At 36.8% G+C, this 72,089-nt stretch overlaps 1 protein-coding gene across 1 annotated transcript; it reads left to right on the forward strand.

Moving 5' to 3' along the window:
* Positions 1-26,813: 26,813 nt before the first annotated feature.
* Positions 26,814-27,251, forward strand: LOC116811375 (peptidyl-prolyl cis-trans isomerase H-like). The gene has a single exon (XM_032756418.1). It carries the CDS (start codon positions 26,814-26,816, stop codon positions 27,249-27,251), a length of 438 nt encoding a protein of 145 aa, XP_032612309.1.
* The last annotated feature ends 44,838 nt before the right edge of the window (positions 27,252-72,089 follow it).

Here is a 72,089-nt window from a genome sequence, read left to right on the forward strand (position 1 = left end):
CTCTACTGCTGTATCTGTTCCCAGTTGGGAGGCAATGGGGTCCTTCACCTGTAGCACAGGAAGGACTCATCCAAACCTTCTCGCTGCATTGGGTGAGGGGTGAGTTCTCCTGGTCATGGGGGACCAAAACTCTCTATTGAAGCTGATCTTGCTCTGTCTCTTCTCTATGTGAATATAGTGTTATTCCATCCGGTGCCTGAGTGAGCTGTATCTTTCTTGGCAACCCCAATACCTGCAAATTATGCAGTGAGTTGACATCCTCAAACTGCTGCTCCTGGTGGTAGACAACAAATGTTAATTGCTCAACAATTTCAGCCTGGGCAGTCTTTCAAAAATAAAGCAAAAGACCAGGCTTTTGCTCTATATGATACTGATTCCCTGAGAGCCAGACTCATCTGGGGGCCTTGCTGCAGTTTGCTAGGTCCAGGCTCTCAACTGAAATTGAATTTTCCAAGATCAATTTCTTTTATGGCTTACTTCAGTGATATGTGACATCTCCGAAATAATAAAAATGAATCTTTCCCTTTGAAAAGAATAACGTTTGGCTTGCACCAAACCGTATAGTGTAAGGTACTGAATTGCAGTGATAAAGTTCTAAATCACATTGATTGAGCTTTACTCATGGTGAAAAATTATTTTTGCAGTCACTGAGTGATTGTATGTGTGGTGAGAGGAGGGCAAAGAGAGGATGAGGAAGTACTACTATAATCAAGAGTTATGTGTGCCAAAAAATTATTTTCTAGACTTTCTGGGTTTTGTTTGATAAAACTACAAATAGCTATCACTTCTAGACTATTCACTACATGCTTTAAACTGGACTATATAGATTTGCATATTGTCTTAGTCCATTCAGGCTGCTATAACAAAATACCATAAACTGGTTGGCTTATAAACAACAAACACTTATTTCTCACAGTTTTGGAGGATGGGAAGTCCAAGAGCAAGGAGCCAGCTAGTTTGTTTGATGAGGGCCAGTTTTCTGGTCCATACATGACACTTTCTCACTGTGTCTTCACACGGTGCAAGAAGCTAGCTTTTCTCTTTACATATATGTCCCCTTTACAATAATGAACTGAAAACCTTAAATCTTTGATTATCTAGAAAGCTTTAAAAGTGTATTAATGCCCTCATAAAAGAGATCTGGGATCCCTTCCATTCATGAGGACTCCACCCTCATTACCTAATAACTTCCCAGACACCCCACCTCATAATAGCAACAACTTAGGGGTTAGAATTTCAACATATAAATTTTGGGAGAACACAAACATTCAGACCATAGCACATATATTAACTCATTGATTCCTCGAATAACACTGTAGGATAAGTATTATCCTTCTGAGATTTGCAGTGCTTAGGTAATTTGCTTAAGGCCATAGGCTGGTAAAGGGTAATCAAATATTGAATACAAATCTATGTGGCTTTGAAGTTCATGCTCTTATCCAATATTGTATCTCATTTTTTCTAAGACCCTGTTAATCATCCTGATCACCTGGAGAGCCTTAGAAATAAAGATTCCCACATGAACCAAGTTTGAGAACAAGTGTTCTATACTAAGCAGGGAAGAAAGATGAACCACATACTACAGCACTAGACCACTACCACCCCCAACCACCCCACTCTACCATAAAATAGCAACACCAAACAAAGAAATTAATACAACTCTGTGGGTAATGATGGAAGTAAAGTGAAAAGTACAGTGATAACATTCTTGGACCTTGTGGTTTTAGTTGAATCCTAGCCAGGTTTCCATTGTGAAACATTCCCTCTTCTACCCTATGTTGTTAGGAAAATAAAAGGAAATCCTTCAGCTACATATACATGTACTTCAGGAGCAAGCTCAAAAACAATTAGACAATGATGACCAATATTTTAATTAGGTTTAGACATCCTAGTCAATAAGATATAAGAAAGGATTTGGGCCGGGCGCGGTGGCTCACGCTTGTAATCCCAGCACTGTGGGAGGCCGAGGCGGGCGGATCACGAGGTCAGGAGATAGAGACCACGGTGAAACCCCGTCTCTACTAAAAATACAAAAAAAATTAGCCGGGCGTGGTGGTGGGCGCCTGTAGTCCCAGCTACTCAGAGAGGCTGAGGCAGGAGAATGGCGTGAACCCTGGGGGACGGAGCCTGCAGTGAGCCAACATCGCGCCACTGCACTCCAGCCTGGGTGAAAGAGCGAGACTCCTTCTCAAAAAAAAAAAAAAAAAGAAAGGATTTGAACGTGTCTATGTGAAGACAGACTTTCGATGGTATTAGAGTGGTTGCCGTAATACGGCTTCCACAAATTCCTATAGCTTCAGCAAGTTAGTCTCATTCATTCTCTTAGAATAGTATTTTCTCTTCTTGCTAAATTCTCCTTGAAATTATTCTATAAAATATATAATACAATTTTCTATTCAACAGTTAGTAATACTATCTTACCTCTGTTGAAAACCGATATTCATTCCAGGCCATTGCTCTGCAAGCTGCCATCCCTTTTTGTTTCTGAAAACTATTCTACTTAGAAATCTTTCCTCTAAACTGTGGTTCCTCAAAAGATGTCTACTTTTCTGCATGGGACAATTTTAGCTATTACTAAATTGAAATCACAGACACACACAATGTCTATGATATATATGTTTTAACATGAACAGAAAATGTAAACATGAATAGAAATTAAATGGACATAGAAACTATGGCAATCTCATCAGATATTAACGTATTAAAAATGAGAGTTAAAACCTTGGCTTGGTTTTTTTGTGGCTAGAGATAACAGTCAACAGGACTTGGCAAGGCACCTGTAAGTGGATTAATTTCTTCTCATTCTTGCAAGGATCTGGATTATCATAAGCATTTTTTGTTTGATGAATCATCTAGAAACTGTTAGAGTATCACCTAAAACTTTTTAAGAAAGTCTTTATTAAAAGAGTTTTTCTCACCCACAGAGAAACATAGCATGTCTCAGTCTATAATAGATAAGAGGAGGAAGTATTTTTAGACAAGGTAGTTAGAAAAACATTTTTTGTTGTCCCTAATATTATACCAAAGAGTCATTCATTCAATATGTATTTACTGAATTACTACTATGTACCTAACACTGCAGCAGGGAGACTAGAGGTAAGGCTTTTAAATTACCCAATACCTACTTGCAATCCTTGCCATATTCTGCAATGGCATTTCCATTTTGTTGCTTTTGGAATTATTTTATCTGAGCCCGTATTCGCAGATAATTTGAGAGTCTGTTTTTCCCTTGGATAAAGCCTGAACCCAATTGCAGAGTACCCAGCAGGGAGAGTAAAGAATAATTTTAAACCTGGTCTTTATGCAGGCCATAGCTGGCATAGACTTCCAAAGATGGAAGGTGACCGTGAGGAATCTTGTTGCCATGTAAGATAAGAGAGAAGAAAGGACATCAGAACTTCGCTTAATCTGTTTCCAAGGAAAATGCTGCATTTTTGTGCTTCTATATATACCTTCACAATTTTCTGTATCTCTTTCCTGAAAAATAGGAAGATTTATGTTTTGAGGTTTTTTATAGATTTTTGTTTTTTTGTGTATGTATATATTTATGGGGTACATGAGATGTTTTGATACAGGCATGCAATGTGAAATAAGCACATCATGAAGAATGGGGTACTCATCCCCTTGAACATTTATTCCTTGAGTTACAACAATCCAATTATACTCTTTGAAATATTTTAAACTGTACAACGAAGCTATTATTGACTATAGTTACACTGTTGTGTTATCAAATAGTAGGTGTCATTCATTCTTTCCGTTTTTTCTGTACCCATTAACCATCCCCATCTCCCCTGCCCCAGTCCCCTACTAACCTTCTCAGCCTCTGGTAACCATCCTTCTACTCTCTATGTCCATAAATTACATTGTTTTGATTCTTAGATCATACAGATAAGTGGAAACATGCAATGTTTGTCTTTCTGTGCAGGACTTATTTCACTTAACAAAATGATCTCTAGTTCCATCCCTGTTGTTGCAAATGACAGGATCTCACTATGTTTTTTGGCTAAATAATACTTCATTGTATATATGTACCACATTTTCTTTTTCCATTCATCTGTTGATGAACACTTAGGGCACTTCCAAACCTTAGCAATTTTAAACAGTACTCCAACAAATGTAGGAGTGCAGACATCTTCTCAATATACTGATTTCCTTTCTTTTGGGTATATACCCAGTAGTGAGATTACTGGATCATATGGTAGCTCAACTTTTAGTTTTTTCAAGAACCTCCAAACTGTTCCCCATAGCGGTTGTACTAATTTACATTCCTACCAACAGTGTATGCAGGTTCCCTTTTTTCCGCATCCTCACCAGCATTTGTTATTGCCTGTCTTTTGGATATAAGACATTTAAACTGAGGTGACATAGTATCTCATTGTTTTGATTTGCATTTCTGTGATGATCAGTGATGTTGAACACCTTTTCATATGGCTGTTTGTCATTTGTATGTCTTCTTTTAAGAAATATCTATTCAAATCTTTTGCCCATTTTTAAATTGGATTATTAGATTTTTTCCTTTAGAATTTTTATGAGCTCCTTATATATTCTGATTATTAATCCCTTGTCAGATGGGTAGTTTGCAAATATTTTCTCCCATGCTGTGGGTTGTCTCTTCACTTTGTTGATTGTATCATTTGCTGTGCACAAGCTTTTTAACCTGATATGATCCCATTTTTCCAACTTCACTTGGGTTACCTGTACTTATGGAGTATTGCTCAAGAATTTTTTGCCCAGACCAATATCCTAGAGTTTTTCCCCAAAGTTTTCTTGTAGTATTTTCATAGTTTGAAGACTTGGACTTAAGTAATTAATCACTTTGATTTGATTTTTGTGTATGGCAAGAGATAGGGATCTAGTTTCATTCTTCCACAAATGAATATCCAGTTTTCCCAGCACAATTTATCAAAGAGACTGTCTCTTTCCCAGTGTATGTTTTTGGCACCTTTTTCAAAAATGAGTTCACTGTAGGAGTGGATTTCTTTCCGAGTTCTCTATTCCGTTCCATTGGTCTATGTGTCTGTTTTTATGCCAATACCATAGTGTTTTGGTTATGATAGCTCTGTAGTATAATTTGAGGTCAGGTAATATGATTCCTCCATTTTTTTTCTTTTTGCTGGGGGTAGTTTTGGCTGTGCTGGGCCTTTTGTGGTTCCATATACATTTTAAGATTTTTAAAAAAATTTCTGCAAAGAATGCCATTGGTTTTGCATTGAACTTATAGATTGCTTTGGGTAGTATGGACACTTTAACAATATTGATTTTTCTAATCCATGAACATCTAATATTTTTTCACCTTTTGGTGTCCTCTTCAATTTCTCTCATCAGTATTTCATACTTGTCATTATAGAGATTTTTCATTTCTTCAGTTAATTCCTAAAATTTAATTTTATGTTACTATTTTAAATGGGATTACTTTTTAAATATCTTCTTCACATTGTTCACTGTTGGCATATAAAAATGTGACTGATTTTTTATGTTGATGTATGTTCTCCAACTATACTGAATTTGTTTATTAGTTCTAATAGTTTTCTTATGCAGTGTTTAGGTTTTCCCAATGTAAGATCATACTATGTGCAAACAAGTATAATTTGACTTCTTTCTTTTCCATTTAGATACCCTTCATATGTTTCTCTTGTCTGATTGCTCTAGCTAGAATGTCCAGTACTATGTGGAATGACAGTGGTGAAAATGGTCATCCTTGTCATGTTCCAGATCTTAGAAGAAAGGCTTTCAGGTTTTCCCCATTCAGTATGACACCGGTGGTGGGTCTATCATAAATGGCTTTTATTGTATTGAGGTATGTTTTTCTTATCCCCAGTTTTTTGAGGGTGAAATTATGTTTTGACAGAGCAGTGTTATATTGTTTCCGTAGAAAATTGGAGACAAATGTTATTTATTCATTTAATTTCTCATTTCAGGGAGCTAGATGCTTTGTTTGACAGCAATAGCCTTTTTGGGTTAAATTACGGTTCATTAGCAGATTATGTGTAAACTAAGTAAGAATAGATTCGGACATGTAAACCAACATCTTAGCAGGCACATTATTGTTTTATGTCTGCGTGGATCACTGTGAACAACAACAAAGAAAAAACTAAAATTGAGGCACTGGTGGAAGAAAGACTCCCAAAGTAATAGCTGAATATGGATGGTGGTTAAAATCATGGGAATAGGTGAGACTGTCTATGTAAAATGTCTAGAGTAACAAAACACTGGAGGAAACTAACATTTTGTCGATGAACAGAGGAAAAGATTCTAAAGATATTTAAAAGGAGCAATCATGATAAGCATAAGAAGAAACAAAATATTGTGATGCTATGGATATCAAGGGATGCATTTCAAAACAGAGGCAAAATTGCATGCCTGTATCAAAATATGTCATGTATCCCACAAATATATACACCTACTATGTATCCACAAAAACTAAAAAATCAAAATTAAAAAAGTAAAAAGAATACCTACATAAAAAAAAACACAAAATAGAGGAAAAAATTAACAGGATTAAAGGCTGTCGAGAAGTCAGTTAAAAGATGACTCAAAATGACAATTTAATTTGATCAATTGATAAATCTAAGGTAAAATGGTAGGAATATATGTCTTATTGAAAGAGTATGCGTAGTCGCAAAGAGGTGAGAAAATGCATATAATAGGATGAAAGAACATTTGTAAAATTAAGGATTAGAATTGGTAGAGGGTTTTGATAATGGCAAATATTCGGAAAACTGCTAACAGGCACTGTTCTGGGGTCTGGGAATAAAGCAATGAAGTCCCTAGCTTCTTGAAACTGACTTCACTGTTTTGGGGGCAGGTGTGGAGGGCAAATTTTTTTTTAATTGTCAGGCAGTAAATAGTTGTATAAAGAAAAATCAAGGTAAGGGAATAGGAGGAATGGAATACGATTTTCTAAGGAGTGGACACGGAAGATCTTTCTAATAAAGTTGTATTTTCGCAAAAGTCTTGAATGAGATGAGGGATAATCTGTGAAGGTGGTGGTTGGGGGTGGGGGAGGAAATCATTTCAGGCACAGATTAGAGCAAGATTTCTAAGAGATATATGTGCTTGTCATGTTTGAAGAAAAGAAAGGAATCAGTGTGGTTGAAGCAGAGTGCATAAGAGCAAAGAAGTAACCTGTGGTCAAATTGTAAAATGCTTTATCAACTACTCTGAATGAGACACAAAGTCGTTGGTGACATTTGAACCAGAGGAGTCCTATGATCTGATTTGTTTTTTAAAGGATGATTTTGTCTGATATGTAGAAAACAGACCACAAGAGAAAGGCTAGAATTCAGAAGATCATATCCGAAGTACTTGAAGTCATTAATACAAAAAATAATGGTGGCTTGTAGCACAATGGTACTAGTAGAGGCAATGAGATATAAGTGGATTTTGAATATATTTGAAGCAAGCATTGTTAGCATATGATTAACAATTTGATGTGGTATATGAGAAAGAGAGAAGTCAAGAATGACTACTAGAAATGACAGTCTGAGCAATGAGGAAAATGGAATTGCCATGTATTGAGACCAGGCCGCATGTGATAAGAGCAGACTGACAAAAGGTGGGAATCAAATTCAGTTTGAGGTAGGAAATATCGAGTTGGCAATTGAATATATACATCTTGATTTTGAGTCAAGATATATGCATCTTGATATTTAGAGAGGTCAGGCTGGAAATACACATTTTAAGGTTGTCAACCTACAAGGTTTATTTGTAATTGTGGACTACAATGCATCCTCTTGAGTAGTGATTTTGACTAGAAAAGAGAAGAATAGAAAAAAATTGAGCCTTAAAAATTGAGGTCTAGCAGGAGAAAAAATATCATCAAAGGAGAATAGGAAAGTATGGCCAATAAAGAGGGAGGGGTCTCAAGAGTGGATACCGAGAAAAGTGTTTTGAGAACAAAGGAGTGATAAACAAGGTAATGCTGCTAACAAGTAAAATGAGGGTTCAGAACTGACCATTGAAATTGGAGACTTGGGGCTGTCACTGGAGTTGTTCAGGGACAAGTAAATTAGATTAGATGCAATGTACAGTATCTGCCTGAAATTGGAAACCACATGGTTGAATTTTTCTTCCTCCAGTATCCCTTAGTTACACGTGTGTAAGTGTGGAGGAGGCAAATTGTACTTTTTTAATTTCAACTTTCATTTTAGATATAGGAGATAAATGTGCAGGTTTGTTACATGGGTATATTGCATCCAGGTAGTGAGCATAGTACCCCAATAGGTAGTTTTTCAACCCATGACTCATTCCCTCCCTCCCTCTTCTACTAGGCCACAATGTATATTGTTCCCATCTTTACATCTATGCATGCTCAAAGTTTAGCTCCCGCTTGTAAATGAGAACATGCGGTAATTGGTTTTCTGTTCCTTCATTAGTTTGGTTAGGATTGTGGCCTCCAGCTCCATCCATGTTGCAGCAAGGGACATGATTTTATTATTTTTTATAGCTGTGTAGTATTCCTTGGTATATATGTACCACATTTTCTTTATCCAATCTATCATTGCTGGGCACCTGGGTTGATTCCATGTCTTTGTTATTTTGAAGAGGGTGGCAGTGGACATAAAAGTGCATGTGTGTTTTTGGTATACTGATCTATTTTCCTTTGGGCATATACCCAGAAATGGGATTGCTGGGTCGAATAGTAGCTCTGTTTTAAGTTCTTTGAGAAATCTCCAAACTGCTTTCCACCATGGCTGAACTAATTTACGTTCCCACCAACAGTGTATAAGCATTCTCTTTTCCTGACAGCCTTGCCAGCAACTGTTTTTTTTTTTTTTTTTTTTTTTGACTTTTTAGTAACAGTCATTCTGACTAGTGTGAGATGGTATTTCATTTTGGTTTGTGTAGCTTTATTTCTGAGTTTTCTGTTCTGTTCCATTGCTCCATGTGTCTGTTTTTTGTACCAGCACCATGCTGTGAGGGTTACTATAGCCTTTTAGTACAGTTTGAAGTCTGGTAGTATGATGGAGAAGGCAAATTTTAAGATTTGTCTGGAATTGGTGGTTTTGTGGGGAAGAAGCATAAGAAAGCAAGAGAACTGAGGAAGCTGATGAGATATTAATTAATTAATTTAATGCAATTGACAAACATGGTCTAGTTTGTACAGGAAAGAGTGAGGCCAAGAATGTTAATAGATTTGCATAAAATAGAGAGTTAAGATGCTTGTGATATCAATAAATTCAAAGAGTAAGTCCTACGGGAATGGGATTGCTGGAAGAATAAGTCATTGTGGGTAGAAAGTAAGATAATGAAGTTAAAATAATTTCCAAAGATGGAGTAGTTGCAAGTGAAGATAAAGTCTAGCAAATGGTAATGGATGTGGGTATCTAAAGCAAAATATAGGTCAGGGTCTCCAGGATTGAAGAGTGGGCAATAAACTATGTTGCTAAGATTTGAAATGCAACATCTCAAATGACTGTTACAATCACCCATAATTGTAACAACATTAGAGAAGCAAAGGATGATTACGCACTGAGTATCAAAGTCTCCAGTGAATGTCACGGTTGTATCTGGGACCTCGGAAGTCTAATTGATCCTTACACAATGTCTAAAATAATTTTTCTCCTTTGTGCCCTACAACTTCAAAAAAGTTACAACATAATTTTGTGTAATATCCATATTTGGCTATCATTATTTGAAAAGCGAGCTTTTTTCAATGTATAAACTCATATCTTTTAGGTCTTCAAAAGGACTGAAATACCTTTCTCAATAGTATATTCCATATTGCTTCCTCTTTCTTCTATTCTTTTGTTTTGGTGGAGTGTGTCCTTGATGATTTTCTGAGATAGGGTAAAAAGGAAGTCAATCTTTTAAGAACGTGCATATTTGAAACAAATTTCATTCTACATTAATATTTGAATGGTATATTTTCTGCGAATAGAATTATAAACGGGTCATCATCTTCCACTTGTGATGGCATTGCTACAAAATCTCAGTTCCCACTGTGGTAGTTGAGTAGCCCAGTGCAATTCTGACTTCTCTTTTGCATGTGATGTATTTCTGGAAGTTTTTAAGATCCTACCTTTATTCATAGTATGCTAACATGCAGTGAAGATGTGTCTTGATGTGGGCTTTTTTTTTCATTCTTTTAATTGGAGAGTAGGGGAAGAGACATATGGTAAGCCCTTTTAAACACCAACTGTGTCCTTCAGTTATAGGAAATATTTTTGGAGTATTTGTTTGATACTTTTCTTCTCTTCCTATTTTCTGTGTTTTCTTTCTTCACTTTGTCAGACTTCTTGGATTCATCTTGTATGTTTTGTACCATTTTCCTTTTATTTTTTTTCTTTTCTCTAAGGAGGGAGTGTAGTGGTTAGATAAGCATTTCCTCTGGAGCTAGAGGTTCTGGGTTCTAATGTGAGCACCACCATTTACTAGGTTTTGACTTTGGACAAGTCACTTGTCTTCTTTGTTACTCAGTTTCCCTATATAGAAATTGAATAGTGTCTATCTTAGGGTTTGTTGTTAAGAGAAAATGAAGTAATACATGCAAAGTGCTCAGAACAGTGCCTAACATTATAAGAGCTATATAGAATCTTTTATTATATTGTAATTATTATTTTATAGCTTTGATGTTCTACCTTCTGTACATGGCCTCAACTTTAACTTCTTTTGATGATTTTTTTAGAAGTTTTGATATTATTTAATTTTCAAGATTTTTTCTTGAACAGCATGGTGACAGTAGTTAGTAATACTGTATTGTATACTTGAAATTTACTGAGAGAATAAATCTTAAATGTTCTCACCACACACACACAAAAAGATATGTGAGGTGATGAATATGTTAATTGGCTTGATTGTAGCCATCATGAGACAATGAATACATATATAAAAATATCACATTATACATTGTAAATATTTATAATTTTTGTCAATTATACCTCAGTAAAGCTGGACAAAAAGAGATTTTTTTTATTTGGCAATCTATCACGATCCTGTATCTTTTCTTTCTCCAAGGTGTTAGAGTTTTTCTTAAATCTTTCTTATGCTTTCTCACATTGTCTGTTTCTGTTTGTTTCCTTTTTCTATTTGTTCATTTCGGCCTATGTTTCACATTGAAAATTTTCATCAAATATCGGATATCCTTGGCTCTCTACTCACATTTAAGAGTGAAGAAAGAACTGTCCATTTATATTTAAGAGTAAAACTAAAAAGCTATTTGAAAGGTCTCGTTATTTTCTTAGTTAACTGGTGATATTCACTGTAAAGTGATTGTATAGAGACACAGATACCCGGAAGGGGGACTGCTAATTTGTTTTTCCCCTTTGAGGAGGCACTGATTCTTCAACAATAAATTCAGCTCTTTCCTGGTTGCTTGTGTTTGAGAAGAGTTTACGCATTTCAATTCTTCCTATGAAATAATTCGGTTAATCCCACTGTTTTTTGTTTGTTTCTTCCTTCCACCCGCCACTGTGCTTGAAATTTCAATCTGGAGCCTTTCTTAAATCTTTCCAAAGAATAGACATTTGATAACTTACTAGAGTGAAGAGCACCTGGAATTCTAGTATCTCCTCATATAGTCTTTAAATAATTCCTCTGTTTTATGTCCTGTACATTTTTCTTCCATCATCTTTCGAGATACTTGGTGTTTCAAACTCTTGAGCCTTTCCAGTTTCCATGGCTGCAATAACTCACTTCTTACCAGCATTTCCTTCTGTAAGCATTTTGATCTTGATTTAATTAGCTTTGTTCAGTCAACATGCTTCCATCTGTTTTCTATCTTTCAAATTTATGCTAATATTTCTCATCAATTTTTGTCTCTTGTTGGGGTTTCTTTATCCTCGTGGGTTTATGCCTTTTCATTCCTCATAGTATTTGAGGGCACAGGTTCTAAAGCTGAACTCTTTGGGTTGGAATCCTTGCTGTGCCATATTACCAGCTGAGAGAGCATAGGCCATTTACTTAAGTTGTCTGCATTTCTATTTTTTTCTTTTCATTTATTTTCTTGTTGAAAAATAAAAATAAAAAAGCGCTTGTATCATAGAAGTTAGTACATGTACTTAGAACAGTGTCTGACACAAAGTACCTGTTCAATAATCGTCAACTGTTATTATTGTTATCACTATTAACATTATATTATTATTTAGAAGTTTCAGATAGGAGTAGAGATAAACATGTGCATTTAATTATCCATTAATTTATTTTTTAAATGTAGATGGGACAAGTGAAGACTCTATTATTAATTGTCCTGGAGAACTGAGAAGAATAGGACAGAGTAAGTGTGGTCAGCTTTTATACATGATATTACTTAGGAGCCTGGAATGAATAAAGTTTAAACAATTAGGTGCATGAGTCATTGCATTTCTCTACTTTTCTGAACTCATTATCAGTTTCATCTTAATGCTGTTTTTTTAATAGTCACAAGATGGATATAGGAGTTACATATATCACATGCATATATGACAATGTCCAGATGCAGAAAAGGTGCAATGTTATCTATGTCTTCTTCTGAAGAATGAACAAATCTTTCTCAGAAGCCCCCAAAAGATCTTCATTCATGTCTCATTGGTTACAATCCATTAATTACCCTTAAATCAATCACTGGCAATAAAAATAGAACCACAAAAATTGGCCTAGATTGATTAAGGCTTACGTCTGGGGCTGAGACTAGAATCCTAACCCCTTGGGTCATATGGGGCAGGAGTGCACACATGAAATAAATTGTGTTGTTGTAAGAAAAAAGCCAGGCACGGTGGCTCATGCCTGTAATCCCAGCACTTTGGGAGGCCGAGGCGGGTGGATCACTTGAGGTCAGGAGTTCGAGATCAGCCTGGTCAACATGATGAAACCCTGTCTCTACTAAAAATACAAAAATTAGCCAGGCATGGTGGTGCGTGCCTGTAATCCCAACTAATCAGGAGGCTGAGGCAAGAGAATTGCTTGAACCCTGGCAGCGGAGTTTGCAGTGAGCCAAGATCACGCCATTGCACTCCAGCCTGGGCAATAGAGCGTGACTCTGTCTCGGAAAAAAAAAAAAAAAAAGGAGAGGCAAGTAGATATTTAGTAGGCAAACAAGTGATGCCGAGAAAGGGATTCTCCAGGTTGTTCCATAAAGTCATAAATATTGAGTATACCTCAATAAAATTCAGACCCGTAATTTTAATGAACATGTTGGGAAAGCAAAAGTTGATTTCCCTAATGAGTCTTTGCTTAGTAAGTATTCTGTAATGCCTAATACTAGGCTTATTGGTATTCAAATCAAATTGCTATTGTGACTTAAAGCTTGCTTACCACAGTGTTGCAAATAGCCAGCTTCATTGTTCAGATAAAAACAGATAAACTTTCCCAAGTTAACTACTTCCTTCCTTTTTAGACATGCATAAGATAGATGAAAACTGGGTAAAATAAACATAAATGTATACACTGCATTCAGAAGTGAATGTCAGTGGAGTTTCCTGACTCTTACCTATGCCCAAAGAGTAAAAGCGAATGAATTGCTTACCTGACTTCCTGTCTTCCTGAGTCTTCAGAGAATGAATTATAATTCCCCAGTTTGGATTACACATTTTAGTGAGCTAATTACAACACTTTTACAGTTCAGCTTCCTTAAAAATCAAATTGGAAGTTGTGATAAACCTACTGGCAATTAAGAGACAGCAAGATGGATTATCTCCAGATGCTCATGGGACTTCTTGAAGTTTGGAGTCACATCTGTTTCTGCTACACTTTGGTATTTTTTTTTGTTGTTGTTGTTGATGGAAGCTTTCTGTGGCCCTGTTGAGTTGCAGATATGCAAATGAGCTTTATCCAAGCATGCTTACTTCCTGGGATGAAAAGTTTCCAGGCAGATACACAGCAAGAAGTCATGGTACATTCATTCTCAGAGCCTGAAAAATGTATGCTAGGTCTCATAAGTAAACTTCCAATTTTGGAGAGATACAGTGGAAGCTTGTGATATTTTTCAGTGTGATTTGGATTGGAAAAGAGGTGAAACATTTTTCTACTTTGGAATGCACTGATAAGAATAAAAATAATGCCCCTAAATAAGTCCAATAAAGCCTGGAGTAGTCTTTCTTTCAGTTTCCTATTTCTTCTTCATTCAGGTTTCCTACAAAACTTTCATGTAATTCTGCATTAGGAGCACATATGTAGAAAGTTATAAAATGAAGAGACATTTTTCTTTGGCACAGATACTTTAGTGACATTAAAGATTAAAGTTTTTTTTATAACAGTTTTTTTTGGGGATTTTTTTTTTTTTTTTTTTGAGACAGAGTTTCGCTCTCGTTGCCAAGGCTGGAGTGCAATGGTGCGATCTTGGCTCACTGCGACCTCCTGCCTCCTGGGTTCAAGTGATTCTCCTGCCTCAGCCTCCTGAGTAGCTGGGATCACAGGCGTGAACCACCATGCCCGGCTAATTTTTGTATTTTTAGTAGAGACGGGGTTCCACCATGTTGGTCAGGCTAGTCTCAAACTCCTGACCTCGTGATCCACCCGCCTCGGCCTCCCAAAGTGCTGGGATTACAGGCGTGAGCCACTGCGCCCCGCCTGCATTTATAATAACGTTTATCATATAGTACATTTGGCATGCAACAACAAATAACATTTACAAAGTTACCGTTATATGTCTAGTACAGGGTTAAATGTGATGATGCAACATAGGTAAGAGTTAAAACACACAGTTTGTGCCCCTAATTCTGATTAGGCTTCTTTGAGAGAAGCATAGTGCCTGGAATGAAATAGTTTTATTCTACTGTGTGATGGTGAGCCTATGCTATGGTCTAAATGTTTGTGTCCTCGTGCCTCCCAATTCATATGTTGAAACCTAGTCTGTAATGTGGTGGTATTAAGAGGAGGACCCTTTAGGAGGGGATGAGGTCATGAGGGCTCTACCCTCATGAATAGTATTAATGCCCTTATAAAAGGGGCCCCACGGAGCTTCTTCACCCCTTCCACCACGTAAAGATGCATCAACAAGGCACCATCTATGAAGCTGAGCGAGCTCTCACTAGACACCAAATCTGCTGATACTTGATCTTGGATTTTCCAGTTTCCAGAACTGTGAAAAATAAATTTCTGTTGTTTATAAATTACCCAGTCTAAGGTATTTTGCTATAGCAACCCAAATGAACTAAGGCAGCCTATACCTTGAATAATATATTTATTTCTGGTTGTCACACTAAGAAAAGCCATCTAGAGGGTAGAACTGTGTATGTAGAATAAAAAGGACCTAAAGGGATAAGAACTGTCATGGGCATATGTGAAAGAAGGATTGTACTTGTTTTGTGTGATAGAGGAAATAACTAGGACCAAGGAGTGGAAGGGAATTATATGAAGAAAGAATTCATTGTATTTTAAGAACTTTTTTTCTTATTGCCTCTCTGTTGAGGAAAACTGAGTTTATCACACTCCTCAGTTGATGGCACACTGATTATCATTGCTGCTTGCAAGGACCACACTTATTTGATTGCTTTTATCTATTTCCATTTCTCATACCCCCAGGCAATTATTCCAATCCTTTACTGTTTGTCTACTTGTAAAATATGTTTTGTTGTTTTGTACTTGCATATTTTTAGTTTACATAAGTGGTATTTTGATATAGATGTCATTCTATTTATTTCTGTTTTCGCTCCACTTGTTTTCTAAGTTCTATTTAGTTTGTTGCATGTATATCTATTTTGTCATTTATAAATGCTACATAATCTCCATAATGTACACCTACCACACTTTACCAATTAAATTGGCTGATGACTCGATTATCTATCATTTCTTTTTTTTTTTTTTTTTTTTTTTTTTTTTTGAGACGGAGTCTCGCTCTGTTGTCACCCAGGCTGGAGTGCAGTGGCGCAATCTCGGCTCACTGCAAGCTCCGCCTCCCGGGTTCACGCCATTCTCCTGCCTGAGCTGCTCCGAGTAGCTGGGACTACAGGCGCCCGCCACCACGCCCGGCTAATTTTTTGTATTTTTAGTAGAGACGGGGTTTCACCGTGGTCTCGATCTCCTGACCTCGTGATCCGCCCGCCTCGGCCTCCCAAAGTGCTGGGATTACAAGCGTGAGCCACCGCGCCCGGCCTATCATTTCTGACTCATAACCCCAAATCCAGGGATGAGTATCCTGAGTGATCCAACTTCTTGCCACCATAAACAACGTTGCAATGAATAGCCTTACATGTCCCATTTTATACTTTTGTAAGCCTATGTATTCTGGGTCACACAGTGTATGTATACATAGCTCCATATTGCTCTATAGAATGACTTCTTCCACCAACAGTGTATGAGGGATTCTAGAGCCTAGGACTTCACAAACTTTTTCTGCAAAGAACCAGATTGTAAATATGTTAGGCTTTTCAGGCCACTCGGGATTGTCTTTGCCACTCCTCCTCTTCCTCCTCCTCCTCCTTCTTCGTCCACTTCTTCATGAATCACCCCTCAAAAATGTTAAATTCCATTCCTATCTTATGAGCTGTACAAAAATGGGCCAAGAATCTCATTAAACTCTTGCGCTATCCAGATCTAGCCCTGCATTTCTGCCAACATGTGGCAGATGATTCATTTCTCTAATTTTGACCAGTGTAGTGAATATAAAGTGAGTGCTTACTATTTTAACTTCCACTTCTCTGATTATTAATTAGCTAGATTATCTATTAAATTATTTGTTAATCTTTGGGTTTTCTCATCAGCAAACTTCCTATTGAAATAATTTACTCAGAAACTCACTATCTGTTGTGGTGGCTCATTTAATCTGTTTGTAGCTTAGGCTGTTAGAAAACTCTCGAAAAACATCAAAATTAAGTATTTCTGTTCAATAAAAGACACCATGGACAACGTTAGTGAGCAGATAACTGATTAGAAAAACAGACTTAAAGTGCCTAAAACTGGCCATGAATTAGTATCCAATATATCAGAAACCACAAAAAATCAACAGATAGTGAGTTTCTAAGCACTAAAGTGTTTCTTGAAAGGCTGAATGGTCATTTGGCATCAATGTCATATTGAAGTGTTTCAAACATTAAGTGGGTGTGTGGAAAAGACTATTATGGTCTCTTTCAACCCTGAGGTTATTTGATACGCATGAAGCAGTTTGAGAGCAACATTTGGAAATAACAGGATTTGGGTAGTAAAAGTGATATTAGTGATTCATTTAATCCAGATTTCCCATTTTCCATGGTAAGAAACAGAGGCCAGAACAGGGGATGTACTTGCTCAGATTTCCCACAGCTGGTAAGTGGCAGAGGCTGGACCAGAATTTCTCACTTCACAGTCCACTGCGCTTTTCATTACCTCAAGATAAATTCTAAATTTAATGGTTCAGCAGTAAACACTCTAGCTGGTTCCAGTGGTGGGAGGATATCACTAAGGTAGAAAACGTATGCAGAAAGGGGCATCTACAAGTTCTCCTAGGATTGACTGGTTCATGGTAAATGCTAATGCTACTTTTATGACTATACATAATCTGTGTTGTTGCCATTTATGGAAACAATTATAAAGTTATTATCCACGTTTTCCCTCACCCAAATTATTATGAAGCCTGAAGCTTTTCCAAGCACCCAAGGCACAAATTGTATTGTCTTTTTTCTCTAATGTCAGATACTAAACACTACTGTGTCTTTTCAGCTGAGCTAGGACTGTGTAACAAACTAAAACATTACAGAATCCTTAACAGCATACATTAGAGAGAGCCACTAGCTGCCAATACATGATATGTGCAAATCAGAAATTCAGTCCCCCCCACAGTGCTTCGCAACAAAGACTTTGAAGATCTGTGCACCATTATCCACTCTAGTGGAAAAACTTACGAGAGAACATGGAGTTGTTTAAAGCTGGTGCTACCCTAGGTAAAATCAGCTTATTTTAGACCCACCCTGGCATTGCTAAAAAAAATAGTTTCTCTAAACAAGTTTTTCTTTTCTACCATAAGTCTCAGACTTTTAGTGTTTTACACCTTGTTAGATCACAAAATAAGATTGTGGGATCCTTTCCCTGAGGCTGTATCAACAATACCAAGGCCGGGCGCGGTGGCTCGCGCTTGTAATCCCAGCACTTTGGGAGGCCGAGGCGGGCGGACCAAGAGGTCAGGAGATCGAGACCACGGTGAAACCCCGTCTCTACTAAAAAATACAAAAAATTAGCCGGGCGTGGTGGCGGGCGCCTGTAGTCCCAGCTACTCGGAGCGGCTGAGGCAGGAGAATGGCGTGAACCCGGGAGGCGGAACTTGCAGTGAGCCGAGATTGCACCACTGCACTCCAGCCTGGGCGACAGAGCAAGACTCCGTCTCAAAAAACAAAACAAAACAAAACAAAACACAAAACAATACTAAACAACTCTTACACTGTACTTATACTTATATATGAATTTCTACCATTAGAGATTTTTGTATTGGTGGAGGGTGAGGGACAAGGGGTCAACAGGCAGGGAAAATGTCTTTGCAGTATCATAGGACAGCCATACTTTGAGTGCGCTTTATAGGTACATGTAAATGACAGGAGTTTGGTTAAGATACTCCTGGTTTTGTTTTTGTTTTTCCCCTCAATAGGAATAATCCTTGAACTAGCTCGTTTCCTTTTCTGAGCAGCACAGGGGGAGAATTCACCGTTTTCTCCCAGGCCTTTTCCAAACTTGACAGCTAAGTGGAAGAGTACAAAGGCCACTTTCACAACCTTTGCTCAGCTGCAATTCTTCTCTCTTGCCTACCCCCTTCCACAATGTGTCTAATTGTCCTGTACAAGAGTGTCTATTTGATGTATCTTGAGTACTCTGACTGTCCTGACAAGTATTGGCAAAGTTCAAAGTGACTGGGAGCAATTCTTTATACCACACTTTTCCTCATTTTTCAGTGTTGTCTACTTTTGAAGTGGACTAGCTGCTATGCTGAAGCTATTTCTATTTCCTTTCTCTGGGAATACTCAATACTGTTCTTGGATTGAATAGTTTTCCCACCCGCCCCTTCCCCTAGCACTACACCTGCTTCCGTTATACTCTTTCTTTTTGCTGTGTAGCTTAAATATACAATTTAAACACCCTGCTTATTTTTACACAAGTCAAAACATATTCCCTGCTTGAATCAAGAAGAAATGAAAAAGGAAAGGAAGAAGAAGGAAGTCTGTCTTCACTGGACCTTCCTTGGGCAACAAATGGCCTATGTGAGAGTTCTAGCTAGAATGAAATGAAGTTCAATGATTGAATAATGCTAACTCAGTTCCTTTTCCATTCTAAAACCTGAAAGAGTAGATGGGGAACCAGCAGTCCCCCCTGTAGTATGGTGAAGCACACTCCCTTTTCTATGTACAAGCAAATGAGCCCTTCAGAGTGTCTCAAATCACTCCCACTGCTGCTCATGATTGGACTAAAGTACCTAAGTCTACTCTCCTTGAGGAAAGAGGATACCAACTTGCCACTGTCCCCATACTCTCTTTTAGGTTTCCAACTCCCTACTCTAGCTCATTACAAGTATGGGTGAAGCCTAGATAAATATGGATATGATGAATAGGGATATAGTAAACAAGTGCTTCAAGAAATGCAGAATAGGGTACCAAAACATAATAGAATTGCCTGCTGGTACTATAATGAATTGAGGTAATATATTAATTAAGCGAGTAATAAAATCTTAATTGTACCAAACATGACTCCTGCAGGTTATCATTCAGGGTTCTTTCCCTCTATGTCCTTAAGAGAAAATTAGGGATGAGAGACGAGAAGATGACACATTTTTTAAGATTCGGTGTGTGGGATGTCTAGACATCCTGAATAAAATACAGGCAACCCCTGTCATCTGTGATGAGATATTAAATTTGTATAATAAACTGTCAAAAGTATGATCTCTCCCAATCACCCCTAGTAAGAATGCTATTGTTTTCATAATTCATGATTTTCATTTTTTTTTTTTTTGAGATGAAGTTTTGCTCTTGTTGCCCAGGCTGGAATGCAATGGCACAATCTTGGCTCATCGCAACCTCCACCTCCCAGGTTTAAGCAATTCTCACGCCTCAGCCTCCTGAGTAGCTGGGATTACAGGCATGCGCCACTGTGCCTGGCAAAATTTTGTATTTTTAGTAGAGACGGGGTTTCTTCATGTTGGTCAGGCTGGTCTCAAACTCCCAACCTCAGGTGATCCACCCGCCTCGACCTCCCAAAATACTAGGATCACTGGTGTGAGCCACTGTGCTCGGCTGATAATTCATGATTTTCTTATCAGTTTCCAACACAGGCAAAAATCTTGTGTTTCACTACTGGACTTCTGACCATGAGAACTACTGAGTACCTGGCTGCCCATATTGACATTGTTTTGCACATGCATTCATGAGTATGAGAGTAGGTCATTCCATGTCAAAAAGCTAAGTGTATCAGGTGCAGTATTAATTGACTATCAGGTATATTGACCCAACTCTCATTATTAGGAGTCTTTCATCACCTATGGGCCTTTTTCTCCTCCCAAAACATATGTATTTTTGGTTGTGAGGACAGTAAAGAGGTAAATGGTATGAAGAGTCATTGTTGTTTCTTCTCATGAAAACATTAAATAGAATCATGAACTATCAGGAAAAGTTCATCAAACCTTGCTCTACTGCCTTTCTCTATGAAGATAATGCAACCCCTAGAAGAGGACTTGTCAGTGGTGAAAACTGGACTTGCCAAGTATCCACTGGAAATTTCATGCTAAAGAGCATAAACATGATGATTTTCTTTCCTTTTATGAAATTCAAATAAAGCCTTAAAAATGTATTCTCTCTCTTTCTAGTTCAGTGAGCTAATACTCTGCTTGAGATTCCTTAAGTCAAAGGCTGACATTTCCTCTGACCACAGACCCGGCTTCAGTGTGCAGATATTATCCTGCAATTCAGCACACATTGCTATCTGCTCATCGTGGAGGAAAAGCGAATTGCAGATATTTTACTCTGCCAAATCATTATGTGCTTAGGATATTCAAGGTTAGAAAAAGCTAAGTGACATGTACTTTTAGATACTTGGCATTGTAATTACAATGTAGTGCAAATCAACAAGTATTTATTGGGTGCTTATGTGTCTAGCATTGTGATCATGGCTTTTCTTTACACAACACTTGACATAGCCAGATGGATACAAGAGATTTTCCGGGCAGAATTTCTTCTGAAATGTTCCCTCCACTGGCCCATTACGTTACTATTGGAGCCTTTTTTTTGGATCTAAAAAAAATGTTGGTTTTCAGATTGAGGGAAACCAAGATACCCTGGATATGGCAATTAGAGCAAGCATTGTAGTTGTCATTGGCAGGAAACAAGAGTCAGAATTGGAATTGAGATGAATATCAGGAGTGAGAGAAAGTTGTAGTTTGAGAGAGAAGATGTACATTAAATGAGAAGGGAGAGAAGGTGGAGGTCATCTCTGACTAACCTTCTCTGCTTCTTAGTTTTGCTAATAATCTGTCTTTCATGTGGAACAGGGAAGCTCTACATACATAAATTAGTATGATGTTGTGTTAAGGAGTGTAAACTTCCAAAAAGAAGCAGAGCCAGTTATGTCCAAGTTGAAGCAAAAAAGTACATTTCACTATTAAAGACTTGTTTGATTATCCAAGCCACTGCTTTTTTTCTTTTAAAATGGATAATGTTGAAAAGTTCAGAATCTAGTAAATTCTTGAGATGTCACTTTGGGTAACATGTGCCAAATAATTCAGAGGTACAATTAACCAAATAGCTATATCACAATGATTGAATGTTCTCAACTAGTTTGTCCCTTTTGCTTCTCTCTCCTTCTGGCAAGTCTTTTATAAGTTGGAGCACTGAAATTGCATGCAGATTTTAAAGACACTGATGTATAATTCAATAGCAACTCATATTGTTTTTAAACATCAAGATTTCACTATTGATTTTCTTCAGAGAGATTTCATTTCCACATTTGTCATTCATAGACAAGACACAAGGCGACCTCTTTTGAGGTGATTTTCATGAGCAAATGATAGAAAATATGAAGGAAAAATATTATTTCTTGTGTTTTATTTGTAATACCCTATGTATCTGCCTGCACTCTAACAGATGAGGACACAAGAAAGGAAGTTTGATGAGAAAGATGTAAAATATCGAGATGATTTTTCATCATAATATGTAGTCAGAATCTTGGGAATTGGGAGGAAAGGTAGAGAAGGCCAGCAAGACAGCATGTTCCTGAGTATTAAGGTGGGCTCAGAGTGAACCAGGTATTCAAGTATTTTATAATACCATGCCACCACCTTCTCGGATGATGTTATACGGATAGTGAGAGATTCATTTCTATTTCTGAGTTGGAAAGTAGACCAGCAATCCTGTAGTATAACGTTTCATTTCAAATCATTCAAAGTAGCTTGAAATTATACACTGGCTGATTTTAAAAGGTGGGTTAGAATCATAACTTTCTTATTTGTTTTAAAGAAAACTATGTCATCTGCTTGCATAATGATTTTTCGCTTAATGTTTTATTCAGTCTTTCTATATAATTGAGCCTAATTGTTCTCTAATACTGAAAGGACTCAGCTTTATATGCAGCCATCTCTATTTTTGATATTCCTATGAAGGTGCTTTTGAATAATAATGAATACGCCTTTTAGATTTGTTGTAAGTGTTTCATATTCCAGGACTGCTATTTATACTTATTTGTATTCTTGGTTTATAACATGTAGTACTCAGGAGAATAAACCCTTGGGAACGCTATGCAATAAGGATTCTAAGAGACATTTATGTCCTATTTATTTTTATAGTTTCTGTAAGAAAGTGCTTATTGGGCAGAAACAACCAGGATAGCTTACAAATATGAATGCCTGGAAAGATCCCCAGGGTCTTCATTATTTACGTTGTTTGATAAGCACATTCTAATTGTTTTTTTTTTTTTTTTTTTTTTTTTGAGACGGAGTCTCGCTGTGCCACCCAGGCTGGAGTGCAGTGGCACGATCTCAGTTCACTGCAAGCTCTGCCTCCCGGGTTCACGCCATTCTCCTGCCTCAGCCTCTCCGAGTAGCTGGGACTACAGGCACCCGCCACCACGCCCGGCTAATTTTTTTTTTGTATTTTTAGTAGAGATGGGGTTTCACCGTGGTCTCGATCTCCTGACCTCGTGATCCGCGCACCTCGGCCTCCCAAAGTGCTGGGATTACAAGCGTGAGCCACCGCGCCCGGCCCTAATTGTTGATAGGTTAAGGCCAGTGTTCTCAGACTGATGTTCTCAAGGTTTTGTTTCCTCTACCTTAAGAGTTAAAACATTCAAGAGAATTATTAACATGTATTGAGCAATTACTACACCAGAGATACAAAGGATGGGTAATTAGAGAGCAAGAAGAAGTATTTGAATTTGGAATAAACAGTACAAATAAGAGAGACAGAGTGCAGGATATGTTGTACATCAGTGTTTGCTTGAAATGGAGGAAGACTTTCCTGCAGGATGAAAAATGGAGAATGGCTAGAAAGGTTAGAGTTAGATTGTAAAAAAAAGCCTGAATGTTAAACTAAGCAATTTGTTTTACCTTATAGGCAGTGGGGAGACATGGAGTACCATCAGTAATTCACTTATTTTCAGAGTAGAAGCATTTCAGCATTCTATTATCTATTACTTAATATAGAATGCAGACATTTATTTGGAAATACAATAGTCATTTAACTCTTAGCATGACAACTCATGTGATATACAGTATTACATTTTCCCTATATGAAATACTATATGAAGAATAAAATCGATTTATATTTCAACTCTCTTTTTACTTGGAGATGGTGGTGAATGTTGTTGATCTTCATCTTTAGGCAGTGATACTGATCATTATCATTACCTTTATCAAATTCCAACAAAGTGCAAAGTGTAAAACATACAACTTGGCAAGGGAGTCCTTCTCGTGGTTGAATAATTGGAGATATTTCAAGGTGAATTATCAAACTACTAACCTCTTTGGATTTTTCTTTTGGTCAGAATCAGTAAAGGGACTGGTATTTGGGTAAGATTTGAACTCTGTGAGGTCAGAAACTATGACACACTTACTCTACTACTGACAATATACAGCACATAATTATATGCCTGGCACATATTTAAGAGACCAAAAGGAACTTCTTGAGTGAATGAGTGAATGAATGATGTTCTGGACTTCTGTGATTTTTCCTAATGTGATTTCACCCCCCTTTCACTTCAGTCACCTATTGGCACTTGTACATTGTTATCACTAAAATTTATCCACTCTTAAGACATGGTAATTAATGCAACACATGATCATGAATGGATCTCAGACAAGAAGGAGCCATTAGGAGGAAAGTCTTAGCTAGGTGTGGTGGCACACAACTGTAGTCCCAGGTACTGGGGATGCTGAGGTGGGAGGATTGCTTGAGCCCAGAAAGTCGAGGCTGCAGTGAGCCATGATGGTGATATTCGAATAAGATCTTTAGATAATAGAATTATATCAATGTTAATTTTGTGACATTGATCATTGTTCTTTGATTATGTAAGATGTTAACAGAATTTTTGCAGAATCTGGATAAAGGTTACACAATAATTATTTTATAATTTTTGCAATACTTGTGAAAGGCTGAAATTATTTCAAATAAAAATTTTAAAAATTGGAGGAAAAAATTTTTTAAACTTTTTCACCCTCAAGATTAGATTATCATTACATTGTAATACTCATTTCATCCCCCCTGAGTTTCACTCCTACATATACCCTCATCATAATATTTTTTTGTTAGTCTGTTTTTTAAATGTATCATTCATATATAATGATTGCACATATTTACGGGTACAATGTGATGTTTCAATTCATATATAAATATATAATTATCAAATCATGGCAATTGCCATTTACATTACTGTAAACATTGACAGTTTATTTGTAGTGATAATATTCAAATTATTCTCTTCTACCTCTTTTGAAATATATATTGTTATTTGCTGTAGTCACCCTACCGTGTAACAGAACACCAGAATTTATTCTTCCTCTTCTTGAGGTTCAGAAAACAATATCCCAAAATGAAAGCATCAGTGGCAGCCTCAGAAACAAAAGTTTTTCTCTGACCTTCTCCTGCCCCCCTAGGTTCCAGTCTCCTCCCCACCCTAAAACCCTGGAAGTAGGCACAGAAACTACAATCTCTCTTCTTCAAGGTGAGTCATAGAAACCAGATCCCCTTTTCTCCAAAGCTAGACATAAAATCTAAAAATATTCTATGTAAAAACTGGTTATAAAGAAATGATCTGACCTATCTTGTTTGACTGTAGGTCATAAGACCCCCATTTCAGAGAGGGCCCTGCCCCACACCTACAAGGAAGGAACACAGGCTCAGAGAGACCAAGAAAAGTCTAGACAGACAGGCCTTGCTGGGTTTTCCTGCTCAGTCTATTAGCATTAGATCATACCCTTTACTTCAATCATACTTCTAGACCATTGTCCATACTTCGTTAACCTCAGCTTGATAAAAGTTAATCATTTCCCTTGTATCTTTGAGGTCATCATTCTGAAGCCTCCTATGTATACATGTTAAATAATTTGTATGCCTTTTCACCTATTAAGCAATCTGCCTCATGTCAGTGATTTTTTTTCAGCAAATCTTGGCCTCTACACTTTCTTTCTTTTTCTTCCTTTTTTTTTTTTTTTGGGATGGAGTTTTGCTCTTGTTGCCCAGGCTGGAGTACAATGGCACCATCGTGGCTCACTGCAACCTCCACCTCCCGGGTTCAAGCGATTCTCCTGCCTCAGCCTCCCGAGTAGCTGGTATTACAGGAATGTGCCACCACGCCTGGCTAATTTTGTATTTTTAGTAGAGAAGGGGTTTCTCCATGTTGGTCAGGCTGGTCTCTAACTCCCGATCTCTAGTGATCCACCTGCCCGGCCTCCCAAAGTGCTGGGATTACAGGTGTGTGTCACTGCACCTGGCCGGCCTCTACACTTTTTAACTGTAACTTTGTACATGTCCCTGCTCCCATCCCCAGATTCTGCTAATCGTTATTATACTATTTCTATAAAATCAACTTTTTAAACTTCTGCATGAGTGAGATCATGTGGTGTTTGTCTTTCTGTGTCTGGCTTATTCTAGTTAGCATAATGTACTCCAGGTTCATCTGTGTTGTTGCAAGTAACAGGATTTCATTCTGGTTTTTTGTTTGTTTGTTTGTTTGTTTGTTTTTGAGATGGAGCCTCACTCTGTCACCCAGGCTGGAGTGTAATGGCGTGATCTCGGCTCACAGCAACCTCTACCTCCCAGGTTCAAGCAATTCTCCTGTCTCAGCCTCCGAAGTAGCTAGGATTACAGGCATCCACCACCATACCCGGCTAATTTTTTGTATTTTTAGTAGAAACAAGGTTTCACCATGTTGGCCAGGCTGGTTTTGAACTCCTGACCTCAAGTGATCCACCCACCTCGGTCTCCCAAAGTGCTAGGATTACAGGTGTCAGCCACTGTGCCCGGCCTATTTCAGTCTGTTTTATGGCTGAATAATATTCCATTGCATATATGTACATTTTCTTTATCCATTCATTTGGCGATAGTCATTTGGGTTGACTCCATATCTTGTGCATTGTGAATAGTGTTACAATAATTATGGGAGTGCAGATATCTGTTTGATATACAGATTTAATTTCCCTTGGATATATACCCAGTAATGAATGGGATTGCTGGATCATACAGTAATTATATTTTTAATTTTTTGAGGAACCCCCATACTGTTTTTCACAGTGGCTGTACTAATTTACATTTTGACAAACAGTGTTGGTTTTCTTTTGTCCCTATCCTCCCAATACTTGTTATCTTTCACTTTTTCTGATAATAGTCATTTTGACTGGGGTAAAATGAAATCCAATTTGCATTTCTGTGATGATTAGTGGTGTTGAACATTTTTTCATATATCTGTTGGCCATTTGTATGTCTTCTTTTGATGTCAGCATTGGCAGTCAGGAAGTTGGCCACATGAAGATCCAGCTCTTTGTAGACATTGTGCCTAACACAGCTGAGAACTTTGGGCAGTTCTGCACTGGAGAATTCAGAAAAGATCGGGTTCCAATAGGATACAAAGGGAGCACTTTTCACAGGGTCATAAAGGATTTCATGATTCAGGGTGGAGATTTTGTTAATGGAGATGTTACTGGAGTCACCAGCATTTACCAGGGACCATTTGCAGGTGAAAATTTTAAAATCAGATACCCAGCTCCAGTCCTGCTTTCCATGGTGAACAGCAGTCCCAGTACAAATGGCTGTCAGTTCTTTATCACCTGCTGTAAGTGCAATGGTCTGGATGGCAAGCATGTAGTGTTTGGAAAAATCATTGATGGACTTCTACTGATGAGAAAGATTGAAAATATTCCCACAGGCACCAATAATATGGCCAAGGTACATATGGTGATCTAACGGTGTGGGGAGATGTAGTTCAGACCAAGACTGAATCAGACCTTCACTTCCCCTTGGCAGTGTTCTTGAGTAAGATAATCTGGACTGGCCCCTGTGTTTGCTTCCCTGCCTGCTGCTATGCCATTTGATCAACAGACTCTAGAAGTATCAGAGATTCAGAATCCAAGATTGTGTTTAGGTTTTCAACTGTAAATAAAGTTTTTTGTATGTTTAAAAAAAAAACAAATAAAAATGTCTATTTAGATCTTTTGCTCATTTTTAATAGGATTATTTGGTTGCTTGCTATTCAGTTGAGTTGCTTACATATTTTGTTATTAGTCTCTTCTCAGATGAATAGTTTGCAAATATTTTCACCCACTCTGTAGATTGTCTCTTCACTCCATTGATTATTTCCTTTGCTATGCAGTAGCTTTTACTTTTATGTGATCTCATTTGTCTATTTTTACTCTTGTTGCCTGTGCCTTTGAGTTCTTATTAAAAAAAATCCTTGCCCAGTCCAACTTTATGAAGCATTTGTCTGTATTTTCTTATAGTAATTTTATCGTTTGGGACTTACATATAAGTCTTTAATATATTTTGGGTTGATTTTTGTATATAGTGAGAGATAGGTGTCTTGTTTCCTCCTTCTGCATGTGGATATCCAGTTTTCCCAGCACTATTTATCAAAGAGACTATCCTTTTTTCCCATGCATGTTCATGGTGCCTTGGTTGAAAATCAGTTGGCTATACACGCATAGATTTATTTCTGAGTTCTCTATTCTGTTTCATTGGTCTATGTGTCTGCTTTTATGCCAATACCATGTTGTTTTGGTTACCATAGATTTGTAGAGTATTTTGAAGACAGGTAGTATGATGCCTCTCACCATCTTTGTTCTTTTTGCTCCAGATTGCTTTGGTTATCCAGCGTCTTTTACATTTCAATACCTCATTATGATCTTTGGTCCCTTGCTCTTACACTATTTTCTATGTTGATCACAACAGTTTTTAATATCATTGGCTTCCCTAACTAGCCTGTAGAAACAAAGTCTACAGTTTAGAAACTATTAAATGCTTTAACTGATATCCTTGCATGGTCAGACTGAGTCAGACTTTTGGCCTTTACCATTCCCCCCATGTCATCCACAAACCTGGACCACCAATTCTCACCTGTTCTTAGAAACCTAAGAGCTACTAGGAAATTAACAAAATTGTGTGACAATTTTCTACCACTTTCTTCCTTCAACTTTGGGTTCTAAATTTTTTACATTCCATTTATTTATATCTTATTGTCTTCCAACCATATTCTGCTTACTCTTTCCACAAATCTCAAACAGCCTTAGTTCTACCACATAGACATAGTAACCACAGTTAACCTTAAGGAGTATATGCTGTTAATATGTAGAAAGAAGATAGCTCACTGCTGAAATTTTCAAAATGAGTTTAGCCTCAAGTGCACATACTCTTTGTAACTTAATTTTCTCATTTGATAATATAACTTGAGAATTTCCAATGCCATGAAATATTATTGAGGACAGTAATTTTTGAATGTTACAATATATTTTATGTCACAATAATGTTGCAATGAGGATACACCAATTTCTGATCCTTTCTTAGCATAAATTTTTAGTAATGGAACAATAATAATAGAAACAAGAGAAATATGTATTTTTAAGACTTACTGATCCATATTACCAAATTTTCTTTTAAAACTCTGAACAAATTTGCGTTCTTGTCAGCAATGTAAAAGCATACCTATTACAGAGCAAATGCAGTGGTACAATTTTTATTTTAATTGTTCTAATTTAAATAACACAAAACAACAATAATTACAATAATATCATAGATTCATTTTGCATTTCTTTGGTTGAAAATATTTTCAATATTAATTGGTTATTTGTCTATTTTACTTTTCTTTCTTTTCAACCTTTGTTTCTTTACCTGCGATTGCATTTTATGTCCATAATTTATTCTGGGGGACTTAGGTATAGAATGAGATAGTTAATATATTTAATATATATTTAGTATTAATAATAATAACATTTAGACTACCATATACAGAATAAATTTTTCTGTTTTTCTTTAAAGTTGAGTTTTTATTTTTAGTATATACTTTTTTAATGTGAGCATAGCTTTTAATATTTTATTTTATGGTTTGCCTATTTCATTTACACTTATGTACGTATCTAAAATTAATACTTATGAATTGAAATACAAAGCATACTTGTATTTTTATCATTATTTTTTGTAAGCAAAGGTTTTTTTTTTTGCTTAATTTTCTTGTTTTTGTTTGTTTGTATAAATGTATTGGGTACATGAGAAATTTTGATACATGTATATAATGCATAGTGATCAAGTCAGGGTATTTAAGATGTCCATTGCCTAAGTACAATACATTTTTTATTCAGTATAGTAACCCTACTCTGCTATCAAGCATTTAATCTATTCCTTCTCTTCTACTGTATGTTTGTACCCTTTAACCCATTCTCTTTATTCTCTCCCCATCCCCCCACTAACCCTTCCCAGTCTCTGTTATCTATCTTTACACTCTCTGCCTCCATGTGATCAAATTTTTTAACTCCCACATACAAGTGAGAACTTGCAGTATTTGTGTTTTTAACTTTTAGAATCATTTACACAATTTCCAGCACCATTGACTAGATGAACAAGGTTTTTTTCTCCACTAACTTAAAATGCGACCGTTGCATGAACTAACGTTGATAAGTTTATGATGAACTTTTTTTTCTGTTTCATGGATTTCCCCACCAATCTCATGCCATTAGCAGACTATTGAAATTACTGTGGTTTCTACATACTTTTACTATATCATAGGGCAAGTCTTTACTCAGTAATTTCTTCAGTCTTTGACAAATCTTACACATGTAGTCCTCCACTGAAACATTTAGAATTATTTTGAAAAGTTAAAAAAATTATTTATATTTTTATGCTAATTTGGAAAAAAAGATCCAGATATACACTATAGGGTCATCTCCTTTGGAAAAGTAGTGTCTTTGAGGCTGGGCGCAGTGGCTCACTGCCTGTAATCGCAGCACTTTGGGAGGCCGAGTCAGGCAGGATCACCTGACGTCAGGAGTTCTAGACCTGCCTGGCTAACATGACAAAACCCCGTCTCTACTAAAAATACAAAAATTAGCTAGGCATGGTGGCACGCGCCTGTAATCCCAGCTACAAAGGAGGCTGAGGCAAGAGAATTGCTTGATCGTGGGAGGCAGAGATTGCAGTGAGCTGAGATCACACCATTGCACTCTAGCCTGGGCGACAGAGTGAGACTTCATCTCAAAAAAAAAAAAAAAAAAAAAGGGAAAGGAAAGGATAAAAGTGTTTTTCCATTATTTCTTGTATAATTTTACATGACTCCAAGTTTTATACTTTCTTCCATATAGGTTCTATTAGGTTTTATACTAAATATTTTGTTTCTATTTTGAAAACTGTGTTAAGAATCTTTGAAAAGTTTTCTCAGATTCCTCCTTTAAATGCTTTTATGAATGGAAATTAGATTTTCAGTTTTACCAATTACCTTTCAGATTTCCATCAAAATCATATGTGATGAATTACTTTAATAATTACCTCATATTAAACTTTCATGTTGAACTTTCCCAGCATGCCTGAAGTAAATTTTGTCTTTGTATAATAAAACAGGTCTTAATATCGATTTTTTTTTTCAGTTTGGTTTGAGTTATAATTTACATACATAAAATTCATCATTTTTAGTGGTACAGCTCTAAGATTTTTAACAAATACATGCATCCATGTAATCACAACTGAAATAAAAATATAAAACTTGTTCATTATACCCAGTAGTTTCCTGTTATATTTTGGATTCAATCACCTTTATCCACTCCCAACCTCTGGCAACTATTGATTATATCCTTTAAAAACAGTTTTGCCTTTTCCAAAATAACATATAAATGGAAGCATACAGTATGTAACTTTTTCAGTCTGGTGTTTTTCACTTAGCATAATGCATGTGGGATTCAACTTTGTTGTTGTATGGCAAGTTCCAAATGCTATTCATTGTATAGATGTACAACAATTTGTTTATCCATTAAAAAGTTGATGGACATTTTAAATTAGTTCTTGATACTTCTTGATTTTTACACTGTAAATAAAGCAACTATAATTACTTCTGTACAGATTTGTGTAGACTTATGCTTTTATTTCTCTTGGATAAATGCTTATAAGTGAGATTGCTGAATCACATAAGTAAATGTTTAACTTTTTAAGAGACTGCAAAAATCCACCACAGTGGATGAAAATTCCAGTTGCTTCACATCCTTACCAGCACTTTGTAATGTCAGATTTTTTTTCTTTTAAGATATATTTATTCATTCAAATACATCTGTAGGCATATCTAATTTATTTTATTTTTATTTTATTTTTTGAGACAGAGTCTTGCTTTGTCACCCTGGCTAGATTGCAGTGGCGTGATCTCAGCTCACTGCAACCTCTGCCTCCTGGGTTCAAGCGATTCTCCTGCCTCAGCCTCCCTAGTAGCTGGGATTACAGGCATGTGCCACCAGGCCTGACTAATTTTTGTATTTTTAGTAGAGGCGGGGTTTCACCATGCTGGCAAGGCTGGTCTTGAACTCCTGGTCTCAGGTGATCAGCCCACCTCAGCCTCCCAAAGTGTGAGGGCCACCACACCCAGCCCTCATTTTATTTTTTAAGTTTTAGTGAGATTTAATTTACACAGCATTCAATTCCCCCATTTAAGTGTATAATTCAAAGTTTTTTAGTATATTCACGGATATGTGCAACCACCACCATTGAGTCAATTTTAGAATATTTTCACCACCTCAAAAAGAAACCCCACACCCTTTATCTAAGGACTGCCTAGCTCCCCACTGCCTACCCTCAACCTTAAGCAACTACATCTACTTTCTATCGCTATAGATTTCTCTATTCTAGACTTTGATATGAATGAAATAACATAATGCATATTCTTTTGTGACTGGCTTCTTCCACCTAGAATAATGTTTGTGAGGTTTATCCATGTTTTAGCATCCGTTAATGCTGCATTCCTTTTTACAGCCAAATAATATTCCGTTGTATAGATTCCACATTTTTTAATCCATTTTCCATTGATGGACATTTGTGTTGTTTCCACTTTTTGGTTTTTACGAGTAATGCTTGTATAAATATTCATGTTTTTTTTTTTTTTTTTTTTTTTGAGATGGAGTCTAGGTCTATTGCCCAGGCTGGAGTGCAGTGGCACAATCATGGCTCACTGTAACCTCTGTCTCCCAGGTTCAAGCAATTCTCCTGCCTCAGCCTCCCAAGTAACTGGGCTTACAGGTGCCTGCCACCATGCCCAGCTAATTTTTGTGTTTTTAGTAGAGATGGGGTTTCACTGTGTTGGCCAGGCTGGTCTGGAACTTATGGACATAAGTTTTTATTTCTCTTAGGCTAAAATGTCTTTTAACAGACATTGTTTAGGTTCATAGCAAAACTGAGCAGAAACTACAGAGATTTCCCACATATCATCTGCCCACACACATACTCAGCTTCCATACCATGACATCTCACAGGTGAGTAGTGTATTTGTTATAATCGATGAACTTACATTGATACATTGTTATCATGCAAAGTCCATAGCTTATGTTAGGGTTCACACTTGTTATCGTACAATCTATGGGTTTGGACAAATTCATAATACATGTATCTACAGCTATAGTACAATATAGAATAGTTTCACTGTCCTAAAAACCCTCTGTGTTCCGCCTATTAATCACCAGTCCTCTAACCCCTCAGCAACCACTGATCTTTCTACTGTCCTCATGGTTTCACGTTTCCAGAATGTTATGTAGTTGGAATCATCTCAGAATGTCTTCTTTCACTTAGAAATATAAAGTTATGGCTTCTCCATGTTGTTTCATGCAGTCATCTATGTTTATCTTCATATTTTCTATTTTTTGGTCCTTCTTATTTCCTTCTGTAGCTTTACATTTCCATCTGGTATCATTTTTCCAGCAGCACTTATAATTTCCTTTAGCATTTTTCACAGTTTATGCCTCCTTGTGAGAAAATCAGTTTTCATTTACCTGCAAATATCTTCATTTCTCCTTTTTTTTTTTTTTTTTTTAGATGGAGTCTCAATCTGTCGCCAGGGCTGGAGTGCAGTGGTGTGATCTCGGCTCACTGCGACCTCCGCCTCCCAGGTTCAAGCGATTCTCCTGCCTCAGCCTCCCGAGTAGCTGGGATTACAGGTGCCCGCCACTACGCCAGCTAATTTTTTGTATTTTTAGTAGAGACGGGGTTTCACCATGTTGGCCAAGCTGCTCTCAAACTCCTGACCTCATGATTCACCCGCCTCAGACTCCCAAAGTGCTGGGATTACAGGCGTGAACCACTGTGCCCAGCCTCTCCTTCATTTTTGAAAGATATTATCACTGGATATAAGATACTGTTTCACAGATTGTTGTTCTGGTGTTGTTGTTTTAGTGTTCAGGTTTTTTACTTTGCTGCACAGAAGAATTTGAGAGCGAGTCCATAGAAAGAGGAGGCAAGAAGTTTATTGCAAAGCAAAAGTACACTCTGATAGCTAGGTCAGAGCAGGGTCCTTGAGAATGAGACAGTGCCTACTGGCACTGAGGAAACTCCCTTTATGGGTGTCTTACATGATTATTCATGAAGGGGAAGGAATGGTCATTGTTAGGCATGTCCTGGGTAATCTCCTGGGCCCGCATCCACAGTCACTGTACACGCTAGCACATGCATCGCATGTCTCATTAGCATTTAAAATTTCCACACAGGGGTGTGTTTTTTACTATTATAATGATCAAAGTTCACCTTAGGGACATGGTTCTTTGCTACTACGTATGCTCGGCCTTTGGGACTTTCCCTCCAACAGTTCCTCCTTTGACAAAGAAGTTGCCAACTGCAGGTGGCCACAGATATCTTTCCTGGCCCCTTTCTGGAACATCATGCATTACTGACTGGGATCCTTGTGCTAACCTGTTTGGCCTCGTTTGTATTGCTCTTACCCATCTGCAAGTAATCATGCTCATTCCTTCACTAATTGCCAGCCTTACTAGGACTTAAAGGATGTCATAGGTGTCATATTTTCACTGTACTCTACTGTATCTGTTGAGAATTCAGCTGTTCCTTTCTTCTTTTTCTTTTTTTTTTTTTTTTTGAGATGGAGTTTCGCTCTTGTTGCCAAGGCTGGAGTGCAATGGTGCGATCTCGGCTCACTGCAACCTCTGCCTCCCAGGTTCAAGTGATTCTCCTGCCTCAGCCTCCTGAGTAGCTGGGATTACAGGCATGCGCCACCACATCCGGCTAATTTTTTGTATTTTTAGTAGAGACGGGGTTTCTCCATGTTGGTCAGGCTGGTCTCAAACTCCTGACCTCAGGTGATCTGCCCGCCTCGGCCTCCCAAAGTGCCAGGATTACAGGTGTAAGCCACCACGCCCAGACTTATTTTTTTTCTTATTTATATAATGGATCCTTTTTCTCTAGATGCTTTTAAGATCTTCTATCTTTGTATTTCAACATTTTGAGTACAATCTTTTCTTTGCATCTTTATTGAGCTTATAAAACCTGTTATGCTGACCTGTAAGTACAGAAGTAAAGGTCTTATTTTTTTTTTCTTTTAAAGTTTTGGTCATGTTTTCTTCAAACATCTTATCTGTCTTTCTCTTTTTTCTTTCCTGCTGGGACTACAAAAACATATATTAGATTATTTAATAGTGTCCCAAAAGTCACTGAGGCTCTGATCTTTTATTCTTCAGACAGGTAATTTCTAATGATATATTTTCAGGTTCATTGGCTTTTTCTTTTGCTCTAATCTGCTGTTAAGATCATCCAGTAAATTCTTCATTTTAGTTATTCAATTCTAAAATTCGCATTGTGTTCATATTTATGATTTTACTCTTTGCTGATATTGCTCATCTGTTTAGATATCATGACTATAATTTCCTTAAAGTTCTAGAACATATGTTAGCTATTTTAATCTATTTATTTACTAATCTCAACATCTTTGACATTTTGTGGTTGGCATTAGAGGCTTTTTTTTCTTATTACTATATTTCACATTTTTTCTCTTGTTGTATGTCTTATAATTAAAAATATATATTATAATGGACAGAGTAGGCGATACATTGTACAAAACATGGACTCACCTATGTTCTAAACAAACACTTATCTTGTCTGGACTTGAACTTTTAAGTCTGTCTCTCCTGTGGTAGCTACCAGATGAAATTACCATTCAATTTGTCTTCAAGACTTGTTTTGTGCAGGATTCTTGGAAGCTTCTCTGCACATATGTCCTTTGATGGTTATAATTTGAGCAGGGTTCACACATTGATTTTACAGCTCACCCCTCTGCAGTTCTCTTTGTTTCAGGATTTTTAACCTTATTTTTCTAACCATTGGGCCATCATTAAACTCTTCCTCTAACATGTCAAGACAGTAAGAGTGAGATTTTATGCTACAACATGATATATGGATCAGAAAGTACCTTTTGGCAAAATGGAGTAAAGACTCAAAATTCACTAAGTGCAATTCCTGTCTTTCAATAGTTGACTTCTCTTCCATTTATGCTGTTTTTAGTTGCTGTCCACTGTATTCAAATCATTAGATTTGAATGCAGATATTTTGGTATTTTGTAGGTTTTCTTGGTATTTTTTTCCAGATTTTATAATTTTTGTTTTCTAGAGGGTTGGTATGACTAAAGTGTTGTACCATTAATGGAAGCTGGAATTCTTATACATAAATTTCATCTTTATGATTTTATTTCTAAAAATTAAATTTGCACATTTTTCCAATCTGAAGTTTTTTTTTTTTTTCTTTTGTTTTTGAGACAAGGTCTTGCTCTGTTGCCCAGGCTGGAGTGCAGTGGTGCAATCGCAGCTCACTGCAGACTCAAACTCCTGGGCTCCAGTGATCCTCTCGCTTCAGTTTCCTGAGTAGCTGGGACTACAAGCATGCACCACAACAGCCAGCTAATTTTTTTGTATTTTTTTGCAGAGATGGGGTTTCGCCATGTTGCCCAGGCTGGTCTCAAACTCCTAGGCTCAAGCGATTTGCCCACCTTGGCTTCCCAAAGTGCTGGGATTACAGGTATGAGGCACCACGCCTAGCTATAGCTCTTTTTTTATGGTCACTTGGGCTTTATTCATATTTTAATTTTTAAATTTTTTTAAATATTTTAGATATATTTTGTTTTTGATATTGATATTTAGCATCCTTCTGGGTCTGTATCTGATGTTTGTTTTATTCATGGTACCTTGTTTCCTTGTGTGATTTATTACATTGATTGTAAGCTTAAAATTTTTGGAAGTTGTGGGTCATTTTTGAAACCTGCTAAGAAGATGGAACCATCTTTTCTTTTGAAGACCTATAGAAGTTTATTCCTCTGTTATTGAACTTATGGCATTTCATTGTAAGGTGTTTACATATCTCTTTCATTTAGAATTAAGATTGCCTGCACAGAAACCTCCACGTTATGGTAGCTTAAACAAGATTGGATCTTATATTTCACCACATAAAAGCACTTTAGAGAAAGATAGTTTAGGTCTATTATGTTACTCCACTTCATCACAAATATGGCTTCATTTTTTATTGTTGCACAATCATGTCTGTATTTTCCTCTGCATTGCCTAAGATCGTTGCTTCAGCTCTAGCCATCACACATGCATTCCAGCAAATAGAGAGGAAGAAAGAAACGAGAGGGCATGTCCCCTCTATTTACATTCATGTCGTGATAGCCCTCCAGACACTATGTCCCATTGCTCAAAACTTATTTACATGGGCACACCTGCTTCAAAGGAGCTCAGAAATGCAATTTTAATTCGGGACGACCAGATGCCCAGCTAAAAATGGGGAATTTATTAGTAAATAAGATAGGCATAATCTATACTCGGAGGGAATTAATATTCCCTCCTACTTTGCCTCATCTATACTACTATATTATAATTGTATTGACTGAAATAATATCTTATCATTTTATACCCCCATAGAAGGTAGTTTTTAATGTCTTCCATGTAATATGTACTCAACAATTTTTTGTTGAATACACAGCAGAAGATTTTTTTTACAGCCTTTAAAGTCACAAGGTGTTTTGCCCTTCCTAGTATTTTGTGTGACTCAGCTTAAATTAGCTAGTTATGAGATATTATTATGTTATTAATGTTGTATTTTTAGGGCTGTGTGTTGATGATAGGAGATTTAAGTAGTTTGAATCAAAATTTTCTAAATGACTGTATGAGTTATCTACTCAAGCTACAAGGATGTTTTTAGATATTTACTTGAATAAATTTAAATTTGTTATTTTGTTATTTTATGTGTATCTTTTTTCTATTTTATGTATATTTTATGTATTATATATACATAAAATAGAAGGCTATTTGTGTTGCAGTAACAAACATGTTCACATGTATTTCTGGTACTAAGTTACCAATCAAGATAATGCTATGAATATTATAATAAGTAATAACCTGGTATTCTATGAATAGAAAATGAAAAAGAGAGAATGTAGCTATCTTAGCCAAGGTAACACATCAGCAGGAAATATTAAATAGGAATACATAAAGAATCAGTTTTAGAGTTCATCATCAAGGTTAGGTAGTTACGATTAGGACTTGTCAATAGCATCGAAAACACAGGAATTTTTGGTTCCTCACATAGGTTTAAGCAGATATAAGCTTGGCTCTCATTAGCCTAATTGTGAAATTCCTTTGTCACCTTAATTATTCCTTTTTCATTGTCTTTTGCTGAGATCTTGAAATTCTCTCTACTTCCCCCAGTACCTTATGACCCCTCACAGAAGAGACACAACACACCATGATGCTAAGCAGACCTCTGTAGTTCATGTATTTTCCTAAAGCTATTAATGTATCAAAACGTAATTGTCTCTGGTCTGCAATTATCTTTAGCAGTCTACTATCTGCTGGTGGTAGAAGTTGATGACAGGCTAAAACCTACAAATGAATCTTTCCTATATGAGAAATGTAAATCTCTAAGTGAGATTAAATACAAGTGTCTTTAAAAGATACTCTGATATGGCTAATTAAAGAGCATTCTTTCTAGCCAGGTGCAGTGGCTCACACCTGTAATCCCAACACTTTGGGAGGCTTAGGCAGGTGGATCACTTGAGGTCAGGAGTTTGAGACCAGCCTCACCAACATGGTGAAACCCCATCTCTACTAAAAATATAAAAAAAATTAGCCAGGTGTGATGATGTGTGCCTATATTCCCAGCTACTCCAGAGGCTGAGGCAGGAGAATCCCTTGGACCGAGGAGGCAGAGGTTGCAGTGAGCCAAGATCGCGCCACTGCACTCCAGCCTGGGAAAGAAACATTCTTTCTTCTTCAAGCATATGGCAATGGGAAAGAAAATCCAATAAGAAAAAGAAAAGGAAAACACACAATATATAAGGTAATCATCTTTATGGACTAAAAACAGCATGGAAATATGCAAAGTGAAGAGCAGAACTCAACAGTCTCAACTGATAGTCTCCAGGTCCAAATGAAGGCAGAGGCAGCTGAGAGATCATTTCCTATGTTAAATAGGCTAAAAGTCTTCCAACCAGAGTTTCAGTCCAGATCCAGGCTCACTGCCAGAGACCAAAGCCTTGGGAAGGTGGTCCCTATTCACGGGTGGAGGTTGAATTAAGTTACTTCTGAACACTGCCTAGAGGTGGACACAGACATAAATTTATAAGTAGTAGCTTAGCCAAAATGCCTGCTGAATTTGTCATTGGATCAGCAGTACTCCATGGATACTCTTAAGTTAGAAGCACCAGAAGAAGGCAACTCTAAGACCATTGGGCAGGAAGAGAGTAGGGAGAGATGGTAAGAAATGAAAGAAAGTTATTAGTCAAGACTAGACTAAAAACTCAGACTTAACAAGAGGAAAATATCTAACACTGAGAAAGGCAGATTAAATAATCAGCAATCAAAAGATGATTTTGTTCCAGTTAAAACTAAAAAAGGAGATCCAAAGACTTTAAAATAAGTATGTTTACTATCCTCAGAGAAATAATCGATGAAAGAAAAACTAGAAAAATAAGAAAAATTATGGAAAAATCATATGTTAAACAATAACAAGGACATATGAAATTATTTAATTAGATAATTCAGAAAGTAAAAGCTCTTTTTCGCTCTTAATATATTCTCTGTGTGTTTATGTGTGTGTATTTAGTTATCGAAATTTAAAAAAAAACTAACAAATGAAGTAAGCCCTAGAATGAGTATATTAATACAAAAATAAATTCATGAGTTGAAAGTTAACATTGATGAATACAGCACAGAATATAGCTATATTACCCTAACTATAGTACAAAGGTCTAAAAGATGAAAATAAGTAAATAAGTTAGATGAAAATAATGCTGATTAAGGGGGTCTAATTATGTCTATTACGAGTTCCTAAGGTAGAGAATAGTCAGAGAATGGGGGAGATGTAATATTACAGGGGAAAAATAAGATATTTAAAGATTTGAAGAAGTATATAATTTAAAATAACTCCTAAATTTCAAGCAAATTTTAAATATAAATCCACATGGAAACATTTAAAAATATTGAAGAAAAAAAAAGCAAAAATGATACCAGAGAGAAAAGCAGGTTATCCATGAGAGAAAAGCAAGCACTCTCACCACCAACTTTATATTTAGAACAATGGCTTAGTAACAATAATAGATGACAGCATAATAGTGTCAAAATGCTGATGGAAAATAACCCCGCACCTGAAATTAATTCAAATGTGGGGTTTAAGATATATTTTCACACCAATTAGGACTAAGTTTACTAGCAACAGACCCTTACTGAAAGACATATAAAAGCAAAAAGTTGGCCGGATGCGGTGGCTCACGCCTGTAAAGCCAGCACTTTGGGAGGCCGAGGCAGGCGGATCATGAGGTCAGGAGATCGAGGCCATCCTGGCCAACATCGTGAAACCCTGTCTCTACTAAAAATACAAACATTAGCTTGGTGTGGTGGCGTGTGCCTATAATCCCAGCTATTCGGGAGGCTGAGGCAGGAGAATTGCTTGAACAAGGATGTCAGATGTTGCAGTGAGCCGAAATAGCACCATTATACACCAGCCTGGTGATAGAGCAAGACTCCACCAAAAAAAAAAAAAAAAAAGCAGAAAGTTGAATACTAGTGAATAATACTACGTAAAAAATAAATTGAACATAAAGTTAGGGAAATAAGAATCAGAATAAAATTAATTTTAAAATATAAGTATATTTAATTATTGATATTTAAAGATAAGCAAATTTTGTGTGTGTACGTATATTTATGCTTGTGCTTAATAATGAAAGGAAAATTCTCAAGACAAGACAGTGATAACATCAGATATGGGTGGGAGTATGGAGGAAGTGTTTTAGAATGAGTTACTAAGATTGTCTAAAATTTTGTCTTCTTTGGGAGGAAAGTAGAGGTACAGAATTAATTCATACTTTCTTAGAGAATTCTAAAAGGAAGGATGCATATTAAAATTTTACAGTAAAATTTTAAATAAAATTGTCTTAAAATTTAAAATAATCATAGCATTCAAATTTTAACTGAAAATATAATAACTGCAATAAACATTGTCCATTCAACACAAGATAGAGTATAAGCATGATAAACAAAACAAGTAAATAATGCACAAAATATGGCTGGGCGCGGTGGCTCACGCCTGTAATCCCAGCACTTTGGGAGGCCGAGGCGGGCGGATCACGAGGTCAGGAGATCGAGACTATTCTGGCTAACACCATGAAACCCCGTCTCTACTAAAAATACAAAAAATTAGCCAGGCGTGGTAGTGGGTGCCTGTAGTCCCAGCTACTCGGGAGGCTGAGGCAGGAGAATGGCGCAAACCCTGGAGGCGGAGATTGCAGTGAGCCGAGATCGTGCCACTGCATTCCAGCCTGGCGGACAGAGCGAGACTCCATCTCAAAAAAAAAATAATAACAATAATAATAATGCACAAAATAAAGATGAGAGGAACAATTACAGATATCAGTAATCATAACATAAACAAATAAATACATACACAAAGAAAGAGAAATGCCTAAAACGAGCTTATATGGACACTTTAAAAATGTTAACAGTAGAAAGCTGATAAAGCATTTTAATTTCACATAAAATAAAACTTGAAGGCAAAAAGGCAGTAATAATCGAGGGCAATACACAATGAAACAAGAAATAATCAACTAAGAATATAGAAAAACTAAAGTGTATGAAGAATATAGATTTTACATACATGAAGCAAAAATTGAGGCATTATGAAAAGCAATTGATAAAACCATGAACTCAGCAAGTGATTCAACACAATGCTCTCAGAGACTATAATGTCACACAGGAAAAATTCTCAAGGTTGGAATAACAAAATTAACAAGATAGATTTCTAGATATATATAGAAATGTCGAAGTAAAGTAAACATGTTGGTTTCAAGGACATGATAAATATTTAAAATTTGACCTTGTTTAAAATAATTTTAAACACTAAAGTCCACAAACTGTTTTCCTTCAACACAAAAACTTTATTAAAAATTAACAATAAAGTATGTGTAAGAGACGGTGAAACTGGAAATGCACTATTGAAATAATGTATTTATAAAAAAGGAAATAAAAATTGAAGTTACAAAATGTTTTAACCAACTACCCTTTTCAAAACTAAGTTTTAAATTGTGATACAGCTAACTCAGTATTTAAGATAAAATTATAGCAACAAATTATCGTATTAAAAGTGAGGAGAGATTGAACATGAATGAGTTAAAGGTTAGGCTCAAAAAAAGCTACGGAGAAAAATAACAGGGTAAACCTAAAGAATATAGAATTAATAAGATACTAGAGATAAGAACAGAAATTTTAAAAGTGGAAAACAGAGAAAAAAACTAAGAGAATCAATTATTCAACAGGCCTAATGAAATAGATAAGCCTCTGTCAGGGATGATTAAGAAATCAGAGAAAAAGGTAAAAATAAATAATATTTGGATCAGGAAAGGTTTTGTCAAATAAGACAGAGATTTTACAAATAACAAAATATTCATTTCATAAAATTAAAAAATAAATGAACAAAATTATACAAAATGTTTATTGTGGATATTAATAATCAGAAATAAAAAAAAATCTTAGTAAAATAACAGCACAGATATTTAGCAAATAAATTACCATTTTCCCCAGACTTGCCCCTCAAAACACCAGGCCTAAACTATTTCACGGGTGAATCTTACTACATTTTTAAGTTTTAGCATACCTTACCTTAACACAAATTGTCACAGAATAAAAATGGTAGATCTATTTATAAGGCTAATGTAACCTTGATAACAAAGAGACAATGAATGTACCAGAAAAGTATAGACAACTCTTGTGAACATAAATGCAAAAGTCCCAAGTTAAAATATCTCTAAAACTAGTTCAATAGGCCGGGCGCAGTGGCTCATGCCTGTAATCCCAGCACTTTGGAAGGCCGAGACAGGCGAATTGCTTGAGGTCAGGAGTTCAGTGCCAGCCTGGCCAACATAGTGAAACCCTGTCTCTACTAAAAATACAAAAAATTAGCCAGGCATGGTGGTACACGCCTGTAGTCCTAGCTACTCAGGAGGCTGAGGCAGGGGAATTGCTTGAACCCAGGAGGTGGAGGTTGCAGTGAGCCGAAATTGCGTCACTGCACTCTGGCCTGGGCAACAGAGCGAGACTCTGTCTCAAATACAAACAAACAAACAAACAAACAAAACAAAACAAAAAAAAACAATTAGTTCAGCAGTCTGCCAGAAAAAAAAAAAAAAAAAGAGCATTGCAACTAGGTGGGCTCCCTCAGAAAACTCATCAAATAATTGATGACCGATTAAAGGAGAAGTATGCTAATTTCAGTGGCTCTTATAGGGGCCAAGCTCTTGGCCCTCTGAAGGTTCACTGAAAAATTACCTAGCAAAAGGTAGGTTAATTAGGAAAAAAAAAAGGATACAAATGTATTTAATGTGTATACACAGGAGTCTTTAGAATGAAGACCCAAAGATACAGGAGAAATCGTCCATTTTAATGCTTCTTTTCAACAAAGTATGGACAACCATGTACAAATATGATTGGACAAAAAGGTAGGATCCAATGCTAATAGACTAAGACGGGAAACCTAGCAAGGCCTTTCTGTCTAGAGTCTTCTTGGCCTCTATGAGCACACTTTCCTTTCTTCTGGGTGTGGGGCAGGGCCCTCACTGGAATGGGGATCTTATGACCCAAAGTCAAACAAGGTAGGTCAGATATTTTCTTTATGGCCAGCTTTGATACAGAAAGGTGGAGGGATAGTTAGAGCAATATTTTTGGGTTTTATGGCTGGCTTTGGGGAAAAGGGGTTCTGCCTTCTATGACCCACCTTGGAGACGAGGGATTCTAATTTGTATGGCTAACCTCAGGGGAGAGTAAGATTGAGAGGCAGGAGGGAAGGAGAAGATCAGAGAAAACTTTTACTTCTGAGGCCTTCATTTTGAAGTATTGTTTCCTCAGCCCCAACAATCCAGAAAAATTATTAGATAAAAATCACTTCTCCATGAGAACAGCTATTTACAAATAGCTATTTAGAAATAAAAATAAATTGTCTTAAACTGATAAATGTTTTCTACCAAAAACCTAGAGTAAACATCATGCTCAATCTAGAATAAACATTATTCTTAATGGCGTTAAGGAAAAAAAAAAAAAACTCTCCAAAATATTTACAAAGATTTATTCTGAGCCAGTATGAGTAGCTATGGCACAGGAAATGGTCTCAAGAAGTCCTGAGAAAGGGTGCCCAAGGTGGTTGGGTTATAGTTTGGTTTTATACATTTTGGGAAGACAGGAATTCTAAGGAAAATCATAAATCAATAAAGGTGTACATTGGTTCAGTCTAGATAGGTGGAATATCTTGAAGTGGGGTTTACAGGCAAGAGGTGGATTCAGAAATTTTCCGATTGGCAACTGGTTAAAAGAGTTAAGCTTTGTCTAAGGGATTAAGTCAGTAGAAAGAAAGAAATGCTTGAGTTAAGATAAGGGAAGGTGTGAAGACCAAGATTTTTGTTATGTAGATGAAGCCACACAGGTAGCAGCTTTGAGATGGCATTGAAGGTAAATGTCTCTTATCAAACCTTAAAGGTATCTGACTCTCATTTAACCTCACCTAGATGTGAGAAAGACCTAGAAAGGGAAGGCCTGGCTGCCTTAATGGAGATGGTCTATAGATGCAAATTTTCCTCACAAAAGAAGGCTTTGCAGGGCCATTTAAAAATATGTCAAAGAAATATATTGAAGAGGAAAATATTTTTACTTCCTTTAGGATGTGCTATCTGTCACATGATGCTATACCAGAGTCAGGTTCTAATTTGGTGTCTTATCGCAACAAAGAGTTTGTTTTGTCTTATGATCTCTATTTTAATGTTAATGCTGGTCACTTGTACCTGAATTCCAAAAGGAGGGGAGTATAAGGAAGCCTGTCTGACCTTCTTTCTTGTCATGGCCAAGAACTCAGTTTTTCAAGTTTCCCTGGGATCTGCTTGGCCAAGATGGAGTCCATTCAGTTGGCTGGGGGGCTTAAGATTTTATTTGTGGCCTACAATGGCAATACTAAAGAAGTATTATTTAGCAATTGTTAATAACACAAAGATATCTACAATCACATATTGTTCTCAACATTGTGCTAAAAATAAAGTTTAAAAAAGAAAAAAGCACACTGTCATTAATGTAGTTCAGTAACTTTACTAGATGTAGTATCAAGACGCAAAGTGTATTTCTCTACACTGACAATAAAAATTATAAAATGGAATAAAAACATATGACTTAAAAAGGCAACAAAAAGTGGAGGAAATCTAGAAATAATTTTTTTAAATGATGTGCAGCCAATTTGAAAGAAATTTGAAAGACAATATGAAAATGTAAATAAGTGATGAAATCTATCATGTTCATAAATGGGAATATTCAGTATGATAGACATTGACTGTCACCAACATAAACTATAATCCAACGCAATACCGTTTAAAATCTTAAAAGATATTTTCCCCATAGACCTTAAAAAAAACGTGATTTTAAAATTCATATGGAAGACTACAAGGCTAAGAAATTTCAAAATTTGCACAATTAACAAAAAATAAGCAAAGTGGTTTTATTTTGTTATAGGTTGGTTATAAATCTACGGTAATTAACAAAGTGAGAGATTAACCCACAGACAGAAAAATACATTAATGGAACAGAACAGATAACAAAGAAATAGACAGACTTTATGGTAAAGGAAATCAAAATATTTTACCCCAAAATGTATTTCCTTGACATATTTTGGCTCTTCAGAGAGCCAGCAGACAGAAGTAGTCCTACAAACCCATCGTTTGTTGGGGAGATATACATCTGTAGAGAAAATCTGTAATGATGCAGCCAGGTTTTCTCTGAGGCCTTCCCTTCTCTGGATTTCGGAAAGATTAATAAGATCAACTTTACTAGTTAGGGCTCCTCTTCTTCCCCTCCCATAACCTGTTTGCCACTATAACCTGATTTACCACCATAACCTGTTTTGTAAGGATCCAAGCTCTCATTCTTTCTGTAACTTCAAGGTTGTATATAAGCCTCTGAACTACATTGCAGGGGTGAGAGTAATCACTCTTTGGTTCTCCTCTGTGTGCACATTAATAAATTTGTTTTCCTTTTCTCCAATTAATCTGACTTTTGTCAGTTAATTTTTTAGCAAAATTTCAGAGGGCAAACGGGAAATTTTTTCTTGGCCCATATGATGGGAAATACTAATCAGAAATGAAAAAGATGCATCAGTCAGTAAATGATGTTTTGAAAACTACTTGTCCATATAGAAAACAATTATGTATCTCTTTAACCTATATCATATATATATTATATATATATAAATAACTTATATCATATATATATTTTATATATATAAATAACTTATATCATATATATATATATAAATAAACCCAGACTAGTCAAAAACTCAAATTTTTGATAATTTTAGTGGAATAGAATGTTATTAGGAGAATGTTATTATGACTTTAGCATCAAAAAAATTTCTTAAACACAATGTAAAATGTCTAAATCCTAATGGAAAAATATGGATAACGTTGGCAAAATTTTAAAAAGCAAAATCTGACACTAGAAAAAGCCATAAACCAATTTAAAATTTAAGCCACAGATTGGGAGTCAATGTTCTCATGTGAATAACTACAAAAGACTTTGTATCTGAAATATGTAATTACTGCAAAACGATTACACAAAAACACTCAATTAAAAAACAAATAGGCAAGTGATGTGAAGAGCCGATTAACCAAAAGAAACTATAAATGGCTGAAAAACATATTAAATACTGTTTCATAGTCTTATTAAAATGTAAATTGAAAAACAAAGACATTCCATCCCTACCCCCACCCTCATTAGATTTAGCAAACATTTTTTAAGTTTGATGAAATAAAGTGTCTGTAAGGTTTTGAGGAAGCAGGAACTCTATACATTGCAGATAAGATAATGCATTGTTTCAAACACTTAGAAGAACATTTGGCAATATCCGACAAAGCTGAAGACATTTATGCCGTACAACCAATATTACCCTTTACCAGGTGTGTATCTTAAAGAGGTTCACATACCCAGGCAAGAAAACATATGATAGTATTTTTGAACTATTGGAATCGTGAAAAAAGTAAGAACACTCTAAATATACTTCAGTAGGAGAAAGGAGAAATACATTGAAGCATGTTCATTCAATATAATACTGTGCAGCAATTTAAATGGGTTAACTATAGTTACAAATACCAACATGAATAAATCTGTAAAATATAATGTTGAGTGTAGAAGATAGAGTGCAAAGTTAATGGTTGGAGATGATATGCAGTGTGGCACGCTGCTGGCAAGAATTTTTAATAGGAGAAGTTAATTGTATTGTTTTTAAATAACAGTAATAATATCAAAAACTAACATTTGAATGTTTTTAGAGTCTTACAAGATTTTTCACATGTTATCTGTCGTCATTTTCACAAGACATTTGTGAGTTAAGTACTATTTTTATCTCCATTTTTTAAAAGGGCCAATTCAGTCTCAGAGAGTTTGGTTACACGGTGGAAAGGAGACTCAAACCCAAGTCTTTAGTATCAAATGTCATGCTTTGTCTACCAACTAGTATTCATAAAATATCATCATTCTGGTCATCTATTTGATTTATGCCAAAGCATGGTATTGTGTATGTTCAACTCCTTTCCTGGACTTCATGATCCTCTCATTACTGTAGGTAGAGGCCTATGAAATTTCCCCCAGCTGTGTCAGCAATTCTAGTCATAGATTTATTCCCTCTTCATTATTAACCACAGGTCTTTTATCACCAAGACCTGCCAGTTCCACTTCCAAAAATGTATCCCAAATCTCTTTATGTATGTGTACGTTATGCTTTAACCCTAATCCCAACTACCATCATTGCTTGCCTGCACTAATGCAGTAGCCTCCTAACCTATACTGACCTGTGTTCCTAGCATCTGCTTCTTCAAGTCCTTACTATTAAACACAAAATGCCTCCTATGATTGAATAGAAATGTTTATTTAGGGACATGAACATATAGGGTTCTGACAGGAAGAAAAAATGTATAAGAAAATCTTCCACAGTGGTTGCCTTTTCATATTGCCTCTCCCATTCCTTTGTTCAGTTAATTAACTGTCAGCCAGCAAATACGTATGAAACACTGGGCAGAAAAGATCCGAACATTCTGACTCAACCTGATTCAACTATGTCATGATTGATAAAAAGGCAATTCCAATAAAACTCTGTTTATTCATATGTTTTTACTTTTTAACAAGAAAGCACAAATAAGACAATAAAATGTCTGCCCCCACTGACATAAAAGACTGTTCAAACTTCTAAAATTCAAAAAATTATAAAATGAAAAATGAATGCTTTTTATTCCTGCACTTCGACCCGCTAATCTTTCCCCTAATAGTTAATTCTATAAAGCATTTGTTATTCCTTAAGAAAAAGTATATTCTAGCATATATATGTATCTGTGAATATATTTTTCTAAATTCAACTAATATACTATACATGATTCTGTATCTTTCCCTTTCACTTAAGAATATGTTTGTATACTTTTTCATATTAGCTCAAATGGATGTACTTTATTACCATTAATGACTACATAATATCCCATGAAATGGATGCATTTAACTATTCTGTTCAATCTCATCTTACCTGCTTTGTGTCTTTAAGGAATTTTCATGTTTTATGATGCAATGAAGTCGCTTCTTGTTTGCAACCCAATAATAAATTAGGTGTTTATTTTTAGACTATTTCTAGCATTTTAAATTACTTAGGATGTTAGAGGAAAGCTGCTACATATATTACAGTTCACCAGCTTCAACTGGAACCAAAAGGAAATCTTAAGCCACGTGGCTAATAGAGTTTCATTCTATTCTGCTCTGGTTAGACTACGTATTTAAATCTTGGTACTATATTAAGATGACAAACAATGAATTAAAGTGAGCCCCTGAAGGATTTTGAAGGTATATTAGAACTAATCAAGGGAAGTCAGCCTGAAGAAGTGAAGACTTGGGGTGTGGATATAAAATTTATTCTGATGTATTTGAAACGCAATCAAGGATTAGAATAAGAATTTTGGTTGAAGCTTATAGGAGGATGTTTAGACATAGAAAACCAGTGACTTTCAGATGAATAGATTTTGAGGTTGGTGAATACCTATAGGTGATAGGAGAATTTCAAAACAGGTGTGTGAAGCACAATATCTAGAGAATATTGAAATAGACAATTGTTGGCAGTATAGACAGGCAGTCCTATCAGTGTGATCCAATTTATCAAGTAAGAAGAACAGTGTGATAGCGAAATCTGGGAACCAGAATTATAGTATCACCATAAAGCCTCAGTTTTAGGAGGGACACACTTAAACAACCATCTGAACCTGGAATACCCTCTGGAACATCCACACAAAGGGGTCATTTAACATAAAAATAAATGCATATATTGTCCAGGTTCTCATCTCAAGGTACTGTATTTTATTTTGGGGAAGCCCTGTTTAAGAAAGTTATTTGTAATACTGAGTTTAAATTTATCTCTTTAGTAGTTCCACCAATTAATACTTCTCAAAGGTGCCTCCACACTTCTGCAACCAACCTTCTTTTTGCCCAGAATGCCTTATGCCCATCCCTCCTGCCCATGTGCCAAAGGTTTACTGAAGTTCTGTCTTCTTTTCAAAATGTTTATTGTTAGCCCCAGCTCACAGTACATTTCTGAACTATTATAGAATGTCCTGTATATATCATCTATCAGACATATAGATACAGATGTGGGTGCAGATATAGATCTGTCTCAGGTATATATAACATTAGATGCCTTTTCCAGGATACCTTCCTTACATTCCCAACTTCACTGTAAATGTCAAGGCCAAGATTATATCTTGTACATCCCTGTATCCAAAGAACAGCTAGCACACTATTGAGCCTATTGAGTGCTTTCTAAAGAAAACTGCTTGCTGCTGGCCTTCTCTAGTTGAATACTTGCACTTCAAAGATGGGAATAACCTCTGTGTTGTGCAGATGAGCAAGGAAATGAGACTTGAAACTGGAAAGTAGGTGGAGTGTATCAGGACTACTTCATAGCCAAATAGCTAAATAGATAAGTTTGTGTTCCAGTCCTTCTCTCATCATTTCATCAGCCCTTTGGGTTGTTTTAAAATTTCCACATGGTTAGTGCCCACAGGCAGTTGTTGGCTTCTTAGAATATAGCATTGTGACTTCGTACCAGTTGTAAAATTGCTCTTTGCTTCTGGCCCAGTCTGTTTGCTTAGAGTGTGCTCCACCATGGATATAATGCTTGGAAATTTCCCCTTGTTAATGAGTTATCAAAAAATATCTTAAGTTTGGTCTTCTTAAGACTGGTGCTTTCCAGTGAGTGGAAGAGCAGAAATTCCAATAGGCCTCATCAAAGGAGGGTTGAACACGATGCTTTTTATTAAACCTCCAATTACAACAATCCTTTCTGCTACTTCTTTCCTCATGAATCCTAGAGAAAAATATTATTTTATTTTGCTATAAATGTGAATAAAAATTCCTTAGATTTATTGGCATAAGGAGGATTCTGATATTCTCAGAGAGAGACATTGAGAACAATTTCGGGTTTTTCTGTTTTAGCATATCTAAACATACAATGTCTACCTATGCCTGTTTTATCTTTTTATCTTAAAATACAGATAAGTATAGATTCACAGGAAGTTGCAAAGAAATGTACAGGAAACTGCTGTGTATCTTTCCCCCTTTCCTGGACACTCCTAATGTTAGCATTAAGAAATTGACATTGGGATAATTCTCAAAGTTTATTCAGATTTTATCAATTATGCATACAGTAATGTGCGTGTATGTGTGTGTGTGTAGTTCCCTGAAATTTGATATATGTAGCCGCATGTAACTAGAACCAAAATCAAGATATGTAACTACTATGTGGCACAATAAATCACCTCATTCTACCTTTTCATAATTAACTCGCTCATCCTTAACACCTTTCAACCACTAAATTGTTCCCAACCTCTAATTATGATATTTCAAAAACGCTATAAAATAGAATCATACACTATGTATTCTCCTGAGACTTTTCTTTCATTCAGAATAATTCACTTGAGATACATCTAAGTTGTTGTTTGTATTAATAATTTGTTCTTTTTTATTGCTGAGTGACATTCTCGTGGTATTGATGTTTGTTTGTTTATCCTTTTACAAATAAAAGACATTTGAGTTGTTTCCAATTTGGGGGTATGAAGAATAAAGTCAGATACAAGATTTGCAACTAACAGTTCTTTTCTTTCAGAAAGTATGTCATTTCCTCCTGACCATCATGGTTTCATATGTGAAATCTGCTATTATTTGAATCAGTATTCCTCTATAGATAATGTATCATTTTTCTCTGGTTGTTTTAAAACTTTTTATTTGTCTTTAGTTTTCAGAAGTTTAATTATGATGTTGTTACGGGTGGGTCTTTGTTCTTAGAGCTCCCAAGATGGCGGCAGGCAGCTCCCAAGATGGTGGCGGGCAGCTCCCAAGATGCTGGCGGACGCTCCCAAAATGGCAGCAAGCCTTTTGTTCTCTGATCTGGGGTTCTTGGCTTCACGGATTCCAAGGAATGGAACCTTGGGCCATCCAGTGAGTGTTATAGCTCTATTAGAAGCTGTGGGTCACAGAAGAGAACCGTGGAACCCAGCAACTAGTGTTCAGCTCGATTAGGACCAACCCAGGCACTAAGCCACTCAAGAACAATGGCGAGCCTCTAGCCTGAAGGGGAGTGGCAATGGGAGCCTCGCTGGATCAGAAACCCAGTGGATACCCTGCCGGATCTGGAGGGATGGAAGTCAACGGCAGGTCTGCGAGGGCAGCAAACAGCAGTGGTGGACAGTGAGCAAAAGCTCAGCTCCAGCCGGAACAAACACGGACCAGAAGAGTTATGCAGTTGCAAGATTTAGTAGAGTGAAAACAGAGCTCCCATACAATGGGAGGGGACCCAAAGGGGGTTGCCCGCTACCGGCTCTAATGCCTGGGGTTTATATCCCAATCATTGTCCCTCCCCCTGTGCTCTCAGGCGATATATGATTTGACTATTTCTTTACCTCCTGCTTTTAGCCTAATTTGTATTTTAGTGAGCCCTCTTTACTATCTCATTGATCAGGTGTGAGCTGAGTTACAAGCCCCATGTTTAAAGGTGGGTGCGGTCACCTTCCCCAGCTAGGCTTAGGAATTCTTAGTTGGCCTAGGAAATCCAGCTAGTCCTGTCTCTCAATGTGTCTGGGTATGAATTTTTCTGGGCTTATTTCGTTTATGTTTTCCTCAGCTTCTTGAATCTGTAAGTGAACTTCTTTCACCAAATTTGGGAAGTTTTCAGCCATTTTCTTTCAAATATTTTTGAACTTTATACTTTTTCCTCTTCTTCTATAACTCCAATGATACAAGTGTTAGATTTTATTTTATTATCTCATATGTTCCTTAGGCTCTGCTAATAATTTTTTAAAGCCTATTTTCTTTCTGTGGCTCAGATTTAGTAGTCTCTCAGTCATCCAGTTCACTGATTCTATCACTGTCATATCCATTGTATTATTGAGCCCATGTAGTAAGATTTTTTTAAATTTCAGCTTTTTTTTAATATTCTCTCATTTCCAATATTTTCATCTTTCTAAATCTTTTTGGATTTTCTATTTTTTTTTTCTTGTTTAAAGAGAATTTACAATTATTGGTGAAAACCTGTTTATAATGCGTGCTTTACATCCTTGTTAGACAATCTCAATATTTGTTTTATCTCAGTGTTTGTGTCAATTAATTGTATGTTCTCATTAAAGTAGTATTTTTCATCATACTGTATGAGTAGTGATTTACAATTATATTCCGGACATGTTGTATATTATGTTAGGAGACTTGTTTCTATTTAAATCTTTTATTTCATCAGCCAGTCACCTACTTAGATTTTGCACGTGAGTCTTTGCCTACTTTTGTGAGCTGTACTTACAATGTCAATTTAATTTTTAGAGCCTTGAGGGTCTATTCTGATTGGCTTTGTACTTCTGGCTCTGCTGGATTTCTACTCAATCTCTGCATGTGCAATTTAGACTGCCCAGTGCCACTGAGTGGGAGTGGCAGGATACTCTGGGCTTCGGTTGCTGCTCCTGGGTAGGATCAGTCTCATTGTTCTCCCAGGTATGTCACAGGAACCCTGCTGTGCTATTGCTGCTATGGCAGACTGGGCTGCCACTGATCTGGGTGTAGAGTGGTGAATGGATTCCTGATTGGCCCTGCTAACACTCCTAATGTAGCTGCTATTGCTCTGAGTATAGGACAGAGACTCGGTTATAGCTGCTGCTGTGGTGGATTGGGTTCCTACTAGTTTGGATGCGTTGTGTGACATGAGTCCCTTACTGGATCCTAATGATTCTGTTGCTACCCTAGGCTTAGGCAGGGAACCCCCTGCAACTGTCACTGTGGGGGAACAGGCCACCTGCTTCAATGTGGGGTAGATTCGATTGCTGCAACTGCTCCTGTGGTTGACTGACACTGCCACTGCTCCAGGTGTGTAGTAATCAGTGTGTCCATGTTGGGTCCTCCTGCTTCTGTTGCTGCTGTTACAGGTCTGGCCGTTGCTGTCCTGGGTGTTGGTGCTGCTGCTATGGTACTTTGGGCTATGTGCTTCCGTTAGTATTACATAGGATGGATCTTTCTACTAGGACTCTGTTGGGTTGCCTTTTTGTGAGGGGTCCTTTGGCCAGTGAGATGAGAATTTTTTTGTTTTCCTTTATTTATTTGTCTACACTCATTGGAGGTTCCTGATTACAGGCCTCTCCAGAGCACAGTATGGGATATATGGAAAAACCTGGGCAACTCACTATGGTGTCATTATTCAAGTCCTAAAGTTTCTGGACAGTCTGACTTCTTTTCTCCATCCTTCAGGGTCCTTTTCTGATTGTTTGTGAAATAATTTGCAAGGTATTTAGGCGTATTTAGAGGGGAAGAGCAGGGAAAAGTGAGTTTACCCCATGTTTTTCCGGTACTCAAAAACCTATGCCTTTGGCCAGGCGCAGTGGCTCAGGCCTGTGATCCCAGCACTTTGGGAGGCCAGGGCTGGCGGATCACCTGAGGTCAGGAGTTTGAGACCAACCTGACCAACATGGAGAAACCTTGTCTCTACTAAAAATACAAAATTAGCCAGGCATGGTGGCGCATGCCTGTAATCCCAGCTACTCGGGAGGCTGAGGCAGGAGAATCACTTGAACCCGGGAGGTGGAGTTTGCAGTGAGCCGAGGTTACGCAATTGCACTCTAGCCTCAGTAACAAGAAATTCCATCTCAAAAAAAAAAAATATATATATGCCTTTTATGATGTTTTATAACAGGAGGGCTTAAGTATAAGAGTATATAAAACTAACCATGTTGGAACAAGATATTAAAAGTAAATATCTGCACTCCTTTCTCCCTTCAAAAGTAATAGTGTAATTGTGAAGTGGATTAGAGATTTGTTTGATTTTTATTTCTTACTAATGGGGTATCAATTATTTGCAATGAAGATCCATACCCACTGGGTATATTAGCTTCCTTTCAAAGAGGAATGATACATCAGTTATCATTATTGTAACAAAATGGGGCATTTCTTTTAATTTTATGAGATTTTTCTCATTCATTTTTGCAGAGATGTTAATGTTTGCATTCTAGACTTTAATATTAAATTATGCAGCAGGATAACAGATGATAATTTGGAGATCCTAGACAAATGTCAGTTAACACAGAATGAACAATTTTGTCAATAGTCAGTGAGATTTTGATCCAAGTTTCTAAGACATTTGCCTATGATTTTGATTAACATGAAAAGATACAGAATTTAATTAAACATAGTATTTTTAAAGGTCATTCTTTCAGTAAGCTTTCGTCTTAGTCTTACCCTTCCTTATCATTATCACCGTTGTTTCCATCAAGTAGATAGATATAGATCTAGAACTGCAGTTGATGAAATATAGTGGAATAGTAATTTAACTAGCTTTTAAATTACTTGGACTATTTTGAATAGTATCTGGCCTTTTTTAACCCAAAGACTACTTACTTATTTAAATAGACAGAGTCCACATTTTATTGAAAGTAATGGCAAAAACCACAATTACTTTTTGCACCAACCTAATATTAGAAACCTATATTCTGAAGAAAATATATTTTAGGCTATTTTGTAAAGAGACTTCTTGTAAGAAAAGGATATCTTATGTCTATCTGTGTTCCAGGCACTTAGCTCACTGCCTTACAACTACAAAGTGTTCAATATATGTTTGCTCTTGATGATATTGACGAAATTATCATTCCCACAAAGGATACCCTATACCCTTTGAAATGCAGCAAATACACCATCACCTTGAAATCTTTGCAGGAAAAATGCTTTTAAAGTGACAAGTACAAGTAGGAGCTCTCTGAGTGTTTGTTAACCTTTACCATGAAAGCAGATTAAAATTCTCCAGAGTGTAATAAGTCGACTGTTCCACTTGTTACAAATTTCCTTCATTTATCTCATTACCCAAAATGACATTTAACATCTTGCTCAGTTGGAATAATTTGATCTAATGCACATTATCTTTCAATGAATGATGATTGTTCTAGTAGAAGATGAAAGCCCAGTTATAATAAGATCATTTGGTCAAATGTGCACAATGTTGCTAAAAATTCAGATAATAATTTAAAGACGCTTTTTAAATCCAGTTTGAACTACCAGGTTATTTTTCTAAGGCTCTTTTCAGTCTATTACCTTCAGGCTATTTCCACATAATGAGTATCTTGACTCTCCTGTCATCCCTTTTTCTGACCTTGTTAACTTTCTTGACTTGATGCTATGCCTTATCTGACATCTGAGCTGATGAGGTCCAAGATCTGTTATAAAAGAGGCAACAACTTGAGATCTACTGTGGGAATCTGTCCAGTCCTTATTGCATTACACTCTGGATGCTAAACTGTGTTTTTCACAGCCACATATTTGATTTTTAGTTTTAATATTCTCTTTGAATTAATATCCAATTATCTACATTCCTGATTCTAGCTGGTTAACCACCATATTTCTTGACTGGAACCTGGCTGTGCCAGTACACTGGGCATTTACATATCCTTTATAAAATTTGTTTAAAATTAGAAGTATACTGTCTTTCTAAAAATTTTTTGAGGAATACCTGCTTTCCCTAGAAGAGCCAAACTCAGGTTCTTAGCTGCCGAGAGCTCCACTTTATGCTCTGGAGCTTCCTCCGTATTTTCAGTACTTGACTATCTCAGTTTTTACTAACCTCACACCTTTTGTATATGGCCAAAGAATGTGAATACCTCTAAAACCTAATGCAAAAAAAAAAAAAAAAAAAATCTATTAACACCGTAGATTTAGCTTAGAGAACATGGCATGCATTCTCTCCACATGAGGTTAATTTTATGTGTCAACCTGGCTAGGCCATGGTACCCAAATACTTGGTCACACATTAATCTAGATGTTTATGGGAAGGTATTCCAAAAACAGGATTAATATTTAAATTAAATTAGTGGACTTTGAGTAAAGCAGATTATCTTCTATAATGAAAGTAAGTCTCATCCAATCATTTGAAGGCCTTAACAGAAAAAGACTGATCTCTCCCAAAGAAGAGGAAATTCTGCCAGAAGACTGGAACTTAAACTCTTCTCTGAGTGTCCAGCCTGCCAGCCTACCCTGCAGATTTTGGATTTGCCAGCCTCATGATCACATGAGCCAATTCCTTAAAAGAAATCTCTCTCTCGGCCGGGCGCAGTGGCTCACACCTGTTCCCAGCTACTCGGGAGGCTGAGGCAGGAGAATGGCGTGAACCTGGGAGGTGGAGCTTGCACTGAGCCGAGATCACGCCACTGCCCTCCAGCCTGGGCAATAGAGCGAGACTCCGACTCAAAAATAAAAAAATAATAAAAAAAAGAAATCTCTCTCTCTCTCTACGCATATCCTATTAGTTCACTTTCTCTGGAGAACCCTGACTAATGTACTGTGCAACCACCAGTGGGGATTAAACCTGCTGAGATAATTACCCCATTGTTGAGAAGGAAGAAGCCACATACTTCTCTTTCTATTCTGATACTTTCAATGATATTGATGAAAATAAAACTAATATTTTAAAAACTTTGCTATGTGCCACCTTGCTTGTTTTTGTTTGTTTGTTTTTGTTTTGTTTTTGAGACAGAGTCTCCCTCTGTCGCCCAGACTGGAGTGCAGTGGCGCAATCTCGGCTTACTGCAACCTTCCTCCGCCTCCCAGTTTCAAGTGATTCTCCTGCCTCAGCCTCCTGAGTAGCTGTGATTACAGGCATGTGCCACCACACCCGGCTGCCACTTTGCTTTTTTAGGCACCAACTTTCTGAGGTAAGTAGTACCATCCCACTTGACATTTGTAGAATCTAAAGCTTGTGGAGTTAAATTATTTTGCTCCATGTCACCCAGCTAGGGAGTGCTGGAGTCAGATTTCAAGATCTATTTTGTCTGGCCTTAAAGTTCATGTTACTCCAATTTGACCCACAGATGTAACCCACAGATTTAACCCCTCCTGTTGTAAAAATGATTAATTCACTTGTTCCTTATACAGAAGTCTTGGATGAGAGTGATGGAGAAATTATACCTAAAATCAGATTTTGGTCCAGATGCCATAAGAGTTTCATCCTTCAAGGAAGATTCAGTAATCACATATATATTTTGTGTCAAAACTAGTACCAAACCACAGGAATTAGGCAAGCTGTGGCATAAGGTTTGCCTGAGATGCTCCCGTTTCTAGCACTGATAGTGTGACGTCCTAGGAAACCTCTCAATCTCCAGCAAACCAGCAGAGTTGGTCACCATAGGTTAATGAAACTAACCCTACAGAAAGTAAAAAAGACAATAGAGAAGAGGCTTTTCTGCAATGAATTAACCAAATATTTATGGGTAATTTAAGACAAGCCTATGGACAATGGAAATACTCTGTTCATTTTTCTTAATGTTGGTCTATTGATATTTTGATGCTATATTTGACTTCTTGGATTTCTACTGTTCTGAATTTTAAATTTGTAGAATTAAACATGTGTAATACTATTAATCTCAAGGAAAATCAACCTACTTAATCTGTTATGACCTATGTTCTTTTTATTATTTATAAAAGGTAGACTTTGCAAATCCTTTTTAAAAACTTAGGGTCAAGGCCAGGCATGGTGGCTCACATCTGTAATCCCAGCACTTTGGGAGGCCGAGGCAGGTGGATCACTTGAGGTGAGGAGTTTGAGATCAGCCTGGCCAGCATGGTCAAACCCCATCTCTACTAAAAATACAAAAATTAGCTGGGCGTGGTGGGGCATGCCTGTAGTCCTGGCTACCTGGGAGGCTGAGGCAGGAGAATGGCTTCAACCCAGGAGGTGGAGGTTGCTGTGAGTTGAGATCATGATATTGCACTCCAGCCTGGGTGGCAGTGAGACTCCGTCTCAAAAAAAAAAAAAAAAAATTTAGAGTCAAATGATCTGTGAAATTTGACATTAAGCATTTTTTTAAAACCCAGTTTCATTTTTTATAATTGCATAGCATTCAGTCTTGTCAAATTTCAGGGAATGGGCTCCTTACAAGTAAAGTAATTTTGAGAGTCAACACTCCTTATAAGTAAAGTAATTTTGAGAGTCAACAATCACAAAATGTATGACCTTGATAGAGCATCAGTCTACCTGCACTGACAGGACATCAGAGTAGCTAGTTGAAAACAGAACAATTTAGTAAACAAAAAAGTTTGATCAAATGTCAAAGAACCAATTCGTTGTGTTTAAACATTTTCCTTCCACTTAACACAGCAAGAATACATTTAATGTAAACTTTTATCCCATATAATTTTCCTACTATCATAAACTGAATTTTCTTCAAAGTCTGGGTATTATCACTCGAATTAGTGTCAGTATTTTTGGAAGAACTTTGATCTAAAGAACAAGCAAAATTACAAAGACAAAGCTTTTCTTACAGTCTTTCTTCCCTTTAGGTCTTTTCATTAATGAAACTGGAAAGGTTACCTTGTCCCCCTCGCAGGGCATGTGACGAGGGGAGTGGCTCACTTCTTCAGTGCCCTGCTGCTCAGACCTCTAGGGGAGCATACAGAGGGCCAGGCTGTGGGGCGCCAACCCCACGACAGCGCCTAGGGGTGAACGTTTACAGCTTCTGAAGCCCCACTGAGTATGCGTTACAGGGTGCTCTTTTAGTTTAGTCATCCGTAGGTGGCTTGCGTTTACCAGCTCAATTAAACCCCCTGCCTTATCACAAGGACAGGGTGCTTTCTGTATGCCAGGGTTTCTTGCCTTGGTGTACTGGAAAATTTGAATCACACCTTGGCTTGGAGAATGAGTGCAAGGTGTTTTTTATTGAATGGAAGTAGCTCTCAGCAGATGAGGAAGGCAGAAGGGAGACGGAGTGGGAAGATTTCCCCCTGGAGTCGGGCCGCCCAGTAGCCGGACTCTTCTCTGACCACCCGGGCCAAACTCCGTGTCGATTCGCCAGTGGATGGCCTCCTGGTGTGCTGGAGTCTGCTGGTGCCTGTCGGCATGTTCTTCAACTGTTGTGCTCCTCTCCACGTCCAGCCACTTGTTCTCCTTCTGCAGATGTGCATCTCTTGACGTCCAGCCGCTTGTTGTTGTCTGCCCGCTAGGATCTTGGGGTTTTATAGGCACAGGATGAGGCGTGTGGGGACAGAGTGGTGTTGGAAAATGCAACATTTGGGGGTGAAGGCAGGAGTGCCTGTCCTCACCTAGGTCCGTGGGCATAGGCCGGAGAGTGGAGCCCTAGCCAGGGACCCGCCTTTCTCTATCTAGCACTTCGCTGTCCCCCTCCCATATCATTAACACATTGACTACCCTTACTTTATTGATTTATCCATGGAGAAGACATGAGGAGGACCTCTAAATTTAAGGAAGGTGTTTTTCATAGTGCTCTGCTGTCCACCCATGGTATCATTATTCCATCCAATATACTTACATATAGCCCCATCAAACTTGAATCACTTCTAATCCCAAAGTGACTCTATTCAGTGCCATGCTATATTCTCTATCCTCCTCAGACACAAACTTGTTAGATCCATGTATTAAAGCAAATCATATCTTCTAAACTATTCTACAATATTTTGAGTTATCCTTCTGGTATTTTTCTTTTTTTTTTTTTTTTTTTTTTTTTTTTTGAGACGGAGTCTCGCTGTCGCCCAGGCTGCAGTGCAGTGGCATGATCTCGGCTCACTGCAAGGTCCACCTCCCGGGTTCACACCATTCTCCTGTGTCAGCCTCCCTAGTAGCTGGGACTACAGGCGCCAGCCACCACTCTCGGCTAATATATATATATATATATATATATATATTTTTTTTTTTTTGTATTTTTAGTAGAGACAGGGTTTCACCATGTTAACCAGGATAGTCTCAATCTCCTGACCTTGTGATCCGCCTGCTTCAGACTCCCAAAGTGCTGGGATTACAGGCGTGAGCCACCGCACCTGGCCTGCCTTCCGGTATTTTTCTATGCCTTGTCTATGGATCATCACAGAGGAATAGGAAGCTTGGAAGATTTAGAGTATTTGTTCAGACCAGGTAGGAGACAGAATTCTAAGCAATGGGAATGACACACATAAAGACAGTAGGTAGAACAGAAAAGGTCACCATCACTGGGTTATAGATAGCAAGGTGACCAATGTCATAATAAGGCTAGAAGACTATGTAATTTACTTACTTATTTCATCAAAGAAATAAGTAATATGAACATTTCAAGAAATGTCTAATTTAGTAGAGACATGAAGTCAGGAGTCCTTTATTCGTAGTTTTTCTTTTGAGCTTATGAAAATAGACAGCTGTATTGAAAACTTCAGATTCACAAAAGAGCTTTTGAAGACCCTTTCACTAAATAATACTTTCTTTGAAGGCATCTGGATTTCTTTATCCATAAGGGATATCACTGTATATCTTAAGGGCAAAAAAGCCTGGAGGATATTTTTGAGCTTGACTTCTTTGAAAATATCCAGGTGCTAGAGATATAGTGTGTGTTTGAAGGAAACCGCAAATGCAGAATTTTTTTTTTTTTTTTTTTTTTTTACATATTTCAAACCTCATTTAGAATCTGGATGCTATTTGAGCTGGTGTCAAGGATGCATGAAATTAAATTTAGAAAATCTCAGCTCTAAGAAATGCCAATATTTTTCCTGCATCAGGTAGTTAGATGCTGGGCAAAAATTAAAACTGGATGTTTTCCCATGGAAATGAATGACACCGGTGAGAATATTTTCACAATTTTGCAATCCATAATATACTGATAATTTAAGGGGCTGAGGGCAGATTCAAGGAATCTTATAAAAAGGAAAGGGGAAGATCTGTGGAATGGAAAAGGATCTTATGGGAGTTTGCTACTTTTTGACTAAAAAGCAAAAGTCAGCTTTTTAAGAGTATCTGCAAAAGTCATTCTCATAGAAAGTATATTTTTAAAAGAACGATAAAACATTTTAAAAATAGTATTCGACTAAGTGTTTAAATTTAAAAGACTAGAAACCCATTTGGTATATTTTATGAATAACTTAGTGATTAAATACTGAAGTTTTCAAATCAGAGTATATTTTACGATTACATTTGAAAAACACATTAGGCTGTTTTTCATACGTATCATTTTTATTCACATGAATAATACTAATGTGAGATATTTAAGAGCTTTATTAAGCAAAAATTATGATTCCATTTTATAAATGTTTTATGATATGAATTATAAAATTGAACAAACATCGCCTGTGTTTGTTAGTACATTTTTAAACATGAGGTTTGTATTAGTCTGTCTTCATGCTGCTGATAAAAACATATCCGAGAATAGGAAGAAAAAATACTTTAACAGACTTACAGTTCCACATGGCTGGGGAAGCCTCACAATCATGGTGGAAGGCACAGAGGAGCAAGTTATGTCTTACATGGATGGTGGCAGGCAAAGAGAGCTTGTGCAGGGAAACTCCCTTTTATAGAACCATCATGTCTCATGAAACTTACTCACTATCACGAGAACAGCACAGAAAAGACCTGCACCATGATTCAATTACCTCCCACTGGGTCACTCCCACAACACAGGGGAATTCAAGATAAGATTTGGGTGGGGACACAGCCAAACCATATCAAGGTTGTTTTGTGTAGTGAGGATTTTCTTCTGAAGGCATTAACATTTACTTTTCCCTATATTGCAAAGTTTTTAAATTCTAAATCAAACAGTTCTTTCATCACAGATTCTCTGCATGATAAAATTGTATATTGTGAAAGTACTTGCCTGCTTACCCTTCTCTTTTGCCATTTGACCCTTTCAATAATTCTATTAAAGATTTAGAAATGATATGATTAATCACAAATAAGGAAACTAGAAATCAGAGGGATAAAACTTAACTAAGTTTTACATGGCTAGTAAGTTGCAGAAGGAGAACTAGCACTTGGGATTCCTGGCTCCCAATCCAGTGTTTTTTCCATCATGTTGTGTCATCTGTTCTTAATCAGACCACTTAGTTCAACATAAATACTTTCCCTAAACCCAGTAAAAATGATGCTTATTAATCATGCTACTGACTTGTATGCTTTGTATCTGAAAGAAAGGAACGGGTGGATCATATGATGTGTTCATGAAATAGTGAGAGCATTAGTGTGGCAACAGCTTTCTACTTAAGAAGTTTAGTTTGATAAAGTTGGACAGACAGCAGAGTGTCTTTCATGATTCTTTCATGAATGGCCTAAATGAGAAACTACTACTTACTACTCACAGATTCACTGTGTTAGCCACAGTGAATAATATAGAGATGATCTTTGGCATTTATGGCATTTTCATTATAGGGAAAGAGGCAGACAAATAAGCAATTAAAATAGAGATTAATATTACAATAGAGGAAATAGGTGCTGTGACAACATATAAAAGGGACATCAAACCCTAATTTAGGGACTCATGGATGGCTTACTAAAGAAAGACATAAAAGATGGGTAAATAACTGGTTAATGTGTGTTCCAAAAAGAGGAAACAACATGGACTGAGACCCAAAGAACATAAAATATTTGAAAAACTAAAATGAGTTCATTATGGCTGGCATAAAAATCACTAGAGGAGAAATGATGATCAAGGAAGTGTTTTCACTGTCTTAGAAGAGGCTGAATGGAAGGAAAGTGTGAGAGAAGGAACATGGAAGGAGGCAAACAAAGCACCAAAGACTATAACCCTGACCTATCTTATTCCAGGTTCCAGGCTTCTTATTGCTACCAGGAGATTGTCTCCCACCCTTCACAATGTTATTGTGGCCTTTAAGCAAAAAAAAACTAGTGTTTATTAAATGCCAACTGTACACCAGGTCATTTTCGATGTGCTATCTCATTGAAGCCTAATGGCCCTCGAGGCAGATACTGGTACCCTTATCTTACAGAAGAGGAAACTAAGACTCAGAGAGGAGATAAAAATTGCCCAAGGTCGCATGATTAGTAAGTGACTGTGCAAAGACCTTAGTCCAGGTCTCTCTGCTTTCAAACCCAACAATATTTGACTGTATTCTATTGTCTCCTTAGATTTCAGTACAATAATTATGGTTCTTCTACATTATTACTGCTTGAATAGAACAACTTAACAGAAAATTATTTGGTTTATCTCAGTTAAAAATAACCTCTCCTAACACCATTAAGTCAGAGTATATTTCCTGAATGAATGGATTTGAGGTCCGACTAGTCATGCAGACATGATTAGGAGAACAACAAGGACTTTAATAACTTTTTTGTGTGTAAAATTCCATTCACTCTCAGACCCCAAAGAGAGACTCCCCTAAAGCTTTTACAATTTTGTAGAAATCTTGGGTTGAGACAACCACCCTAATAATAATAATAATAATAATAAAAGGCACCTGTATCTGAGAAGACTCTGCCTTGATAGGTTTTTTTGAATGCAGAGTAGGAGGTGGTAGGATGCAAAACTGATTGGGAGCTGTTCCAATTTAAGCAACAACTTACATATGTGAAATCTAATATTGGAGAAACTGACTTGGCACACAACAGTCTGTTATAAAGGACATGCCCTTCCTATGTATTTTTGTAACAGTTCTGGTCTTGCATTAAAAATGGCATCTATTTTAAAATTGCTAAAAAACTAGATTTTTAAATGTTCTTATCCCAAAAAAATGATAAGCATATGAAGTGATGGGTATGTTAATCAGCTTGATTTAATCATTTCATAAAGTACACATATATCAAAACATCACACTGGGCCAGGTGCAGTGGCTCACAACTGTAATCCCAGCACTTTGGGAGGCCAAGGCAGGTGGATCACGAGGTCAGGAGTTCAAGACCAGCTTGGCCAAAATGGTGAAGGCCCGTCTCTAGTAAAATTACAAATATTAGCTGGATGTGGTGGCAGGCGCCTGTAATCCTAGCTACACGGGAGGCTGAGGCAGGAGAATCACTTGAACCAAGGGGGCGGAGGTTACAGTGAGCCGAGATTGTGTCATTGTGCACCAGCCTGGGCAACAGAGTGAGATTCTGTCTTACAAAAAAAAAAAATCACACTGTATGCCATAAATATATATAATGAAAAAAACCTGCATCTGGCTGGGCATGGTGGGTCATACCCATAATCCCAGCACTTTGGGAGGCCGAGGCAGGTGGATCGCCTGAGGTTGAGAGTTCGAGACCAACCTGACCAACATGGAGAAACCCTGTCTCTACTAAAAATACAAAATTAGCCGGGCGTGGTGGCACATGCCTGTAACCCCAGCTACTTGGGAGGCTGAGGCAGGAGAACTGCTTGAACCTGGGAGGCGGAGGTTGTGGTGAGCCAAGATCGTGCCATTGCACTCCAGCCTGGGCAACAAGAGTGAAACTCTGTCTCCAAAAAAAAAAAAAATAAATAAAAATAAATAAATAAATAAAAAATTGAAGGCTATTAAAACTGCTCTTTTGGATATGAAATAAAAAATTCTCGGCTGGTCGCAGTGTCTTATGCCTGTAATCCCAGCACTTTGGGAGGCTGAGGTGGGCAGATCATGAGGTCAGGAGTTCAAGACCAGCCTGGCCAACATAGTGAAACCCCATCTCTACTAAAATACAAAAAATTAGCTGGGTGTTGTGGTGGGCACCTGTAATCGCAGCTACTTGGGAGGCTGAAGCAGGAGAATCACTTGAGCCCAGGAGGTGGAGGTTGCTGTGAGCAGAGATTGCGCCACTGGGAGCCAAGGCAACAGTGTGAGACTTCATCTCAACAACAAAAAAAGAATTCTCTCATGTTCAAAGTATTGGGAAATGGCACCTTGCATTACTTTTGGACTGACATTTTAAATATAATGCTTTTGTTAGATGTCTACATAATAATTGATTTTAATGTATGTGCAAATTGTATTTTTTAAAAGGAAATAATATTTCTTTTATACGTTAATATGGCCACCCATATTTTAATAAATTCTAAGCACAAAGTTCTTTCAGTTTCTTTTTGGCAGTAAAATAAAGAACATTTACAATTCATTAGTTAACATATCACGTATAATATTCATTATCTTCATGTTTTGTTTGAAATTGGTTAAAATTGATATAGCGTCTGCAATAGCAGAAATCAGTTGCTCTATTGAGTATGAATCCTATGGTGAATACAAATTTGAACTTTTCATTCAAAATAAGGCACCAAATACTGTGTTATTATTCCATTTTTTTTTTAAAAACCAACTGTAACCCAAGGTTGTTACTGGTGCCTGCCCCTATGCACTTTGAGATACTTAAGTTGAGATTGCTTCAGGTTGCAAACTCTAAGTAACGTGTAATAAACTTTACTACATTAACCTGATGTGAGAAATTATTTTTAAACAAAGGAACGTTTGTGAACCAATGTTTTGCTTCTCCTTAAGATAATAAGAAAATAAGAGTGCTTTGCTTTTTTGAATAATTTTAATGGATTCTGGTTTGAGACTATCCTTTATAAAATCGAATATGTGGTGAAAACACTGGGCTAACTTCTAGATAAAAGGAACTGAAGATACTGAGGACAGTGATAAATAAAAATAGAAGCAAATACATGGAATGTCTTGAGCCTTAAAAGACCATCTTACTTCTTAATTCCTATATGTTAGGAACTGTGGCACAATAAAATAAGACATCAGTATAAGTGGCCAGAAGAATTTCTAGCTTAAAATAATGCCTGATTAACAGCCCCTAATTCAGACTTTCCAAGCTTCCTGCTAAAATACCACATAAAGGCATACATTAATGTTAAATCTCATGCCACCTGAAAACAAGCACTGACCTAATGCTAGATTGTGGAAGAAATGTCTATTAACTATAAGAATATGGAAGTGGATTAAGAAAAAGACTTCAGGTCTTGCTTGCTGAGCTTTCTATATTTCGCTCTAAGAAACAGCTTTTCTCTAAAAGTCAAGAAGAAACAAGAAGGCTGAGTATAGCTTCTCTTCTCATTAAAAACATTCAGAAACGGCTATAATCAAAATGTAACAGGACAGGAACAAAGGGAGATGGTACCTAGGGGTAAAGTTTTTTTGTGAGCAGAGGTCAGGGAGGAATGAGAAAGACACAGAGAGAAGTCTTGGAAGCAGTATACTCAATTTTTCTGAAAACCAGGCAAAGTGGTAGAAAATTATCCCACTTCAGAACATCAAAGTTGTACTGACTGTTGCTAAAAGTGGGCGTGGGATGAAAACGAAGCGAATCAACCTGCTCCCAAATATTGATTTTAGAAGTGAATTTATCTATAATTTAAGTAAATAAAAGGCAGCTCATAGGCTGTCAAATAAGTCCAAATAAAGCTTACTTCTTTCAAGAAAAAAATAGAAGAAAAACATAAACCACCACCACCGCCGCTGCCACCACCACCACCACAAGCACTGTGGGTTTATGGGAAATGTTCAAGAATAAAGAGTAGGAATATAAAACTCACACTTTCAAAGGAAGCATATATATTTGAAAAATAAATGACCTCCTGAATAATTCTGAAGAAATTTCTAAAGATGTTGCATATCTTCAATAGACTGCAAGGAAGTGTGCTATTTTCAAAAAAGGAACAGAAAATTATAAAAAGAAACAAGCTCAGATGTAAATTATAATGGCTGAAATAAGGAGGTATTGCAAGGAAGCTATACTATAATAATAGAATTAACAGCCACATTTGAACTGAGTAAAGGAAATAGTTAAGACCGTCAAAAATTATTTCAGCCCAATAAGTGAAAAGAGTAATAAACTGTGTGAGATAACTGAGAAAAATGGCAAAGACAAATAAATACTGTAAGATTACAGTGGAAAGGGAATAGAAATGCAATCTAAAAAGTATAGGTGTCCCTGAGGAAGAAATAGGAAAAGTAGAGTCAAAAGAAATAATCAATTATCTTTTAAATCTGAAATAAAGAAAACTTGTGTTTACAGATCGAGGGTCTCACAATTTTCCTGGCAAAATAAATGAAAAAAATCCATATATATACACATCTCAGATGTTTTAAATAACAAAGGTATATAACTATCTGACAAACATCCAAGAAAATTTCATAGTTCTCTATAACCTGGGAAACCAGAAAATCTGAGACAGGTCTCAGTTAATTCAGAAAGTTTATTTTGCCAAGGTTGAGAATGCTCCCATGACAGCCTCAGGAAATCCTGATGACATGTGCCCAAGGTGGTCAGGGCAAAGCGGGGTTTTATACATTTTAGGGAGACATGAGACATCAATTAATATAGGTAAGAAGTACATTAGTTCGGCCGAGTACGGTGGCTCACGCCTGTAACCCTAGCACTTTGGGAGGCTGAGGCGGGTGGATCATGAGGTCAGGAGTTCGAGACCAGCCTGACCAACATGGTGAAACCCCTGTCTCCACTAAAAATACCAAAAAAAAAAAAAAAAAAATTAGCCGGGTGTGGTGGTGGGTGCCTGTAATCCCAGCTACTCAGGAGGCTGAGGCAGGAGAATTGCTTGAACCCAGGAGGCGGAGGTTGTGGTAAGCCAAGATCGCGCCACTGAACTCCAGCCGCGGTGACAAGAGTGAGACACCATCTCAAAAAAAAGAAAAGAAAAAAAAAAAAAAAAAAAGTACATTAGTTCCATCCAGAAAGCCAGGGACAACTCAAAGAAGGGCCCCCCCTCTCCCTTCCGTCCCTGGGGCTTCCAGGTCACAGGTAGGAGAGAGACAAATGCTTGCATTCTTTTGCATTTCTGATAAGTGTTTCCAAACAAAGCAATTAGAATATGCATGTATCTCTGTGAGCAGAGGGATGACTTTGAATAGAATGGGAAGCAGATTTGCCCTGAGCAGTTCCCAGCTTGAAGGGGCCCAAGATATTTTCCTTTCACAAACCCTAATTAAAAAACAATTTTTTTAGCAAAGTTATCGTGTTTTCAGAGACATACCATGTGGTCTATCTTTAGTGGATGCTAAAAAGAGTTGTAAAATTTAACATCCATTACTAATATAAAAAATTCTTAGGAATATCACAACATATTACTGACCAATATGAATTATAACTATAGATGCAAAAATTCTAAATAAAATATTAGATAATGGAGTCTAGCATTATATGGTAAAATATTAATGAACCATAACCAATATGGTTTATTCCAGGAATTAAACAATGATTCTTTGTAAGGAAATCTGTGAACAAAAATCATAACAGAAATAGATCAAATGACAGATGTACACTGATCTATATAGTGCAGAAAAGGTAGTTGATATAAGGCAACACTTATTCCTGAGAGGGACAACATTTTAGAAACCTAGAAATGAAAATCTTTCTTAATGTCTTATTGAATATGTATTTCCAACTAATAGCTTCTGTGATATATACTGTTAAAACTGTAATCACATTGAAATAGGAATAAGGCAAATCCTCCTACAAACCTACTTGTTTTTCATCCTTCTGGAAGTATAATTTAATACATTAGAACATGAATAAAAAGTAAAATTATAGCTTTGGGGATGGAGAATATAAAATTATAATTATTTGGAAACGTGTTTTACTAGTAAACTCAAGGAAAAATAACTGAAAAATTAATAGATATTATAAGGTACATGACTACAAATTTAATATATAAAATCATTAGTTTTCCTACAAAACTCAATACCACTTAGAACATATAACAATAAAAATCACATTCATCGTAACAACTGTGAAATACCTAGAAATAAACATAAAAGCAACTGTATAGTGTAAATCTATCTATCTCAACCTATCAGTATAACTTTACTGAATGATCGAATAAGTGAAGAGTAGTATGTGTTTAGATAAAATGATGCTATACCAAAAAGATATCCATTCTCTCCCAGTTAATCTGCATACTTATTAAAATTACAATAAAAATTTCAATAAAAAATTTTTTTTTTTGAGACGGAAAAAAAACTTTCGCCCAGGCTGCAGTGCAGTGGCACAGTCACGACTCAATGCAACCTCGGCTTCCTGGGTTCAAGTGACTCTCCTGCCTCAACCTCCTGATTAGTTGGGATTACAGGCACGAGCCACCATGCCCGGCTAATTTTTGTATTTTTAGTACAGATGGGGTTTCACCATGTTGGTCAGGCTGGTCTCGAACTCCTGACCTCATGATCTGCCCACCTCGGCCTCCTGAAGTGCTGGGATTACAGCGCGAGCCACCGCGCCCGGCTAAATTTCAATGGATTTTTTATATTGACAAAATTATTCTGAAGTATAATAAAAGAGTAGACGCATGAAAATAGACACTTTTTAAAGGTTAACATAGGGCTTCTTCAATCAAATCTAAACACAATAAAGCAAAACCAATGAAAATAATATGGTATTTTCACTAGAATTGAAAAGTAAATCAATGAAGTTTTTTGTATTTGAAATAAAAGTCAAACTCTTTATTGTGATTCAAAATGTCTGTGTGATCTAGCCCTTACCTTCTTCTTCTACCTCAGCTTGGGGTGCTCTACGGACACAGATTATTTGTGGCCTCAAAAGGCCAGACCTTTGTACATTCTGCTTTCTCTGTCTGGAATACTCTTCTCCCTTCTGTCTCCACGAGACTCCTTTCATCCTACAGTCTTCACCTTGAATTGTGTCTTCTTAGTAAGAGATGACCATGGTGAGAATATATACTTTGAAATGATCTATATAGAGATGGTGATTAAAGACACAGGTTGGATGATGATACTCAGAGTATGTTGTAGAGATAAACGAATGTAAGAATAGAAGCTCCTTGAGGTCAAAGTTTATCTGTTTTAATCATTGCTTCTTCTCAGTTCCTATGACAGTGCTTAGCACATAGAGATGCCTAATAAACATTTCCAACATGCAGAGAGGAGGGCCTAGGACAAAGTCTTATGGTCAAAAGCATTTGAAGAAAGAGAAGAACATGAACCTATAATAGCTACTAGAAAGTAGTGCCCAGACATACAGGAAGAAAAACCTTAAAATATGATGTCTAAGATAACAAGACTAAGGGTATTTTTTAAAAGACCAAGATAACCCATGCTCACTACTGACAAGACACTGTCAAGATACAGACTAAAAAGCATCCCTTGGGTTTAGTGGCACACAGGTCATTGATGTCTTCAGTAAAATAAGTTATGGTAGAATGATGGAGGCAGAAGCCAGACAGCAATGGATGTATAAAGGGGGTGAGGAAATGGGTTGAATACAAACGGTTCTAAAAGAAAGAGAGTGTGGAGTGTTTTAAACAGTAAGTGCACTGAGGAGAGGATTTGTGTAAGATGGGAGAGGCTGATATATGTAAAAATGAGTAGAGTCAGAGGATGAGAGTTACTTATAAGACTACAGAAACCTATAAAGGAATACACTGTAAAGTCTAATTGAGCAAATTAGTTAGAATTCTCTATTAAAGGGAATGTATTTTTCTAGATTTTAATGTCAGGAGAGACAGGACCATCTGAAGAAATATTTTAAAAAAAGCTTTTTAAATGGAAGCAATATCTAACTGAATGTCAGATGACCTGGATTTCAGTTCCAGGTAAGTAACATTGCCTAGCACTTTTGCCTGAGTCTCAATTTTCTAATCTGGAAAATGACTATATTCTATTCAAAAACATTTAAGAAACAGTTTAATTCTAAAGGTCTTTGGAGCTCAGTATTTCCTGGTAAAGTTCATGGCTTGGTAACGTGGGTCACTGCTACAGAGACCTAGGTTTGAAACCCAAATGAAGGACTCTGGGCCACATGAAAACAATGGTTATGAAGGAAAAGAAGCACGGTTTTGTGCAGTAGGGGCGAGATGAAGAAACACTGACAATTGTTTCCTACTTTGTAATATTTAAGGGGGCAAGCAGTGATGTGCACTTCTTGTTGACATCTCCAACTTCTGTTTTGATCTCCAAGTACAACTCTCACAAATGGGCGTGTTGAATGTTATTTTACTCAAATTACCAATAGAATAAAATAGGTTAATGAGGTCATGAAAGAAAATGCTTAATGTTTGCCAAAGAATCCCTGAAAAAATAACAAGACTGACTATAAATGAGTAGAACAAATTCCTATTGAATACATACTCATTAAAGTTTATATTCACTTGCAGAACATAGCTTCAGGTATAAGAAACACTAGACACTACATAAGATCTTGTGTTTAATAATAATAGTTATATAATTAACAAATAAAGAGTTATTTTGAAGTAATTATAAACACAAATTACAAATTTCTGGCAGTTAGAATGCATGTCATTACTACAGAATCATTAATAAGGAGTACATTTAATGCTGTGGTTTCATGCATTTATAATTTTCTTAGAGTAAAAGAAATCAACAATTGCAATATGTACTTAAAATTATAAGATATATATACATGTGTATTTTATGTTCACATCGAAATTGAGCAGAGAGATTTTCTATGTAATCCTCTGTTCCTCAACTCATGCATACGCTCCCCAATTATCAACATCTCCTACCAGAGTGGTACATTTGTTACAATTGATGAACCTTACTGACACATCATTATCTCCCAAAGTCCATAGCTTACATTACGGTTCACTCTTGGTGGTATATATTCTATGGGTTGGGACCAATTTGTGATGGCATATATCCACCATTATAGTATCATACAGAAGAACAGATTTACTGCCCTAAAAATCTTCTGTGTTCCATCTATTCATCCCTCTCTCCCACCCAACCTCTGGAAAACAATGATCTTTTTACTGCTTCCATAGTTTTCCCTTTTCTAGAATGTCACATATAGGCATACCTCAAATATACTATTAGCTCAGTTCGAGATCACTGCAATAAAGCAATATTGCAATAAAGTGAATCACACAAAGTTTTTCGTTTCCCACCGCCTAAAAAGTCATGTGTACACTATATTTTAGTCTATTAATTGCGCAATAGAATTACATGTAAAGAACGACATACATATCTTAATTTAAAAATACTTTATTCCTAAAAAATGCTAACAATCATCAGAGCCTATATCTTTTCACTGGTTAAT

This window comes from Hylobates moloch, unplaced genomic scaffold (assembly GCF_009828535.3).
Source record: "Hylobates moloch isolate HMO894 unplaced genomic scaffold, HMol_V3 SCAFFOLD_7, whole genome shotgun sequence".
NCBI classification, from domain to species: domain Eukaryota; kingdom Metazoa; phylum Chordata; class Mammalia; order Primates; family Hylobatidae; genus Hylobates; species Hylobates moloch.

Coding starts and splice junctions, on each gene's coding strand:
- LOC116811375 (XM_032756418.1), top strand. CDS start 26,814: ATGAAGATCCAGCTCTTTGTAGACATTGTGCCTAACACAGCTGAGAAC.